Here is a 72,089-nt window from a genome sequence, read left to right as displayed (position 1 = left end):
AGGCATTGATGAGGCGTATGCTACGCCATGGGAAGAATTTAAATGTGCCATGATTGAGGAGTATTGTCCGAGAACCGAAATCCAAAAGATGGAAATGGAATTCATGCAGTTAAAGGCCGTTGGGAACGACCTTGATGGTTACAACAGGAGATTTTTGGAACTAGCCCTGATGTGTCCGAAAATGGTCACCCCAGAATTCAAGTGAATGGAGAGATACTTCTGGGGACTCCCTAAGAGCATTAAGGGAAACATCACCTCATCCAAACCACCAAATGTTCCCGAAGCGATGCGCATGGCGCATACTTTAATGAATCAAATAACCATCGATGAACCGGAGAAAACTAAATCTGAAGCGGGTACTAGTGAGAAGCGCAAATGGAATAACCACAACAACAACAACAACAACAACAGGGGAAGAAACTATGAACAGAACCCGGCGAAACGACATGAGGGTTTCAGAGGAAACAACAACGGTGGAAACCTCAACCCCAACAACAACAACACCAACTCCAACCCGAACTACAAGGGAACCTTACCACAATGCAAGAGGTGTTAGAAACACCACACTGGGTATTGCAATGGTGTCTGCGAGAAGTGCCAACGGTCTGGGCATGTTGGAAAAGACTGCAAGGTCACCACTTTGAATAGGAAGCCGAACCCCACAGGGCCAAGGAAGTGTTACGAATGCGGGCAGACAGGCCATTTCAGAAATGCGTGTCCAAATAAGCGAAAATACGGCGGACCACCGCGCGCTAGAGCTTTCAATGTTAATGCAAGGGACGCACGCGAAAACCCCAACTTGGTGACAGGTATATTCAAAATCAACAATCTTTTAGCTTCTGTCTTGTTTGATACTGGTGCGGATAGAAGTTATGTATGTAGACATTTTTGCGATAAGATTAATTGGTATTTAGTCCCGTTAAAAGAGAGTATGCTTGTCGAGGTCGCCAATGGAAAACTTGAGAAAGTTGACCACATTAGTCGAGGAGCTATCATCAACATAGCTGGTACAGATTTTGAAATTGATTTGATACCTATCAAATTGGGAAGTTTTGACGTGATCGTCGGTATGGATTGGTTGAGTAATATAAGGGCCGATATTATCTGTGGAGATAAAGCAAGTCGCATACCACAAGGAGATGGCGAACCACTGGTTATCTATGGAGAGAGATGTACCTCGAAGTTGAACCTCATTAGTTGTGTGAAAGCGCAAAAGATTATGAAGAAGGGACGTCTTGCTTTCCTAGTGCATGTGAAAACAGTAGAAACTGAGGTGAAGAGCGTGAACGACATTCGAATTATGAACGAATTTTCCGATGTCTTCCCAGAGGAATTGCCTGGATTACCGTCGCCGAGATCCGTAGAGTTTCAGATCGACTTAGTGCCAGGAGCTGCACCTGTAGCTCACGCACCTTATAGACTCGCACCTTCCGAGATGCAAGAATTACAGAGCCAACTACAAGAACTACTTGACCGTGGATTTATCCAACCAAGTTTCTCGCCTTAGGGCGCACCTGTGTTGTTTGTGAAGAAGAAGGATGGATCCTTCCGTATATGTATCGACTACCGTGAACTCAACAAATTGACTATCAAGAATCGGTATCCTCTTCCACGAATTGATGATCTTTTTGATCAACTACAAGGATCGAGTGTCTACTCAAAGATCGATTTGCGATCCGGTTATCACCAGTTGAGGGTGAAGGAAAGTGACGTGATGAAGACTGAATTCAGGACTCGTTATGGTCATTATGAGTTCCTCGTGATGCCATTCGGATTAACCAATGCACCTGCCGTGTTCATGGATCTTATGAATCGTGTCTGCAAGCCTTACTTGGACAAGTTTGTTATTGTCTTCATAGATGATATCCTCATCTACTCTAAGAGCGAAGAAGAGCATGAGCAACACCTCCGATTAGTACTTGAACTCTTGAGACAAGAGCAACTTTACGCCAAATTCTCCAAGTGTGAATTTTGGTTGAAGGAAGTATAATTTCTGGGTCATGTTGTGAGCGACCAGGGTATCAAAATTGATCCCACCAAGATTGAAGCTATCAGCAAGTGGGAGACTCCCACTACTCCGACCCACATTCGCCAATTCCTAGGTCTCACCGGTTACTACCGAAGGTTCATTGAAGGATTTTCTCTGATTGCGCGTCCTTTGACCGCGCTGACTCACAAGGGCAAGAAGTTCATTTGGGAACCCGCACACGAATCAGCATTTCAAACTTTGAAGAAGAAGTTAACCACCACACCTATCCTATCACTTCCTGAGGGCAGTGACGACTTTGTTGTTTATTGTGATGCATCGAAGAGTAGTTTTGGATGTGTACTGATGCAACGATCAAAAGTTATTGCCTATGCCTCCCACCAATTGAAGATTCACGAGCAGAACTACACTACTCACGATCTTGAACTTGGAGCCGTTGGCTTTGCACTCAAATTGTGGAGACACTATTTGTATGGAACTAAGAGCACTATCTTCACTGATCAGAAGAGTCTCCAGCACATCTTCGATCAGAAGCAATTGAATATGAGACAGCGTCGATGGATCGAGACGCTCAATGACTACGATTGTGATCTCCGTTATCACCCTGGCAAGGCCAATGTTGTAGCTGACGCTTTAAGCCGAAAGGAGAGGATGACACCTCTTCGTGTTAGGGCCTTGAACATCACCATTCATTCGAACCTCAACAGTCAGATCAGAGTAGCCCAAGATGAGGCTCTCAAGGAGGAGAATTTATCTCATGAACATTTGAACATACTAGTCTCTCGATTCGAGGTTAGGGTGTCTGGACTCCGATGTTATGCCGGAAGAATTTGGGTACCTATTTATGGAGATCTACGGAACCTTATACTTGATGAAGCACACAAATCGAGATATTCGATTCACCCTGGAGCGGGCAAGATGTACCACGATCTTAAAGAACAGTATTGGTGGCCGAATCTTAAGAAGGACGTTGCGACTTATGTTGGTAAGTGTTTGACTTGCTCGAAGGTTAAAGCCGAGCATCAGAGACCTTCTGGGTTACTTCAGCAACCGAAAATTCCACAATGGAAGTGGGAAAGGATTACAATGGATTTCATTACTAAGCTACCGAAGACGGTGGGCGGATACGATACTATTTGGGTTATTGTTGACCGCCTTACTAAATCTGCACACTTTCTAGCGATGAAGGAAACATATACAATGGAGAGACTTGCTCAATTATACATCAAAGAGGTTGTATCTCGTCATTGTGTACCGTTATCGATCATCTCAGATCGCGATCCCCGTTTTGCTTCTAGATTCTGGCGTTCTTTGCAAGAAGCCATGGGAACTCGTCTTGACATGAGTACTGCTTATCACCCTCAGACTGACGGGCAAAGTGAACGAACGATTCAGACCTTGGAGGACATGTTGTGTGTATGTGTCATTGATTTTGGAAAGGCCTGGGAAAGGCATTTGCCACTCGCCGAATTTTCTTACAACAATAGTTATCACTCGAGCATTAATGCCGCACCTTTTGAAGCATTGTATGGCCGCAAGTGCCGATCTCCTATTTGTTGGGCCAAAGTAGGCGAAAAGAAAATCACCGGACCTGAGGTAGTCCATGAAACAACGGAGAAGATTGCTCAGATACAAGCGAGACTTAAGACTGCCCGCGATCGTCAGAAGAGTTATGTCGATCTTAAACGTAAGGACTTTGAATTCAACGTTGGTGATCGTGTAATATTGAAGGTTGCACCTTGGAAAGGTGTGATCCGTTTTGGAAAACGTGGAAAGTTAAACCCACGATACATTGGTCCTTTTGAAATCTTGGAACGTGTTGGACCCGTTGCTTACCGTTTGGATCTACCAGCACAATTGAGCTCAGTTCATCCTACCTTCCACGTGTCAAACTTGAAGAAGTGTCTTGCTGCACCTGAACTTATCATACCACTTGAGGAACTTACAATTGATGACAAACTCCACTTCGTGGAAGAGCCTGTTGAAATTATGGACCGTTAGGTCAAAACTTTGAAACGCAACAAGATTCTGATCGTTCGAGTACGATGGAATGCAAAACGAGGACCTGAGTTTACTTGGGAGCGAGAGGATCAAATGATGCGGAAGTATCCTCACCTTTTCCCGACTCCTCCATCTACCTCAGCTTAAATTTCGGGACAAAATTTTCATTAACAGGTGGGTAATGTAACGACCCTGGTTTTTCCAACGTTCATTTATTAATAATTATTATTATTAATACGTGTGATTAAACGAATGTATGTTATTACATTTACATGTTGCCATGACTAAACGTACTTGACTTTAATTGCCCGAAACGTCTTTGTGACACACGAAACTTACACGAATAATATTTTCAAGTATTATTTACATTCATGATTGATTTTATTAATCATTTTAATTAACTATGGTGATTAGTTAGTTACTTGGGCTTTAATTGGATTTAATTGTTACTGATAAGGCTAAAAAGGAACATATATTTTATAGCATTATTCTCCAAGAAAGACAAGATTTTAGTTGGTATTGTTCGATTTACAAGCAATATTCGTTTAAATATTAAAAAGTGAAGACAAAAGGCAGATTCGACAAATTGAAGACAAAAAGGTCCAAAGAGCTAAAAAGTACAAGATACAACTAAAAAGGTTCAAAATATTGATGAGGAACGTCTCAAAATGACAAGAGTACAAGTTACAAGACGCAAAGTACACGATATAAAATAATACGCGAAGACGTCCGAAAATCCGGAACCGGGACCTGAGCCTAGAAGAAACGCCCGACGCAACGGACCAAAAATATCTAGTCTACTATGCACAAGAATATAATATAATATATATATAATTATATATAATTATATATTATATAATTATTATATTACGTCGGCAAGAAGAAAACAAAGCAATTTGGCTGGATCCAGGGTGGCCATGCGACTCGCATGGCCAGAGGCACAAAATCCATGCGAGTCGCATGGAGTGAAAATGCTGGTCAGGTCCTATATAAAGCCAGTTTTCTGCCGAGTTTTAAAACACATAATATCTATCTCTCTCTCAATATATACGTAATATATATATATAATTTATATTTTAATTTTAATTTTAATTTTAAATCCTAATAATAAGGGTATGTTAGCGAATGTTGTAAGGGTGTAAGTCGAAATTCTGTCCGTGTAACGCTACGCTATTTTTAATCATTGTAAGTTATGTTCAACCTTTTTATATTAATGTCTCGTAGCTAAGTTATTATTATGCTTATTTAAAACGAAGTAATCATGATGTTGGGCTAATTACTAAAATTGGGTAATTGGGCTTTGTACCATAATTGGGGTTTGGACAAAAGAACGACACTTGTGAAAATTAGACTATGGGCTATTAATGGGCTTTATATTTGTTTAACTAAATGATAGTTTGTTAATGTTAATATAAAGATTTACAATTGGGCGTCCCTATAAATTACCATATACACTCGATCGGACACGATGGGCGGGGTATTTATATGTACGAATAATCGTTCATTTAACCGAACACGGGAATGGATTAATAGCCACTAGAATAATTAAAACAGGGGTGAAATTACATTCAAGGGTAATTGGTGTAATTGTTAACAAAGTAGTAAAACCTTGGTTTACACGCAGTCGATAACCTGGTGTATTCATTAAACAAAGTATTAAAACCTTGTTACAATTCGAATCCCCAATTAGTTGGAATATTTAACTTCGGGTATAAGAATAATTTGATGAGGACACTCGCACTTTATATTTATGACTGATGGACTGTTATGGACAAAAACCAGACGGACATATTAAATAATCCAGGACAAAGGACAATTAACCCATAGGCATAAAACTAAAATCAACACGTCAAACATCATGATTACGGAAGTTTAAATAAGCATAATTCTTTTATTTCATATTTAATTTCCTTTATTTTATATTTAATTGCACTTCTAATTATCGCACTTTTATTTATTGTTATTTAATCGCACTTTTAATTATCGTACTTTTTAATTATCGCAAGTTTATTTTATCGCACTTTTATTATTCGCAATTTCATTATCGTTATTTACTTTACGCTTTAATTTAAGTCTTGTATTTATTTTATATTTTACATTAGGTTTTAACTGCGACTAAAAGTCTTAAAATCGACAAACCGGTCATTAAACGGAAAAAACCCCCCTTTATAATAATAATATTACTTATATATATATTTGTATTTTTATAAAAGTAAACTAATATAGCGTTGAGCTTTGTTTAAAGATTTCCCTGTGGAACGAACCGGACTTACTAAAAACTACACTACTGTACGATTAGGTACACTGCCTATAAGTGTTGTAGCAAGGTTTAAGTATATCCATTCTATAAATAAATAAATATCTTGTGTAAAATTGTATCGTATTTAATAGTTTTTCCTAGTAAAATATAAGCTATTTTATATACACCTCGCAAAACATCAAGTATTTTTGGCGCCGCTGCCGGGGAACACTCTTAAACGCCGGAAGCGCAACGCTAATATAAAAAAAAAAAAAAAAACATATTTTAAAGTGTATTTTAAGTTTTTCTTTATTATTTACAAAATATTAAAGTATTTGTATTTTATTTTAGTAATTTATTAAGTTTTTATTTAAATTATATATTTATATCTTATATTATATATAAAACAGAAATTAAAAATAAATATTAAATAATTACGTGACCTGTCATTTGAACCAGTCCAATTGAACCAGTTCAGGGTGTTCATGCGAGTCGCATGACCCACCCCCTTATTCCATGCAACTCGCATGAAGGGGTTGACCAGGCCACATCCAAACCCTAATCACGCATTTATTACGGATATTATTTAATTATTATTACTTAAACCCTAAAACTATTATTATTATTATAATTAAGTTTTTAATTTATTTAGTTATTTTTACTTTTGTTTAGTTTTATTATTTATTTACTTAATACTATAATATAAAAAAATATAAAAATAATATTTTTATAAAATCTAATATTTTTATAACTTTTTATAACTTTTATATTTTGTTCCTTTTTAATCGTTGTAGCGTAATATTTGTATCTTTTAGCTCATATTTAATTTTAAACTTAGTTTTTGCTATAGTTATTTTTACTCCTAGATTTTTAGGCTTTGCCGTAGAATTCCTTAAGTGCTTTTTCTTTAAACTAAGATTTAGGTGCTTTAGAATTTTGCGACGCCTTTTTAAGTTTTAGTTTCTTTTTAAGTTATTTCTATTTGGGATTTAGTTTTTCCTGTAAGCTTTAATATTTTTAGACACCTTTTACTATGTATCAATTATCATTCCAATTAGTAATTTCAATTTGCGATTATAATTTTAAGTTAATTGTAGTAATAAGGTTAGGTTAGTCAAGTATTTTTTTAAGTTTTTATAAGTTTCTTTTATTTTTCCGTCACCTTTTATTTTTCAACCATTTTTTCTTTTTCAACCTTTTGCGACGAACTCTTTTTCTCTCTTATTTCTCGTCATTCTAGTTTTTAGGACTTAGAATTTTTTTCTACTTCTTATCTAAATTTCTTAAAATTACGAAAATTTATTTTAAGTGGTTAAATTAATAGACATCAAAATTTTCTGGTTCGTAGTAATAGTTGGATTTGTACGTGGACCGGGTTATTGGAGCCAAACAGTCCTCAATTATATTGAGACCAAACGAATCCTGCCCCTCTGCTGCATCTTTTGGCTATTCGAAACATGGGCAAAATCAGAAAAGTCTATTGATTGGATAACTTATTATAATTTTTCTTTCCTTTTTAAAACTAATAGGATATTCAGTGAATGCACCGAGCAAGACGTTCGCCGCCGGTCATACGTTCACCACCTGTAACTCGATCAAGACATCGTTTAACGAATATCGCCGCCGTTGATTTTTCTTTAGAATCGTCATCAAGTCGACCAAATCCTCAAACTCAAATTTCCGATAATCCAGTTTTTGAAACAAACCTCACAATTGAGAATCCGGAGAATATTCAGGAACGGTTTGTAGATCCCGAACCATTAAACTTTCCTCCGGAACCACCAATCATTCAAACAGAGATTGTTGAGGAACGAACCATTAAATCAGAATCATCTAGTGATACCGATTCAATAAATTCAATTATGGAGAATCTGGAACCTTTAAGTATGGAAGACCGAATGAGAGCTAAACGCACTGGCCAAGGTCACGCAATTACTCATCCAGACATTAATGCGCCAGATTATGAAATCAAAGGACAAATTCTACACATGGTGACTAATCAATGCCAATTTAGTGGTGCGCCGAAGGAAGATCCAAATGAACATCTACGTACCTTTAATAGGATCTGCACACTATTTAAAATCCGAGAAGTGGAGGATGAACAGATATATCTCATGTTATTTCCCTGGACTTTAAAGGGAGAAGCCAAAGATTGGTTGGAATCGTTACCTGAAGGGGCGATTGATACATGGGATGTTTTAGTTGACAAATTTCTTAAACAATTTTTTCCTGCATCTAAAGCCGTAAGACTTCAAGCAGAAATTGTTACGTTTACACAGAAGCCAAATGAAACTCTATATGAGGCGTGGACAAGATATGGAAAGTTATTAAGAGGATGTCCGCAACATGGTTTAGACACCTGTCAGATAGTACAAATATTCTACCGAGGATGCGACATCACTACAAGAAAAGACATAGATATAGCAGCTGGTGGTTCGATTATGAAGAAAACCGAAACTGATGCTTACAAAATTATTGATAACACTGCTTCCCACTCACATGAGTGGCACCAAGAAAAAGATATCATTAGATCATCTAAAGCAGCTAGAGCCGATTCTAGCCATGACTTAGATTCCATTTCCGCAAAGATAGATGCTTTCGAAAGACGAATGGAAAAGATGACTAAGGATATTCACTCAATACGAATTAGTTGTGAGCAGTGTGGAGGACCACATTTGACAAAAGATTGTCTCAGTATTGAATTAACAATGGAACAAAGAGAGAATATTTCATACATAAACCAAAGGCCTGGAAATAATTATCAGAATAATTATCAAAACCAGAATTATAACCGAAATATTCCATACAACAACCAACAAGGTCCTAGCAATCAACAAGTATCCAATAATACTTACAATCAGCAAAGACCTAATTTTCAAAACAAACCACCACAACAAACCGATGATAAAAAGCCGAATTTAGAAGATATGATTACGAAGCTAGTTGAAACTCAAACGCAGTTTTTCACATCTCAGAAACAAACCAATGAACAAAATGCTCAAGCATTTAGAAATCAACAAGCTTCTATTCAAAATCTGGAACAAGAAGTAAGTAACCTAGCAAGGTTAATAGGTGAAAGAAAACCGGGAAGTCTACCTAGTGATACAAATGCTAACCCCCGGAATGAAACAGCTAAAGCTATTACCACAAGAAGTGGTACAACACTTAAACCACCTGAAATACCTGTAACTTCTGATGAAACTATTCCTACTCCACAAGAACCACAACCTGATCAAGATAAGGAAAAAGAACCGGTAGTTGAAAAGGTTAATGAAGATAACACAGTTAAGGATAAACCTTATGTTAAACCATACCAACCACCACTTCCTTACCCGAGTAAAATGAAGAAAGAAAAACTTGAAGCCGAGCAATCCAAATTCTTGGATATGTTTAAACAGATAAATGTAAATCTTCCTTTCATTGATGTGATTTCAGGAATGCCAAGATATGCTAAATTCTTGAAAGATCTAATCACGAATAGAAAGAAAATGGAAGAACTCTCGGCTGTTACTATGAATGCTAATTGTTCAGCAGTGCTGTTGAATAAGATACCAGAAAAATTATCTGATCCAGGAAGTTTCACAATTCCATGTTTTCTGGGTAGTCTTAGTTCAATAGAAGCATTGGCAGACTTAGGTGCTAGTATAAATCTAATGCCGTATTCACTATACACTAAACTAGACCTTGGATAATTGAAACCAACCAGAATAAGCATACAACTAGCCGATAGATCAATAAAATATCCTAGAGGGATAATGGAGAACATGCTAGTTAAAGTTGGTACTTTAGTATTTCCAGTAGATTTTGTTGTTTTGGACATGGAAGAAGATTCTCAAGTTCCTCTCATATTAGGAAGACCATTCTTAAACACGGCTAAAGCAATGATAGACGTGTTCGGTAAGAAACTGACCCTAAGTATAGAGGATGAGAGTGTTACCTTTTCAGTTGATAGAGCAATGCAACAACCACAATCTGCAGATGATACATGTTATTATATTCAAACTATAGATGCACATGCAGAATTATTAGAAGAATTTCCAGAATTACAAGGAACAGGAGAATGTTCTTTAGGAGAAGGTAATGAACCAATTGATGAAGCTGAAATGTTAGCTACACTTATAGCTAATGGATATGAACCAACAACAGAAGAAATTCAAATGCTAAAAGAAGAAGACAGATATCGATATAAATCATCGATAGAAGAACCTCCGAAATTAGAGTTAAAGCCACTTCCAAACCATTTGGAATACGCTTATTTACATGGTGAATCTGAATTACCTGTAATAATATCGTCTTCTCTTACTGAAAATGAAAAATCACAACTCATTTCTGTGTTGAAAGCTCATAAACCAGCCATTGCATGGAAGATTCATGATATTAAAGGAATAAGTCCTTCGTATTGCACACATAAAATCCTTATGGAAGAAGGTCATAAAACGTATGTGCAACGCCAACGAAGACTAAATCCTAATATGCAAGATGTAGTTAAGAAAGAGATTATTAAACTGCTAGATGCAGGTTTAATTTATCCAATCTCTGATAGTCCATGGGTAAGCCCAGTTCAATGCGTGCCTAAGAAGGGTGGCATGACTGTCATTACAAATGAGAAAAATGAGCTTATTCCTACTAGGACTGTAACAGGATGGCGTGTATGTATTGATTATAGAAAATTAAATGACGCCACCAGAAAAGATCACTTTCCCTTACCTTTCATAGATCAAATGTTGGAAAGATTAGCCGGAAATAGTTACTATTGTTTTCTAGATGGATTTTCCGGATATTTTCAAATTCCAATAGCACCCGAAGATCAAGAGAAAACCACATTCACGTGCCCTTATGGTACTTTTGCTTACAAACGCATGCCATTTGGACTTTGTAACGCCCCTGCAACCTTTCAAAGGTGTATGATGGCGATTTTTCACGACATGATAGAAGAATGCATGGAAGTATTCATGGATGACTTTTCAGTCTTCGGTGATACATTTAAATCATGTCTAGTTAATCTAGAACGAATGCTAATTAGATGCGAAAAATCAAATCTAGTACTTAATTGGGAGAAATGCCATTTCATGGTTAAAGAAGGCATCGTTCTTGGACATAAAATTTCAAAAGAAGGAATTGAAGTGGATAGAGCTAAAGTAGATGTAATTGCTAAACTTCCACATCCCACAAATTTTAGAGGAGTTAGGAGTTTTCTAGGGCATGCCGGTTTTTACCGACGTTTTATAAAAGATTTTTCTAAAATTGCCACTCCTATGAATAAACTCCTAGAAAAGGATGCTCCATTCATCTTTTCAGATGAGTGTATCAAATATTTTAATATTCTTAAAGAAAAACTCACTAATGCACCGATCATGATAACACCAAATTGGAATCTACCATTTGAACTAATGTGCGATGCAAGTGATTTTGCAATGGGAGCCGTTTTAGGACAAAGGATTGAAAAACGATTTCAACCTATATATTATGCTAGTAAGACATTACAAGGAGCACAAACGAACTATACAACTACTGAAAAAGAACTCCTTGCTATTGTCTTTGCTTTTGACAAATTTCGATCATATCTCGTTCTAGCAAAAACGGTGGTCTATACCGACCATTCTGCTCTTAGATACCTATTTTCAAAACAAGATGCTAAACCAAGATTAATCCGTTGGATCTTACTCTTACAAGAGTTTGATATTGAAATCCGAGATAAAAGAGGAGCAGAAAATCTCGCCGCTGATCATCTTTCTCGTCTTGAAAATCCCGAATTAGAAGTTCTAAATGAATCAGCCATACAAGACAACTTTCCTGATGAATATCTATTGAAGATAGATTATAAAGAAATCCCATGGTTTGCAGACTATGCAAACTACTTAGTTTGTGGATTCCTTGAAAAAGGATTATCGTACCAAAGACGAAAGAAATTCTTCAGTGATATAAAACACTATTTCTGGGAAGATCCACATCTGTTTAAAAGTTGTCCCGATGGAATAATACGCCGATGTGTATTTGGAGATGAAGCTAGTAAAATATTAAACCATTGTCACACAGGACCAACAGGAGGGCATTATGGGCCTCAACTAACAGCAAGAAAAGTTTATGAAGCTGGATTCTATTGGCCTACAATTTACAAAGACGCACACCTTCTTTGCAAATCCTGTGATGCATGTCAAAGGGCCGGAAAAATAAGTCAACGTGATGAAATGCCACAAAATGTCATCCAAGTATGTGAAGTATTTGACATTTGGGGTATTGACTTTATGGGTCCATTTCCAAAATCTCATAATAATCTATATATACTCGTAGCCATTGATTATGTATCTAAATGGGCGGAAGCACAAGCTCTCCCAACTAACGATGCACGAGTTGTAGTCAACTTTTTAAAACGTCTTTTTGTAAGGTTTGGAATACCGAAAGCTTTAATAAGTGATCGGGGTACTCATTTCTGTAATAATCAACTTGAGAAAGTTCTTAAAAGATATGGAGTAACTCATAAAATCTCCACCGCATATCATCCACAAATAAGTGGACAAGTTGAAAATACCAACCGAGCTTTAAAACGTATTCTAGAGAAAACTGTAGGATCAAATTCGAAGGAATGGTCCATTAAATTGGAGGATGCACTCTGGGCTTTTAGAACAGCCTACAAAACTCCAATTGGAACCACACCTTTTAGACTTGTTTATGGAAAAGCATGTCATCTTCCAGTAGAAATTGAACACAAAGCATTTTGGGCTTTGAAGACATGTAATCTTGATTTACATGAAGCCGGACGTCTACGATTAAGTCAACTAAACGAATTAGAAGAATTAAGACATGAAGCATACGAAAATTCGTTAATCTATAAAGAAAGAACGAAGAAATGGCATGATAAAAGAATCAGAAGTTCAAAAGAATTTAAGGAAGGAGACAGAGTTCTTCTTTTCAATTCACGATTCAAGCTATTTCCTGGAAAATTGAAATCAAGATGGTCTGGACCATTCATAGTCAAAAGAGTTTTCCCATACGGAACGATAGAATTAATAAATTCAAATGGGATTGAATTTAAAGTTAATGGTCATAGAGTTAAACATTACATACATGGTCCGATGGAAGTCGACAATGAAGTTAATCACAATTTCGACACCACAGCTAACTAAGTGTGGGGAGAATCAAGTCTTTAAAGGATAATATGTATTTCTGTTAGAATTAGATTGTCTGTTTTCGTGTAGTTCTCGAAAATGGAACCCGAATGGTCTTTCCCTAGCAGACCCTAAAGAACTAGTCTTCTCCCCCCATTCTGAATTTTTATTTTTTTAGGTTTTTACGAAATGAAGACTGCCTGTGAACTAAACCATGGTCTAATGCTACACGCTTTGATCACTAAACGTAATAATGACATACTACCGAGCGAATTAGTATCAGTAATCAGAGAAAGAATGGACGGAGTTAGAAAAGAATCCAGATGCGAAGATAATAAGTTACAATTTGGTAAAGGAAAATCAAAATCCGCAGCGAAAAGAAGAGCACGACACCTAGAACGATGTCACAAATGCGGAAAATGGTCACATGGAGGTAAATGTTCAAATAATCAAACCTATTCAAATACCGAATTTGTTACTTTATGCAGAGACGGACCGTTCATATGTTTAGAAGAAAAGACACTGAATGCTCGAGGTTACGCCTATGCAGCCATGGAAAATCAATTAAACCGACTATCTTATGAATGGAATAGATCATATAACTAAGAAATCTATTTCACAGGTATGTCTGTACAGTTTTTATTTTTATTTTTATTTTTAACCTTTTGATAATAAACGCTAATTTGTTCGCTAAAAAGTATTAAATTGGTATTGAATAAAATTAGGTTTGGCGACCGAAATTATTGATATCATTCAAAAATTTATTACATCACTGCGAAATTTAACGTTTATTCTTAAGGTATAAATATCTTTAATCAATCAACCCAAAATATTTCAAAAATTCGTCATGAGTTAAATTAGGTCTTGGAACCGAAATTACTTTACCGAAAAGAGGGGCGCATATTTTTGATAATATTTGATTGATTAAAGTGGGATAAAAAGACAAAAAGATTTTTAATTTTATTTTTACCATATTTTTAAAATTAATATTTAAATCTTAAATTAATATTGTAAACTTTGTAAAAACAATATATTTAAAATTGTAAATATTTGAAAAATTAATATAAGTTTGGTGTGAATTTATAATATGAATTTTTAAATTAAGTTTGGTGTGAATTTATAATATGAATTTTTAAATTAAGTCTGGTGTGAATTTTTAAAATATGAATTTTTAATTTTATGCATTTCAAATTTTAAGTTTGGTGTGATTTTTTTTAATATTAATTTTGAATTTTATATTTAAGTTGTGTGAATCTAAAAACAAAAATTTACTTTATCTCATTAAGTTAAAAATATGATTTTTAAAATTCGTCGTAAGTTGAAGACTAGGTCTTTGAACCGAAATTGCTTTACCCGAGGGAGGGACGAGAACTTTTATTATCATTATTTTTAATCTTTTTGATTTAAAGTATGCCAAAAAAATTAAAAAATCCAAAAATCTAAGCTTTTAAAACAATCGCTTGAAAATGACAAAATTTTAAAATTTTGTCGAGGGACAGACTAGGGCATCGTCCCGAAACGACCTCGTCCTAAAAAGAAACAAAATTTTTAAAATTTTATTTAATTCTATGTTTTAAAAGTATAAGGTTTATTATAAAAAAAAAAAAAAAATACCAGAAATTACACCCCATGCGAGTCGCATGGGGGTATGCACAAAACCATGCGACTCGCATGGCTAATAAAAACTGGACAGGATCAAAATTTCAGTCGATCTGTTTCTTTCTCACAATACACACACATATACACGAACTTGCACCCAAATACTCTCAAAAATCCGCCATTTTTCACCAAATTTCTTGCAAGACTTCACAACAATCATGCCTAGATTCAGTAGTCTCAACCCCTTCAGGAGAAAGGTAAAGATTTCACCCCTAATCTCTTTAAATTCGAATTTTTGTGTTCTTGAGCTAGAAATTTTATATTTTGATTTTGTTAAATTTAGGTGTAATTAGAGCTAAATTGTTGTTATATTATGCATGTATATCCTAGATAGAAGCTATTTAACATGAATTGAAGCTAAAAACTTCAAATTTTTAAGAATCTAGGGTTTGTGTTCTTGAGCAATTTGGGGCTTTTTGATATAAACAGGTTATGGCCGATTTTTGTCATGAATTGTTGCTAAATTAAGTAGTGTAACATGTTTAGGTAGTTAATTGATCCAAACTTTGAGCCTAAACATGTTTTTGAGAATTAAAGTGGACTTTTTAAGTCTAAAAATTCATGAACTTGGATAATTTGATATAAAGGCCATTTGAAACTTGTTTCATTGCTAGTAGTGATTATTTTGGCATGTTATTTGAGATAAATGCTTATGAACTTGATGTACATTTTTCGTATATGCTTATTTGACAAAGTGTAGACTTGACAAAAATATGAAAATGAGCACTAGTTTGATTTGAATGCCATGTAACAAGTGTTTAATTGCTATAATGATTATTGTTGACATGTTTAAGAGTTTAAATGTGATAAAACATTGTACACATTTTCGTATGTAAAAGTGTAGAATTGTTATTGTTAAGAAAATGTGTATAAAATGTGTTATGAATTGAACATGTCATCATAATTGTATCAAGTTATTATTTTGCTAACACTAATGCATATTTGGATGCACAAATTTTGTGTTTAATGTGTTTTGCAGAGAAATACAGATACGGACGGTGCATCATCGTCCAGACAACCAGAGCCCGAACCGGAAATGTTTTATGAACAAGAACAACATATGCAACAAGAAGAAGAACAACATGAGGATCAACATATTCCATATCACGATCAAGATCAATTATTCATGAATCAGTTTCGTCAATTCGCTCCACATCAAATGATTCTGAGCTTAGACATTAATGAAGATCAGTTACACCCAAATCTGAGATTTGATCGATGTTGGATAGAGTATCCAGATTATCAAAAGAACATGCACATTCTCTACTTTAAGGTTGTTGAAATGCCAAGGGCAATTGACTGGGTACCTTTGGAAACAGTTGACCTTGCCGAACCGATTCGGGAATTATTGGTGCAAAGGTATGGTAATTCTCAGTTTAACGATTGGATGCGCCTATTTTCCATTCGTAGAACCATATATAGGGAATGGTGTATAGAATTACTTAGTACTATTAAGTTAAACAGTGATGTTAGGAGGATAGATGATAGAAGCTTTATTAGATTTCTGTTAGGTGGACGCATGTACAGAATGTCCATGATAGATTTAGCCAGGGCCTTACAGATTTACACCCCTGCTGAACTTTTGAGCCCCGACTGTAATAGCCTGATTGCCCAAGGAGAAAGGATAGATAGGGAATTTGATATTAACGCCGTCTGGAGGCGTATGTCCCACTTTAATGAATTTCACGCCAGTGGAAATCATACATACTTAGATATAGACAGAGCTGAACTCCGGGTGATTCATAGATTCTTAGCAAACACAATTACACAAAGGGGTAAGAATAAGGAGAAATTGACCGTAAACGATTTGTTCTACCTCAAGTGTATTAGAGACCCGAGGAGTTTCGTTAACATTCCCTATTGTGTTGGTTATTATCTCGCTAATGTAGTTTCGGGGATGAAATCGGGGAGTATTATAGGTGGTGGTATTTTCATTACTCTCATTGGAGAGTATTTAGGTGTGGATAAGCACCAAGGGGGTCCAATGAACGAAATAGAGGACGAAGGTGAAACTATAAGTTCAAACCTTTATCACGGTGCAAGGGTATTATTGATGAGACGTGGTCGGGTATATCGATACGAGGGACCTCAGCGACAGGTAGAAAGAGGTTCGGATGACGAGATGGAGGAGGCGAACAACATTATAGGAGTTGTTCGGGAGACTGCTCTTGATTTAGGCGTTCGTATGGAGGATGAATACATGACGAACTATGATAGGCATATGCAGTACGAGGCATGGCAACGTCGGAATGACTACGAGCATTCCCGGCAACGAGAGCATGGCCGATGGGATTATCATCAGCGCCAAATTATAAGCCAGTTGCAGCCTGGCGAGATGTATTATCCGACCCGACCCGCATACTATCCCGCACATCAGCCAGAAATGAGACCACCCTATGATTCATATGATTATGACGCAGCATACCAGTTCACCTATAATCAGCCATGGAACCCGGACGCGAACATGAATTGGGATCCATATCCTAATTTTCCTCCTAACCCACCTCCTGATCAGTAGAGATAAGTTGGTAATTTATATTTTTATTATTTTAAACACTTAACATTTTAATTACATTTATGTAATGTTTGATATTTCTATTATTATTGTGTACTAATATTTTTCTTATAGTTTGAAAGTGGGATGCCAAAGTTCCATTTCAAATTACATGTATGATTATATTTGTATTGTATGTATTCTATTTTATGCACAAAACAGGGTAAAACAACGCGTTTTCAAAGACTGGCATTAAGTTCAGCAAAAGCAAGTAATTTTGACGACAATGATGCAAAATATATGTGAAATAACAACAAGACGGAATGAACAAATGACGTGCACCATTTATCATTCAGCAAACAAACGCCAATATATTTGGAAACTTTGGTAAAAATTTAATCATTTTCACACAAATCACCCTCAATAATTTAAATTGTTACTGATTTCTTGCAAATGAGGGCATTGCAAGATCTTAAGTGTGGGAAGGGGTTAAATTCTTTCGGATTTTAACATTTTTTACTTTATACACTTGGTTACCATTAAAAATACTAGTAAAGCAGTAGTTGTATTAGAATCTAGTGCTCTCTGATAAAAAAGAACAGCCCTAGTCTTATATACTGACTACCCAATTCTAGTAAAATTTTTCAAAATTTTCAATTAAATGAATTCAAAATCATGTTTATACATATTTATGAACGATAAAACTAGGTTTTAACACCGAAATTATTGTTACCTCGGAAAGGACATAAATTGAGAAACAAACTAAAATGTTAAAATTCATTTAAAATGGAATAGAGGACGATAAAAAGGAAAATAAAAGCCAAGTGTGGGAAAATTTACCAAATTATTTTAAACATATATCTGTAACAAATAACTGAAAATACTTTTGCTTTGGACTAAACTAAACTGTTTTACCCAATGAAAGAAAAGAAGAGATGGATCTACACGATGAATCAATTCCATCATTAAAAGGAAGTAAAGTCTTCCGAAAAAGACACGCGCTTCTTGATTTAGGTCATGAAGTTGTCGTCCAGACCAGCTGTAGGTTGACGAAAAATCTAGAAAAGTCATCACTAAAATCAGCAGGAAATCCACGGACCTCAGCATTAAACAGGGTCGCCAAGTGGTCAGATTTATCCTAACTATGAGAAGGATTTATCTCGTACAATGGGGAGGCACCGTGCAAATTAGCTGGATAAGACTAATGAATCAGATCCCCAGAAAGGATAATCTCCTTAAAGATTAAAAATCAGCTTTTAAGCCTGATATTACTCAATCCTTGAGATTGACCTTAAAGATTGAGAATTCAAACTCATGGAATTCAATGATATCTAAACTCGAGCTTGAACGAGAAAATATTTTGATCAAAAATACAAACCGATTTGTTTTCTGAAAACCCATTTTCAATGCGTTCATTACCATTGAACGTAAAATCCTAGGAATTCACCTGGAATTCATTAGGTCACCTGAACTAAATCGGGTGTCAACTGTAAGAACGGTGGTTGCATAGCATGGTCGGAGACAGGACCTTGTGCCAGACCGAAAAATCATAGGATGATCTTTACTATCGCTCCTACCAAGGATAGTTCTAGCATCCGACACGTTTAAAAAGACCATAATCATCTGCATGTCACAAAACATTGCCTTAACAGTTTCTTGTTCATCGCTTTCCTTTACAACCGAACGGTAGTTTACCGAAAGGTAATATACGGAACAAGTAAACTGGATGTGTGCTATTCGATACCGGGATAGCAGTGGATTACACGAGCCTAAAAGTTTTCAGCCAAAATATTGATCCACAAATATATTTTGCAACACCGATGATGGATCAAATCAGAAAACTTGTCTAGGGTAAAATCTAGCTTGAATTTTCAAAAGATCAAATGTTTTCATAAAGATCCAATTTCCTAAAGGATCTAAATTTTTATAGTCATGTGGGACTGTAAACCGCCTTTCAAATGTGCACTTTGCTTTGGAAACCGAAAGTAAATCGGCTATTTGATTGCCAGTGTCGTTGACCTAAACCCGAGGAAACTATAAAAGACACACCCACCTTAACCACATCGGGACAAAATTTTCATTAACAGGTGGGTAATGTAACGACCCTGGTTTTTCCAACGTTCATTTATTAATAATTATTATTATTAATACGTGTGATTAAACGAATGTATGTTATTACATTTACATGTTGCCATGACTAAACGTACTTGACTTTAATTGCCCGAAACGTCTTTGTGACACACGAAACTTACACGAATAATATTTTCAAGTATTATTTACATTCATGATTGATTTTATTAATCATTTTAATTAACTATGGTGATTAGTTAGTTACTTGGGCTTTAATTGGATTTAATTGTTACTGATAAGGCTAAAAAGGAACATATATTTTATAGCATTATTCCCCAAGAAAGACAAGATTTTAGTTGGTATTGTTCGATTTACAAGCAATATTCGTTTAAATATTAAAAAGTGAAGACAAAAGACAGATTCGACAAATTGAAGACAAAAAGGTCCAAAGAGCTAAAAAGTACAAGATACAACTAAAAAGGTTCAAAATATTGATGAGGAACGTCTCAAAATGACAAGAGTACAAGTTACAAGACGCAAAGTACACGATATAAAATAATACGCGAAGACGTCCGAAAATCCGGAACCGGGACCTGAGCCTAGAAGAAACGCCCGACGCAACGGACCAAAAATATCTAGTCTACTATGCACAAGAATATAATATAATATATATATAATTATATATAATTATATATTATATAATTATTATATTACGTCGGCAAGAAGAAAACAAAGCAATTTGGCTGGATTCAGGGTGGCCATGCGACTCGCATGGCCAGAGGCACAAAATCCATGCGAGTCGCATGGAGTGAAAATGCTGGTCAGGTCCTATATAAAGCCAGTTTTCTGCCGAGTTTTAAAACACATAATATCTATCTCTCTCTCAATATATACGTAATATATATATATAATTTATATTTTAATTTTAATTTTAATTTTAAATCCTAATAATAAGGGTATGTTAGCGAATGTTGTAAGGGTGTAAGTCGAAATTCTGTCCGTGTAACGCTACGCTATTTTTAATCATTGTAAGTTATGTTCAACCTTTTTATATTAATGTCTCGTAGCTAAGTTATTATTATGCTTATTTAAAACGAAGTAATCATGATGTTGGGCTAATTACTAAAATTGGGTAATTGGGCTTTGTACCATAATTGGGGTTTGGACAAAAGAACGACACTTGTGAAAATTAGACTATGGGCTATTAATGGGCTTTATATTTGTTTAACTAAATGATAGTTTGTTAATGTTAATATAAAGATTTACAATTGGGCATCCCTATAAATTACCATATACACTCGATCGGACACGATGGGCGGGGTATTTATATGTACGAATAATCGTTCATTTAACCGAACACGTGAATGGATTAATAGCCACTAGAATAATTAAAACAGGGGTGAAATTACATTCAAGGGTAATTGGTGTAATTGTTAACAAAGTAGTAAAACCTTGGTTTACACGCAGTCGATAACCTGGTGTATTCATTAAACAAAGTATTAAAACCTTGTTACAATTCGAATCCCCAATTAGTTGGAATATTTAACTTCGGGTATAAGAATAATTTGATGAGGACACTCGCACTTTATATTTATGACTGATGGACTGTTATGGACAAAAACCAGACGGACATATTAAATAATCCAGGACAAAAGACAATTAACCCATAGGCATAAAACTAAAATCAACACGTCAAACATCATGATTACGGAAGTTTAAATAAGCATAATTCTTTTATTTCATATTTAATTTCCTTTATTTTATATTTAATTGCACTTCTAATTATCGCACTTTTATTTATTGTTATTTAATCGCACTTTTAATTATCGTACTTTTTAATTATCGCAAGTTTATTTTATCGCACTTTTATTATTCGCAATTTCATTATCGTTATTTACTTTACGCTTTAATTTAAGTCTTGTATTTATTTTATATTTTACATTAGGTTTTAACTGCGACTAAAAGTCTTAAAATCGACAAATCGGTCATTAAACGGTAAAAACCCCCCTTTATAATAATAATATTACTTATATATATATTTGTATTTTTATAAAAGTAAACTAATATAGCGTTGAGCTTTGTTTAAAGATTTCCCTGTGGAACGAACCGGACTTACTAAAAACTACACTACTGTACGATTAGGTACACTGCCTATAAGTGTTGTAGCAAGGTTTAAGTATATCCATTCTATAAATAAATAAATATCTTGTGTAAAATTGTATCGTATTTAATAGTTTTTCCTAGTAAAATATAAGCTATTTTATATACACCTCGCAAAACATCAGTTACTTACATGAAACTTGGGCTTTTATTAGTATTAATGGACATGTTAGCCCACTCTACAACCTTATTGGATTAACTAGCCCATATTTACACATGTAAGTACCACTTTAGAACTTAACTAGTTAGTAAATACTTGTAGGAATCTAGTTATCATCTTATCCCCATGCATGCATCCTCATTATCCAACCTTTTAAGCTTTACATGCTAGTGACCTTTGAACACTCCCTTCCCTCTTTTTTTTCTCAGCTGACCGTGGCCTTGTAGATGCACAAGAGGGTTTGGTTGCTTTTTTTTTTACTACATTTACTAAGTATTACTCTTCACATTCCATAACACACACATACTTGCTTTTATTTTCTCTCTTTTTCTCTCAACTTGTAAGTAACTTGTTCAAGTTTTTCTTCTTCCTTTCTTGTCTCCAAAACCGAACCTATACACCCCTTAATCATCATCATCACTTGTTGTTGTTGTAGTTAATTACTTGTTGTTTACATACTTGTTGATGATTACTTACTAGTTAACAAGAATCAATCTTTCTAGTTTGAATTCTTCATTTATCTTGTAATTTCAAGAACACACAAGAACTAAACTTACTAGTTTATGTTCTACATATATTGTTTCAAAAGATTGTAAGTTCATGTGTTGAAAGCATACTTGTGAATCATGTTTGTAAACTTTAAAGTTTACATTCTTAAAGATCAAACTTAGGCTTGAATCTTTAAAGTATGCAACCCATGAACTTATTTACTTGTTTACTTAGTTTATGTCTTCATTTTATGCACTTTAATTTCATGTTGTTGGTTGTTATTGGTCAAATGTTACTAGTTAACTTTGATCTCATTAATCTTGAACTAAAATTAACTTTAAAAGTTCAAGAACATGTAAGTAAGTTTCTTTAATTATAACTTTGTACACTTATGTTAGATCTAGACTTTTGAGTCTTGGATCTTCAAGATCAAACTAAGAACTATGTTCTATAACTTAAGATCTTAATTTTATAAGTTCACTTCCAAGTTTGTAACTTATTATTAGTTTTAAAGTTCATGTATGTGTTAGATCTAAGACTTTGATGTAACTTTGGTTCATCAAAACACTTGCAACACTTAAGTGAGTTGTGCTTCATGTCTTAGACTTACACTTGGGTTATGATGGTCAAACCTTGGTGAAAATTATGCAAACACATCAACGAGTTGTACACTTGAAGCTATATGCATCAAGGATGAGAACCGTGATAAGCATCGAGCACCAAGACCACCGGAACCCACTATTTTTCTGTTTACTATCTTCTGCCTTCTGTTTTCTGGGTTCTGTAACAGAAAAATACACCTGGGCTACTGTAACCTTGATTTTCAGATATATCTTTTCGAGTAGATAATTTTTCATATAGGACTCGTCTTAATCCGAGTTACGGTTTAGGATTTATGGCCCTCCGATCGTCACTATGTCCTTTTAACGTTGTTCAGAAATTTCTGACCTACTCGCACTTAGACCGTCTCCGCGGTCAAACGAAGACGAGTTTGCTTCTATAAATTTTATCATACTTAAAGGACTCATATACGGAGCCATGGCCACTGGTCTTACCTTAATTCAGTAAGGGTAGAGGCCGTGGTGACTGATCGAAGTCAGCTTTTGTTTTAAACTACTTTCATGAACGAAACTTACTTTACGCCTTTTGTTTGATGATGAATGATGATGACCTTTAAGACCTTATTTACATACTTTTAAACATATTCGGACGATTTACTGACTTAGTACTATTTGACTTAGGTTGAGGACCCGTTTGGACAACCTTCATTACTTGCTTACTTTCCGAGTCATACTTTACCGCTACTTTATCATTGTGAGTTATAGCATTCCCTTTTTACTTTAACTTATTTTGGGAACTGAGAATACATACGGATTTTATGTTTTACATACTAGGCACGAGTACTTAAACTTTATATATGTGTGGGTTATATAACGGCAGAAACATTCCCTTTAGCTCGGTAACGTTTAGTCATTGGTTTTTGAACCGGTGAACGCGAATCTTAGATATGGATCCATAGGGTTTGACATCCCTACTCGAGCTAGTAGCGCTAGCATTTAACGAGTGTTTAATACTTTGTAGACATACGCACTTGCCAAGTGTACTTTCATGGGGTATAAACGTTAAGTTAGTTACCAAGTGCCCACGGTTAACATATACTTTATCATACTATTTTGAAACGCTCTTTGTAGCACTGAAATCTCGTGGCCTACCTTACATACTGTTATACTTAAACTATAGCTCACCAACCATTGTGTTGACATTTTTAAGCATGTTTTTCTCAGGTGCTTAAGGTTATTTTCTTCCGCTGTCGTGCTAGTCTTGCCGTAGACACCCGCTGCTCTAGTGTTATCACCGCATGAACTGTTTATCTTGCATTCAGACTTTAATACTTTTGAACTATATTTTGTAATGACCTAAGGGTCACATACGCTTATTCATGCTTGCTATTCGTAGAAGCATACTGTTGGTGTAAAACATTTGATGTCGGTTATGACGTCACCTTTTTATCGTGAATGAAACTTCTTATATTACAGCACGTAGTACTTAACCTTGTAATAATCCTGTTGTTGATGATTCGTACACGATGGTTTTGTACGGGGCATCACAGTAATTCTCGTTACAAGGTGTGGATGAGTATATGATAAGGTTGCAACGAATATAATGATTTTTCAAAGATCAACACAGTTGTTGGTAAGTTTACTGCTAATGTGGTGGAATATAAACAGTTTCCCGATGTCAACGACAAAAGGCAAATTATAACAAAATTATAATAAGGCTAATCCGAATGAAAGTCGAACTTGATTTGCTGGAGCTGTGACAAAATTGGCTAATTTGAAAAGGAATTGCAAAGTTATTTTAGGTAATAACAATGCCAAAGGAGCTAGCACAGATACGTGTTAAACGTTTACTCAGTTTACGAGTGTTTTTAGGTGCATAACTATATACATCAATCTTTTCTTCCGTAGATAAAGTGCGGTTGGTTCATCCTCTCGATTGAGGTGTTTTCAAGAATCATGAAAGATTTAAACGCATATTATAATCGTCAAGATACAAACGAGGTTTAAGATGAAATCAAGTGGCAAACTTGAAGAAATGTTTAGTTTCATATGTTATAATCATTATTTTAATTCATTTTAATTGTTCAATGTTAGTAGTCCACAGTTAGTAATTCAATAATTCATATATAGTTTAATATATAATATTCGAATTAATTAAAACGTATCGTGACCCATTGTATACATGTCTCAGACTAGATCACAACTCAAAGTATATATATTATTTCAGAATCAACCTCAACCCTGTATAGCTAACTCGAGCATTACCGCATATAGAGTATCTATGGTTATTCCAAATAATATATATAGATGCGTCGATATGATATATCAAAACCTTGTATACGTGTCCTGATTTATCCGACGATATTTAATGTGCATAAATTAAATGACGATCAATAAAATTGCGATAAATAAATTGTGATAAATAAAATATAATCAGTTAGCTAGGAACAGTTAGCTAGAAACAATTAGCGTGGATTCTTACAAAAATTTTCTCATAGTTAATTTGTTTGTTTCTAACAATTTTTATTTTTTCCAATGTTTTCTTCATTATGCCACTTGTTGAACTCTGATAAGTCAAAATCCAAATATGAAATTGAATGAAAATGGTTATTCTGTGGTGAACATATTCGTATATCAGTGGATGTAAGTAAGATAGTAAATGACTGTTGAATCATATTCGAATAATGTACAGTGTAACTTATTAATGTGAAATCTAAATATTCCTCGGGTATTACCTACCCGTTAAAATATTTTCACCATTAACAGTTTGTACAAAAGAATTTTTAATTACATTCTTTATGAAAATATATTTACATATATATTTTCTTCAGATGTAATCATGGATTTAATGAGTTAATATGATATTAATCTCATTTGATTTATCGTTAGAACTAGAATATATAATCTCTAAAATATTAGAAATTATATAATCGTCATGTAGAACGAAGATAAATGATGTAGAACAATTCGTAGAACGATGATTATACTCGAGGTACATAATGAGATGTTGAGGCGTGTGATGTTGAAACTTGGGTTGTTGGTGGTACTGGTATTGTTGTTGGTGGTACTGTTGGTGCCGGTGATGTTGTTGGAGCTGGTACGTTTTGCACCATATTTTCCAAGGCTACTACTTGAGCGCGAAGCTCGTTGACTTCTTCTACTACACCGGGATGATTGTCGGTTCGGACGAGCGGATGAATAAGATCTAAAATTTGAGATAGTATATAATCATGACGAGATACTCTGAAAATGAGAGAAAAATGGTATTACGAACAGGTTCGCCGGTAAGTGCTTCAGGTTCTTTGCCAAGAGGTGAATTCGGTTGGTGGAAAGGATCACCTTCTTCTTGTCTCCAATGATTAAGTAGACTACGAACCCATCCAAAATTCATCCAGAATAAATGATGGCTATTTGGTTGATCCATTCCTGTCACACTGCTTTCGGAGTTCGAGTGAAACTCTATATCGGAATCCGAGGGACTTGAACTAGTGGCGAGTTCCATTTCGTATGATTGAATAAAGAATTTTTGATATGAAATGATTTCCGACTATCAGATGATATTCTAATTACATAGAATATCTATATATATAGAATAAAATATTTCGTAAATTACGGAGGAATTTACGGAATATGACAAGCAAAGTTTACAGTAACAGATATGCTAAGATATGAATTAGCAGATACGCTTAAATATGAATTTTGTCTATACACTATTCATGCAATTAATGCAGTAAGATGTGTCTAGACTAAGAATGATAAGTAGGTAGTTTCCTAAGAAATGATTTTCGACAAGAAATGATAAGCAAAACTTTTGACATGCAGACACGGTCAAAGTCCAGACTCACTAATGCATCTAAACAACTATCAGTTAGACACACTAATGCAAGACCTGGCTTGCTAAGACCATCGCTCTAATACCAATTGAAATTCCCCGTTCATATACATTATAAACGATTCACAATAGTTGATTACATCGCGAGGTATTTGACCTCTATATGATACATTTTACAAACATTGCATTCGTTTTTAGAAGACAAACTTTCATTTCATCGAAAGTTGACAGCATGCATACCATTTCATAATATATCCAACTATAATTGACTTAATAATAATCTTGATGAACTCGACGACTCGAATGCAACATCTTTTGAAATATGTCATGAATGACTTCAAGTAATATCTTTAAAATGAGCAAATGTACAGTGGAAGATTTCTTTCAAACCTGAGAATAAACATGCTTTCAAGTGTCAACCAAAAGGTTGGTGAGTTCATTAGTTTATCATAAACAATCATTTCCATTAATTTAATAGACCACAAGATTTTCATTTCATTTCTCATAAATATCATGCATCTGCATAAAAATCATTCATATGGATTGAACACCTGGTAACCGACCTTAACAGGATGCATATAGAATATCCCCATCATTCTGAGACTCTCATCGGACATGATAAATCGAAGTACTAAAGCATCCGTAATTCGGATGAGGCTTGTTGGGCCAAATAGATCTATCTTTAGGATTCGCGTCAATTGGTGGCAATTATCATAAACACCAATTCTTAGGCTACCAAGCTAAAAAGGGGCATATTCGGTTCGATAATCCAACCATAGAATGTAGTTTCGATTACTTGTGTCTATTTTGTAAAACATTCATAAAAAAGCATGTATTCTTAGTCCCAAAAATATATATTGCAAAAGCATTTAAAAAGGGAGCAAATGATACTCACGATATAATATTTTGTAGTAAAAATATTCATACCACGATACTGAACAATGCAGGGTTGGCCTCGGATTCACGAACCTAGATCATTCATATATATTAAAACATATAATCGTAATCGAACAAATTTATATATAGTTAGTTATGTATTAATATTAATATTTATATATAATTCTATTAATACTTATGATATATTATAATGCTTTATTCGATATATAATTTAGTTAACGTTACATTAATATAAATAATATTATATCATAATATTAAGTAATATTAGTATACTTATGTAATAAATTTATTTTTATATAAATTTATTTTTGTTTGCAAAATAATATTTACAATAATCTTAGAAGGAGTATCATAGTAGTAATAATAATTTTTAATAATAATAATAATAATAATAATAATAATGATATTAATAATAATAAAAATGATAAAAATGATAAGATAAAAACGATATTTTTTTAATAAGGTGATATTTTTAATAAAAATGGTATTTTTATTAATAACTATAGTTTTAATAGCATTTTAATAGTCATATTAATAATAATACTGGTATCAATGTTAAATGAGAATTCTAAGGCTAATATTAATAATAATGATACTACTAATAATATTCTTAATGATAATACTAATACTAATGTTAATAATAATAATAATACCTATAATACTTACAATAATAATAATAGTAATAATAATCTTAATATTAATGATGATAATAATTATAATAATAGTTCTTATGATAATAATAATAATAATCATAATCATAATTGTAATAATAATAATAATTAATAATAATAATAATAATAATAATAATAATAATAATAATAATAATAATAATAATAATAATAATAATAATAATAATAAAAGAAATACTACCTTAAAGTATCAAGCCTTAAAAAAAAATCGTCCATGCCCGGGCTCGAACACACGACCTCCTGTTCACCATACACACCCCATAACCATGGAACCGTTTCTGTTTTTCTATTGAATATCATACTCCTTATTTATTTATCCCGTATTCTTTTGATTCAATGGCCCAATCTAATCACACTCAAATTATAGTCCATTAAGGAACTTGATCCACAAATCAGTCCAATAGCATCACAAAAGAAGGCTCGGTTATAATTTATGCTTAAATGGGTTTTGGTTCGATTCATTAAACTGACAAGAAGATATTACGGTCAGTAATTTTTATCCCATCATCAAAATCATGATCATAACCTAATCATCTAAATCTCGCCATCGTTATCTAATCATCATTATCTTTATCTTTCGGTTAACATCATATTTAACATCATTATCGTTTTCGAATCACTTTCATCTAAATCGTGTTTCTGTGCTCATCGCCGTCATTATCCTCCTTTCTGTTTTTGTAACACTCCTCTTAAACACGTCATCCTTCTTTAATGACTTATATTTCTTTATAACCCACTAGTAAATTAAAAAAGTTAATTGAGTTATTCCCCTTATAAAGGTTGTCGGCCATCAGTATAAAGTGGAAATCTTTATTTATATATATATTTTTTTAATATCGAATGGTAGTCCCAAAACCAAATAAATAATCTATTAAGTATCAAAGTGTTACAGTTGGAAACGAAAAGAATATACCAGTTGTATGGTGGGGACTGAGGTGAGTTTATGGTGGAGTGAATCACGAATAGTAATCAGAAACAGATAGGTAGTGTAGCAGGTTTTCAAAAGATCATGAACAAAAAGAATAAAACAAACGGAGCAGTTTGTTTTGCAGGTGGGTTTTAGTTCTCGTTCGGGAAGTGTTCGAATAGCTTACAACATGAACAATAAGGTGGGTTTTCGTACAGGATATGGCAGCAATTTTTGTTTGATAATCTGATCGAACCAAGAATACTTAACAATGGTATTTCAAGTGGTTTTGATGGGGTGTTTGATTGATTGATAAACAGGAAGGGTGAGTGAATTGAAGGTGATGGGTTTGGTGAAACTGGGAAGTGGTTTATGGTTATTAAATGGCAGTCCCAAGTGGGTCATAGCAGTAAGCAATAAGATGGTTCCTAGGTTCGTTTTAATTTGAATCGTATGGTTGTCGATGGTGGTTCAACAGAAAGCAACAATGATGAAAACATAAATACATAAAAACTAATAATAACAAGAGGTTTGGTGATGATACCGTTGGTGTGTGAATCGATCCAGGAATAATAATAGTAACGACTAACTTTTATAGGTGTGTGATGGTGAGTTTTGCAAAAGAAGAAGAGAGGTGATGATTACTGGTGGAGACCTTGGTGTCTTTGATTGAAACAAAAACAGAAAACAGATAGAATTAAGGAGATGATGTGTTTCTGGGTGATGCAATGGTTGTCGATGATTGATCATGGTGGAGGTGGCGGCTTTGGTGTTGTGAAGGTGGTGGTTCTTGACTAGTGATGGTGGCTTCAAGGTGGTTTATAGTGGACATGAAGATATGGGTTTTGAGCAAAATAGAATTTGAACACAATAATGATAACAGTTGTTGAATGATTTTATCAATAATCGATTTGTTATTTAATAAGTGGGTGTAGACAGGTAAAATCAAACCAAGGAAGAAAGAACAAAAAAAAATCAAAAGTGGACAATGACTTCAAACGGAATTTGTTTGTATACTGAATTGAATTCGATATATTAACACAATCAGAGACAGGAACAAAATTTATAAAGGCTGATGTGGATATAAAACAGATTCTGTAATATTTGTTTGATATATTGATTAAAAATATAGATATATTAATAATATCTTAATAATAATAATACTTTCCATATTATTAATAATTAATAACTATAATTACATTAATACTAATAATATTACAATATCATTAATAATGATAAAAATTATAATACTATTAATAATAATAATAATAATAATAATAATAATAATAATAATACCTAAAGCAATGATAAAAAATTTTAATAATAATATTTTAATAATGATATCAATCATAATAATAATATTGATGGTAAAGATAATAATAATAATCATCAAGGATAATGATAATAATATGATAATATTAATAATAATGATAATAATAATGACAAAAATCATAATTTACTACTAAGTATAATAATAATTATATTAATAATAGTAACAATAATATTAGTAATAATTATAACCATCTAAATGTATCAAATTTCATATCTATATAATAATAGTAAATCTTTATTTTAATGAAAGTAATACTAATATAGCATTTTTAACTTGTAAGTAAGTTTAATATGTTGATATTACATATTATTAAGTATGTAATATTTAATAACATCTAATATATAATAACATATATTGATTATTTAATATTTCTATATTTTATATATATTGTAATTTAATATAATATTAATTAGGTATAAAAATCGTATATATATATATATATATATATATATATATATATATATATATATATATATATCAACCTAATTAATCTGTATATTATTTCACATTTTTAATTTAAATGATTAAATTGTATTTTATCATTTCCAATTATTATATATACTATTATATATATATATATACATATACATATATATATATATATATATACATATATATATACATATACATATATATACATATATATACATATATATACATATATATATTATATATATATATATATATATATATATATACATATATACATATCTATTTATAACAATTGTTCGTGAATCGTCGGGAATGGTCGAAAGTCAATTGAATATATGAAACAGTTCAAACTTTTTGAGACTCAACATTATAAACTTTGCTTATCGTGTCGGGAATATATAAAGATTAAGTTTAAATTTGGTCGAAAATTTCCGGGTTGTCACAATCAACAGCCTCGGACATACCCTTCACTAGTGCAGTACGAAGGTAGTTAATAAATGCATTCCCAACCGTGTTCGGATCAAGGACCCTCTGCACCAAGGTAGGAATGCCATTCTTCCACTCAGTAAATTTACCCTTAGCAACAACAGTTTTCTCCTGGGTTTCACCCCGATCATCCTCAGCGATTTCTTCAGCCTTTCAATCTCCTTCAGCAATTCTTCTTTCGCTGCTCTCAACTGAACACAAGAACCTTCAACAATCTTCAAAGCTTCCTCTTTTTTCTGTACAAGATCTGCAACAGTAGACCATCGTTTATGCACATCCTGCACTTCAATTTCTAATTTATTCAATTTTGATGCATTTTCATCAGCTTTGGCAACAACAAACTCTTGAGCCTGTTGCATCTTTAGGCTGTGCAACACGTGTTGAGTATGCAGCATCAAGGAAGCGATAGTAGATTGCAGGCTCTCATTGATAGTTAAGAGGAAAGCGATGAGGAAAGGTCTGCCACAGAGTTTGACTGCACAATATAATATAACTTTCAGAACAAGCACAAAATAGCAAACTTCTTTTAACGACCCGTCCTAATCCATCTGGACGAATACATTACATTTGGTTACATCGCGAGGTACTTGACCTCTATATGATACTACCTCCGTCCGAATTAGATAGTCCTGTTTTTCCATTTTGGGATGTCCCAAATTAATAGTCCACTTCCATAAATAGAAAGGAAAGAGGATTTGATTGGTGGATCTGGAGAGAGAAAATATTTCATTGATGGATAAATGAAGTTAGTGGGATTTCCTAAAACTGTGTGCCATTTTGTCTGTGGACTATTAAATTGGGACGGAGGGAATATATTTTACAAACATTGCATTCGTTTTTTAAAAAGACAAACTTTCATTACATCGAAAGTTAACGGCATGCATACCATTTCATAATATATCCAACTATAATTGACTTAATAATAATCTTGATGAACTCAACGACTCGAATGCAACGTCTTTTGAAATATGTCAAGAATGACTCCAAGTAATATCTCTAAAATGAGCAAATGCACAGCGGAAGATTTCTTTCATACCTGAGAATAAACATGCTTTCAAGTGTCAACCAAAAGGTTGGTGAGTTCATTAGTTTATCATAATCGATCATTTTCATCATTTTAATAGACCATAAGATTTTCATTTCCATTTCTCATAAAAATACGTCCCATGCATAGAGACAAAAATAATCATTCATATGGATTGATCACCTGATAATCGACATTAACAAGATGCATATAGAATATCCTCATCATTCCGGGACACCCATCGGACATGATAAATTTCAAAGTACTAAAGCATTCTAAATTCTAGAATGGGGGTTGTTAGTTCCCGTAGATCTACCTTTAGGATTCGCGTCAATTAGGAGTGCACTAATTCTCAAAATTAGTGATGTTCCCTAATTCTTAGATTACCAGGTTAAAAGGGGCATATTCGGCTTCGGTCCATTCAACCATATAATGTAGTTTCAATTACTTGTGTCTATTTCGTAAAACAGTTATAAAAAACAGCGCATGTATTCTCAGTCCCAAAAATATAAAGAGTAAAAGGGAGCAAATGAAACTCACAAAACTGTATTTTGTAGTAAAAATACATATGACAACATTGCACAATGCAGGGTTGGCCTCGGATTCACGAACCTATTGAACAAATAATTATATTATTATTAGTGATAATTTTTATATTAATAACTTATATACTTTATTATATATTTATTTTATATATTTAAGTAAAGTGTTTATATATTTAAGTTTTGGTTATTATACATATTTTTATTTACTTAATCTTTTGTTTACAAAATATTAGTTATAGTAATACTAAGGTAATATTAATAATAATAAAAATGATAATAGTTATACTACTTAATATTACTAATTGAGATACTAATGGTCATGATTTCATTAGTGATAATAATAATGATATTAATAATAATATACTCATAAAAATGGTTCTAACATTTATAAAGTGATAATAATACCAATATTTATGAAAATAATAATAATTTGTATTATTTTCACAATAATAATAATAATAATAATAATAATAATAATAATAATAATAAATACTATAATAATAATAATATTACCTACTAATACTTAACTATAATAGTAACAATAATAGTAATAGTAATAATAATACTAATAATAATAATAATCATTTTCATGTATTAATAACAATAATACTAATGATAATAATAATAACCAAAATCATAATAATAATAATAATAATAATAATAATAATAATAATAATAATAATAATAATAATAATAATAATAATAATAATAATAATAATAATAATAATAATAATAATAATAATAATACTTATTATGCTCTAATGTCATTACTTAATAATAACTAATTGCTAATAATAATCATCATTTTAATTGTATAATAATAACAATAAGTAATAATAATATTAATAATAATAATAATAATCATAATAACAATAATAATAACAAAAATAATGATTTTTGGTATGTAAACTACCTTAGAAGCCTATTTTAAAAAGATTGCACCAACAAGGATCGAACCCGAGACCTCTCGCTCACCAAACACAACTCCCAGCCACTCCTCCGTCCTTACATTTCTGTTTTATTTTCCTTATGAATTTATTTAACCCCGTTTTATATCCTGGTTCCTCCTTCTTCTCTTCTGCCTAAACCTAATCGATCCCAGTTCAAAACCAATTTACTTATAACAACCCAAGATTTAGATTCTTCAATAAACTTTTACATAACGCATACCGGTTTGTACTAATCAGTAATTGAAAAAGAAAAAATAAAAAAATAAAAAGGGTGTAATATCGCTGCTGCTGTTCGGTTAAAAAAATGATATAGAAATTGAAAACGTTTTAGCTAAAATTTATAACATGAAATAAGTTTTAAAGCCTTCCTAAAATCGTTCTCAACCCTCAATTGCACTTCAATTGAAACCTATAACTCGAATTCGATCAAAGAATAAAGTTTGACTTTATAAAATTAAAACTTTGACTTGGAAATTAATAATCAATTTGGGGAATTAGAGGCTAGCAACTTACAGATAGATTATTCGAGTGATTCCTAACATAACTGCATCTATGTATTTTGAAATTCGATTAAAAATCGTGTTTTGGCTAAAAAATTGAAGAACAGAGATATTTGGTTGGAGTCTTTTGATTTCTGTTTAGTTTTTCAATTTACAGCAGCTATCAGAAATTTTATTTGATAAAGAAGATGGATATTCGAATGAATTTATAATCAATAAAGAAGGATGATCGGTTGTCATAAACAAATAGAGGATGTCGACCATATCTCACAAGCAGAACAGTAGACAGGAAACTAAATAACAGATTGTGACATATGAATAAATAAAAAATTACGCGTTATATGTCCTTGTTTATAAGTACATTTTATATTAAAAGTAAGAAATAAAATATATTAGATAATAATAATTATAATATTACTAATAATAATTATAATAATATTTATAACAATGATATTAAGTTGTATTTTAATATTAATAACAATAATACTAATAATAATAATAACAATGATATAATAATAATAATAAGTTATATATATATATATATATATATATATATATATATATATATATATATATATATATATATATATATATATATATATATATATTAAAATCAAAAATACTTACCATAATTTTAATAGTAATAATTTTATTAATTATGATAATGATAAAAAATAAAAATTAACAATAATAATAATGCTAATACTGAATACTAATAATTTTTAATAATAATAATAATATACAATCTATACATATCAGATTTCATACTTATAACATAATATCATTAATACAGATATTAATATCAATATTTATAATGTAAGTAATGATATTATAACAACTATATTTTTAACCTGTATTTATTACTTATGTTATATTTAATATACTATATGATAACTTTTATTGAATATTCATTATTTATAAATTTTATATATATTACAATATAATAATAATTACACATAGAAATCATATATTTTTATATATAGTTTCTTTTTTTATTAATAACTTTTTATCTTGTGTATTATTTTACCTAATTAACTCAAATGATTAACTTGTATTCTATTATTTCAATCTATTCTATAAAATTATATTTATATATATATATATATATATATATATATATATATATATTCATTTACAACAATCGTTCGTGAATCGCCGGGAATAGTCAAAGGTCAATTGCATTCATGAAAAATAGTTCCAACATTTTGAGACTCGGTTTAATAGATTTTGCTTATCGTGTCGAAACTATATAAAGGTTAAGTTTAAATTTGTTCAGAAATTTCTGGGTCGTCACACTTCTAATGATAGTATACATCAATTTCAACAAAAGATCACCTTCAAAAAATTGATGTATTTACCAGATTTGTTGATAGGGTCTTCAATAAATGATCACATGTCATCTAGCGGCACGGATGGCTGAGGAAGGGAAGAGGAAGAAGATTGTGTTGTGTATGGACCTATGGAAGTAACATGTGGAGAATAAGGAGTCCTTTCAATAAACTTTTCATCATCATAATCAGCAAAATCATCATCAGCATCATCACCAGTAGCTTCTTCGTCATTTGAAAGAACAATTCCAGGTCAACAAATCAAATATAAGCATGACAAAAGGAAGACAGAATATAGCATGACATAAAATGAACAAACTATATACTTATTTGTTTCTTGGAAGGAGTGGTAGCATCAACTGGGCCTTTACCCTCATGCTTCAAGCATTTTAACGTCTTCCTGGATGGAGGAGGAGGAGTAACATCCAGAATTTCAACTTCAGGGGTGGGTTCACCAGCACCCAGTGTTGTAAAAGAGGCTGAAACGGGCGCCGCAACGGACGCCACAACGGATTTTCCTTAGTATCGTTGCAACGGGCCTTGAAACGGAAAAAAAGACGGTCAACGCTTAAAAAATGGTCAACAACGCTAAAAACGGTAAAAACGGTCAAAGACGGAAAAAACGGTCAAAGACGGAAAAAAACGGTCAAAGACGGAAAAAAACGGTCAAAGACGGAAAAAACGGTCAACTTTATATTTATATATATATATATATAAATATATATTTTTTTTATATATATATATATATATGTCAACGTTAGTCAACATCCGTTTCGACCCCGTTTTTTCCGTTGCGACGTTTTGAGGTCGCTAACTTTTCGGCCCCGTCTCACGTCTTTTTCAACCTTGTCAGCACCACCACCTTCTCCTTCCGTCGTTCGTTCAGGACTCTTCAATTATTTTTCAAAATCAGCCAATTTTGCCTCTCGGCCTTAAGTTCCTCAGCAGTCTTGGGACGCTCTACAACTTCAATATTATCCAAGTTACGAGCATTAAACGTTTCAGTAACCTTCCATTTCTTATCTTCTGCATAAACAATGCAAGTAAACACAAAAATAGCATACATAAGAAACATATGGATTATGTTGAGGTATTAAAATACAGCAGACTAACAAGAAAGCCTACCATGGCCTTTCAACCGCAGTACATGTATAAACCCATCACTCTATTCACTACTCACACCGCAAAGAACCAGAATTGCTTCCATATCCACATATGATCTTTGAGGCTGATTTAAAGTTTTAAGAGACTCCACCAAATTATTCTCGTTCTCAGTTAATGTAATAGTTTTACTGGCACCTATCTTAGCTTTGGACCAATCACGTATAGCAGCCCATGTTTCCCAAATGACTTTATTATCTACATAAAAAAATGGTTCTTTCCAGAACTTTAGAGATGAATCTTTTTTACCCACAAAACTTTTTCCTTTTTTACTGTCAAACGTATACCAGCATTTGCTAACAAGCCGGATTCGGAATTGTGACAATTAAAATACATATCAAACAAAATATACCTTTTGCAGACCAAAAGGGTGTATTTGACTAAGAAAAACTTCATAGTGGGCAAGAACCTTTAGTAAGAAGGAAGAAAAGGGAATACGAAGATTACCTACAGTAAGTTGTAATTTATAGTTGAAGAAGGAACAATTGGATTCAAACGCCTAAGGTTTTTGAACGATACGTACATGACTTCTAAGTCCGATTCTGTCACGAAATTGCCAATCGTATTGACGTCTTGACCGTCTTTCTTTGAAGAGGTACTCGTACGTTGATTCGGCCATGGTAGAAATTTTAAAACAAAAAAAGTGGGAGAAGTAAGAAAAACACTAACCTCGCAGGTATGATATTGGAAAACCCTAGAATTGCTTGTACAAAATGATCCTTCGAGAAGATTGAAGAGTTAGAAAAAAGAAAATGAATGAATAAACGGAGTATTTATAGGCGAATGGGAAATTTGGAAGATATATTGATCGAGACACGTGTATGGTTCGGATTAGTTGTAGGGATCATTTTGAAATTCAATTTTTTTTTTATTTAAACTCAAAACAAAAATGAGGGATTTTGGTGGCAAAGTGCATCATTGGGGTCACATCATATCAAAAAATAGAAGATATATGTTTTCGAAAAAGACACTTCTTATCTTTTATAGTTTAATGACTTTATTTTTTGCAAAAATAAAGACATTAAACGAAGGGGACTTAATGGTGTATCCTATGGGCTACACGCATAAAAGCATCATTTTTTTTAATAGAAGAAACATTCGAAACGCATAAAAGACAACAATAATAGCAGATATTATTTAATAGCCGTTCGACGTTTTACAGTTATGCCAGGCCGCCCAGCGTCATGCATAAGCCCTGAAGGAAGATCTATGCTTAAGCCCTTAAATAAGCGCATGAGCGACACACATGCCACGTCAGCTCCAAGCCTAAGTCGGTTGTGGATATTTCGCATAATTGAATTAATTAACATCTGACACATGTTTTCGAAAATTACGAAGGATCTGCGCCTATAAATAGACCCCATGGGTCACCACATTTTACAATTCAGTCACTTGTGGCAGAGAGCACACTTTCTCTCTCATACAGTACTTTCTCACTATAGAACTCCACTATTAGCAACAATACGCTAGACGGACCATCTCATACTTTGGTCCTAGAAGACTGATAAGGCCACCCCACGGAGAACTCATCCATGATCCGGGTCTGCAGGGATTTTCCTGAGGGCAAACATCAGTCGTCAACACTTTCCACCACGCTGAACAATTCTAGTGTTGTACTAGTACATTTTAGCCGCTAGACGGAAAATAGTACCAATATAGCATATGTTGTTGTAATTCGGTTGTTGGAGCTGTATGTGTAAGCATTGCAACAAATGTATGCTAATTAAGCATACAGTAATGTTTGTAACAAATTCCGAAAAATATATTTGTCTAAATTATTTTAACTTATACTAGTAAAATTTTTCTGTTTTTACACTTTCAAACGTATACCAGCATTGCAACAATATATTTGATGGATTTTCACAGCTTAATAAATATGTTATGGTGAAATATGTATGCCTCTCATCTCTTGGCAAGTCAACATATTAGTTGCAGTAAATAAACTCAAGTATTAAATTTTATACTCCCTCCGTCCTAAATCTATAGTTCATTATTCCATTTTTAATGTACCAAATTAATTGTCCACGTCCATAAATGGAAAAGAGTAATGTGATAAAAGTTTTTTGTGCCCCTACTTTATGCATGTATGACAAAAAGGTAGGTAGAAAGTAAGGGGTAAGACTGGAAAGTAAACAGAAAAGTACATGTAAAGTACATGTGACAGGTACTTTTTTTAAAACTGTGTGTTTTTTGTCTGGAGACAATAGATTTGGGACACATGGTGTATAAATAAATATTAAATATAAATATTTAAATTTAATTTAAATATAAATAAAATAGGATCCCCAAATCAAAAGTGTATAGTAATACACACAAAAACGACAAGCAGATAACCGATACAAAAAAAAACCCTAACTCATCAATACTCAAAAACACTCCAAATTACAATCATCATACTCAGCAAAATATAACAAGTATACGTTTATGGCGACTGAAGGTTCTAAATCTCCGAGTTCGTCCGCCGATTCTTACATTGGAAGCTTAATTAGTTTGACTTCCAAAAGTGAAATTAGATATGAAGGAATTTTGTATAGCATCAACACCGATGAATCTTCTATCGGATTAACTAACGGTAATCATTTTGTGTTCAATCTCTCTTCTTTCATGCTTCCGATTCTTAATTTTTTTCAGATTATGCTTCCGACTTGTTTATTTATTAGACCTAATTAGGGCAATTTTTTGTTGATTATGTATACATACATTATCCAAATGATTATTTTATTGTTTATAAAAATATAATGAGATATTAACTCATCAATGAAACCTTGCAGTAAGATCATTTGGGACTGAAGGGAGAAAAAAAGATGGTCCACAAGTGATGCCTGGTGACAAAGTGTATGAATACATTTTATTTCGTGGAAGTGATATCAAGGTACCTTATCATTATTGAATGGGATTGTTTTTTTAAAAGCTAGTTTGTTGTAGAAGAAGCAATCTAAATTCTTATGAGTCAATCACGCAAATAGGTTAGAAACACAAGTATAATCAGGCGTTACCATGATCTTCAAGATTTAGTTTCAAAAATCAATTACTCGTCTCAACTTTTGTTCAATTGTATATGTTAGTGCTTTTATTTCTCTATTTGTTTATTGGTGATTGCTCAAGTTTTATGTACATTTGTTTGACTAGCACATGAATCAGGATTGTAAAACGGCTACTTTATCGAAGCTACTAATTTTTCTTGAAATGGTGCTTGCTACTTGTTGTATTGGACATCTATTATTTCAAGATGTAATGCTTAAGATATTTACTTAATATAGTTAAAATGTAATCATTAAACTTTACTAAAGTGTAAAGACAATATTTAGACGGTCTCTTTCGTTGTTTGAAGATCTGTGTGTATGATTTATTAGTAATACTAATTTGGATCCAATAGAAAGAGGAATGTGTAAGATCAGGGTGTATGCTCTGATACCACATTGCTTACCCATCAAATTTGACAACGAAAGAGGAAATATAATGTTATCTTACAATGAGGTGGTGTAGCATAGTAATGGTGACAAGAGAAAAAAAAAATACTTTGAGGAAGTTTTCTATTTGGACCGTTAACTCGTGCATCTAAGTCATCGGTGAAATATAGAAATAGCATTTATCTCACTTTTACCATGTGTTGACTTTGGTATATTTTGTATCCATCTATCTATATATCTATATTATCACAAAGCCAGAATCTCATGGCATCTAGGAAAATGAGCTTGGATGTTTGGTAGGTATTAAAAATTGAGCTTAGATTAACCACAATAGTAAGGTATGAAATTTTAAGAATATGCTAAAAAAACTACTTTTTTTTTTCTTTCAAAGACATGGTTACAAATAATGCTTTTATATTTAGGAAAGTTAGCATTTTTACTTATATATCTCCCTTTCTTTATCCCGTATAATTTTGAAGTGTGTGTTATTACTGCATAGAATCATTCACTCAAGGTAATGAAGGATAATTCCATTGTCGTTTTGTGATTATAGGCTGATTACTCCCTCCATCCCACTTTTATTGTTCCCTAAAAATTTATTTTGTATTTAAGATAGGTTGGGTAAATTTCAAATTTGCTTTTATATAAGAGGCACGTTCGACTAGAATCTTATAAATAGATGATTGAAAGTAATAAATGAGGTCGAATTGTAGAGTTTTATGATTTTTAAACAAAAATAGTAACATGGCCAATAAAATTGGAACGTAACAAGTACGTTGTTTCGCCTTGTCATTGTACTCCACTGACCAAGAGTACCCTAGTTATATTGAAGAGCGTAATAACGATGAAGTTTCCTGCTGTACCGTTGTATAGCTGGCGAACTTCTTTGTATTCTTCGTCTGAACGCACCTTAAATCTGGATTATGAATAGTTTTCTTTCAAATAGTACTACGTTATGTGTCATGCATTGAATTGTAATTAATAATAATTGTTAACAAATGAATCTAATATGAAAGAGAGATATTGTTATTGTTATTTGTGATATGGATTAATGGAAGTACATAACTATATAATCTTATGTGTAAAATTCTGTCGAGAGATTGTTATTGTTGGACATATTTACCTGTGCATTTATAGTCACATGCATTTAGAAATAACTTGGAAATGGCAGATCACTGAAAGCTGGAATTCGAATGAATCAATGCACTCAATCTTAATCATGGTCAAGGTTGTAAAAGGCGGATTACTCGTTTCGAACCTTATAGAGATTATTCCGCCAAATCGGGGATCTATCTGATTAGACTTATCGAACATTTAAATAATAAATTTCAAAATTCTAATATAAACAAACCTTAACATATTTTGCTAGAAACATAAATATAACTGACTATGACTTTGACCAATTTTCATCGATTTTTACCGTCTATATCCGACTTTGAACAACTAAATTCGTATTTGACCCATAACGTTGAGAGATTAATTTTGGAAAATGTAATCGGCCTGCTTTCTTAATAGGATTAAATCGGGATTTCTACAACCTTGATAATGATTGCCCCATGCATATTTCAGTTTGATTATGAATGCCATTGCATCTTGCCATCTTGTCACGCATGATACTTTGAATTTTGTTTTTTTAATGTTAGCTGCTGTATAGGCTTTCAGACTGATGTTGAAGTCACTTTTCTGTTTTTGCAGGATCTTCAGGTGAAGTCATCTCAGCCTATTCAATCCACACAATCCGTAAACAGTGATCCTGCCATTATTCAGGTAATTACAAAGGATCCATAATGTATTTAACACCTCTTTGATTATATAAAAGGTCTGAACACTCTGTTTCTATGCAGTCTCATTATCCTCGACCACCTTCAACATCTTCGAACATACCTGCTACTGCTAATGACTCCTCGTCTATTCCTAATACCTATAATCCACATCTGGGACAAGCCGGGCCAACTTTCCAAGGTGGGCCCCCTTTATATCAACCTGGTGGGAATGTTGGATTGTGGGGCCCATCACCTCCTCCAAATACAACCAGTAGCGGGCCCGCAATGCCGATGTATTGGCCCGGATATTATCCCCCGCCAAATGCACTTCCACAGATGCAACAACAATCATTGCCCCGGCCACCACAGGGGTTCGGAATGTCACCTTCTTTACATCAACCAATGCAGTATCCTAACTTTAACGCACCCGTGTCGGCTGGCCCACCGAATACATCCGCTCCAAGCTTCCCCGAATATCCGTCTTCTTTATTTCCGGCACCGACCAGCTCAGCTACTGTAACATCCAACTCTTTCTTGGGGTCCACTCTACCGTCTTTGCCTAGTATGATGCAGAACAACTCAATTAACTCTCTGGTTACTACTTCTGCTACTGTTACAAGTGATGCCAATGTCACCATACCTCCCGTTATGCCTAATATGTTTTCTGGTTCAAGGTTTCCTTATCAAACCACGACCCCACCTGTAGCATCTGTTGGCGGGCCACCACTTGTCTCGACTGAATCACCCGCACCATCTCTAGTAACTCCCGGGCAGCTCCTTCAGTCTGTGCCTGGTAACGTTGTTTCATCTCAATCTTCTTTAGCAGCAGCTCGTAATGATATTGAAGTGGTTCCAGTACCACCAGTGTCTTCTTCTCCACTGTCTGCGCCTGTTGCAGTGACAACAGAACCTCAGCCTCCATTATTGCCATTACCACCTCAAGCACAAATTGCTTCAAAGGTATGAGCTGTTAACATTTTACATTTGCAAACATCATCTGGTAGTATATTCAAATATATCATATCAAATTGTTAAGTTTATATACGTAAAATCATAGTTGAATAGGTTTACATAAAGTATTATAATATAGAAGATTATGTATTGCTGAATCTGAACTCTTATGTGTAGAATAACGAGTACATTTAAGTTGTTATTTTAAAAGATAACTCATCTGGTCTACTGTATGATACATTTTAGTTCTGTTCTTTAGGGGCTAATGTTCGTTCCTTAGAAAGACGAGGAACAAGCTATCATCAATGTTGTTAAAGTCGGCCGAGCGTCAGCCGACTTGTCGGCTTAGGACTAGTCCGTCCTGACTTGCCCAAAAACACCTTAAAAGTTCAACTCTAAAAAGCCGGGTCAAAGTTGGGATGAGTCGGTCGAGTCGGGTTTGAGTCGGTCAAAGTCAAAATTACGTCAAAATTTTTATTTTTTTAAAAATTAGATTCTGTCTCATTTATCTATGCTTTAAATATTTATGATTTATGTTTGACATATTTATGCGTAATGTATATATGTTTAATTTATTTGTTATTACTAAAAGTCAACGTTGGTCTACATCCTGGACTTGACCGATTCGTTCCTCAAAAGTCCAGATGGACTCGTCCCTGACTCGCGAGTTTTACAACCTTGGCTATTATAGATATGTGATTCTTGAAACATGACATTCTTTCTGATGGGTGTTTTTTTTCTTGCTATTATTGCTCTTTAGCCCAATGGAACTACTTACCATAATCGCCCAAATTACAATTACAGAGGTCGTGGAAGAGGCAGAGGATCTGGGGTAATTTTCGTACCTCGTAACACTGTTGTTTTTGGCTTATTATGTGTATTAATTTTTTTTTTTGAAAAGCAAGATAATTTTATTGATAAGGAAATGATACAACGAGGATTACAACATGAGAAACACTAATTTGAGCGAAACTCGAGGACCTATACTAGATATAAAGTAAGAAACTAACAAGATGTAGAATACCCTGATTTCGGAGCAGTATTATCAAACCTAACATCAATCATCATTACCCTCATCATCTACTAATACATAAAAAGGATTGTTTGTTTCAATTCTATCTTTGGAATGTGTCTTATTATTACCTTCACCATCAATGCCCTTCCCTTTATCTCTTTTCCTTAAAACATTATGATTTCGATTTTTCTGGGTCTCCACATTCCAATTTGTTTCCTCCACAGCAATATTGTCTTTAATACCATAATTATTCTTAACTGCATTTTGCTTGATACCTTTTGCTTCTATTGACTGCCATTGACTTTTATTATTATCAAAATTCAGCTTATGAAATATCCTTCCATTCTTACCAACAACTTTAGAGCCATCCTCAACACACTGGTTATTTAAATCAACTGTTTCACCATCATTGTTGATTTTCAAAGCGTCTTTTAACACTTGTGCAGATACTTCATCTTCTGTTTTAGGCCTAATTTTACAAGTATTAAAAGAGTGCCCAAACACTTTGCAATGAGTGCATAAAGGCGGTTTCCATTGATAAGTCACCTCAAGTTTACCCACTTTGGCTGGAAAAGAACCAATCACAGGATAGGAAAATTCGACAAAGCTAGGAAGGTCATCAGCTGCATTGACTTCAGTCAAAACTCTAGCAAAGCCTAGTCTTCCACTTTTACTTAAACATCGCTCCGAAGTAACTTTGTCCATCAATATAGGCCTACCAATACCACTAACAAGTTTACCTATACTTCTGCCACTCCATAATTCAATGGGTATATTGTGAATGCAAATCCAAATTGGAACTTTTTCAGGTTCAATTTTTTCAAGCCAAACCCCAGGTTCCCACTGATTCACGAAAAAAGGAACATTATTAACTAACCATGGACCACTCTCAAGAACCTCTTTCATACCCTTTTCATTATTAAATTTGCATAAATAAAATCCTGCAGCTGTTTTGACGATTTCTTTAAGGTCAAACCTCCGCCACATTCTCCTTAGATGGGCATTTACAACCCTATAGTCCATAGAAGTTCCAATAAAATACCCATATAATTGAAGAGAAAATGCACTACCGCCCTTCTTAACCTCCTCAGCTGAGAAAACTACTCTCTTTTGACCATTAGACATTAAAACAGGAGGAATGAACTCCATTTTTAATTCTTCTTCATCTTTATTTTGTTTTAAGAAGTCAGCAAAAGTGATGTTTGGATTTATCCATGCTCTTGGGGTTTTAGTATTTGTATTGCCTTGCCCATCACTAGTCTCAACCCCTTCCATTGTTGTAGATTTAATCCCAGAGTCAACATTATCTTTATCACCGGTATTATTATCCTGCGTATTCATTAAAGGCACATTGCCACCCAGTGTAAATTGGGAGAAATCATCGGGAACAACAATTGACTCTCTAATACCATCACTCTTAAATAACTTAACAGCATTCTCAGCAGCAGCCACTAGGTTTACATCAACCTCATTATAACTACCATCTTTTGAACTCTTAAAGAATACAACAGGACTAGCAGAAACATTCGGTTTAGCAACAGCAATTGTTTCACCAATAGATTTAGCAATAATATCATCATTACTAGCTACAATATCATCAATAGAATGATCAGTTTCAGCAGAATTCTTACCATGTCCACCTTTCTTCCTGTTACCCTTGCGTTTTTTAATTACTTCAGGGAGTATTTTTTCATTAGCAGGAATAGAAGAATCACCAACATATGGAACAAATTGAGCACTCCTCTTTTCTTTAGACGGACCATCCCCAACATCAATCAGCAGGTTCACTTTACCCTTCCTCTTTCTAGAACTATAGGTTTTTAGAATCATCCCCTCTGAATCACGACTATCCTTCCCAGGTTGATCAATTGGTACATCTCCTTCGTTCTTATTTTGCTGATCAACTTCATCTCCCATCAGGTCGGAACGTACGACATCATCCATAATCTGAGATGAACGATCCCCATCAGAATCAGATGAAGACACTTCTCCACTTTTAAAGGCCGCATCCGCTGTTCCACGACTAGCCGATCGGTTTTGCAAAACCCTAGTAGTAGTCGCCGTTAAATCTTGGAACTTTTTCTTCTTCTTGGACACCATGATACACAGCAGATAGCAATAGCAGAGATAGCAGGTATCTCAAAATTATAACTGAAATATGAAAGCAACAATTCAGTCCAAAACTCACCAGGGTTTTGTTCGGCGATCCAATACAGGCGTACTGGAAGAAGAACAGCAGCGAATGGCGTCGGAACAGTGGCTCACGCGCCGGCGCGTGGATTACCGGCGCCGGAGCTAGTCGGCGCGTGTGGTGGCAGTGGTGGTCGGATCTGAATGAAAATTTCAGGTTATGCAATTCGAGTATGTCTGAATCGATTGGTGGGGGTGGTGAGATGCAAAAATCAAAAGAAAAAAACTTAATATTCGATGGTGAACAAGTGAAAACCGGATCGCCCTTTTAAGAGAGAGAAAATACTTTTTCCTTTTCGTAGATAATAATCAGCCAACTATTATGTGTATTAATTAAAAGTATAATTTTTATTGTATACTGATACCATAATTCAGGGCTCACAACCAGTGATGAAATTTACCGAGGAGTTTGATTTTAATGCGATGAATGAGAAATTTAACAAGGATGAAGTCTGGGGTACTTTGGGAAAATGTAACAGGTCCGGTCTGAAAGAGAAAGATGGAAATACTACTGACGAGGAAGAAATAGAAGAGGAAAATGATCCCAACTTACCCAAACTTGATGCGAAGGTGAGAATTGTGTACACTTTATGTTATATTTTGATACTTTTTCCTTCTTTTTTTTTTTTTTTTTTGAAAAATGTTTTTTCTTTTTTTGAGTCTTTTGTCTTAATAAGTCTACGTTCACTTGTGTAACCATTTTAAATTTCGTTATCAATGCCATATATCTGCATTAGCCAGGATCTTCCCTTTTATCATATTTGCATTCTACTAAAATGTACAATGCAAATGCAGCCTGTTTACAGTAAGGACGACTTTTTCGATTCATTATCTAGCAACACGTCTGATCGTCAATCAAATTATGGAAGGACTAGGTTCTCTGAGCAGATGAAATTAGATACAGAGGTGAGATCTACTCAAGAAGATTTAGTCTCCTAATTTCTCGTTGTAGCTATTATGCTTACTTGTTACGGTTGCTTTGTTGCAGACGTTTGGAGAATTCTCAAGATACAGAGGTGGTGGTAGAGGTGGGCGTGGGCCCCACCATGGAGGCCGTTTTCGAGGTGGTGGTGGTTATCATGGAAGAGGAGGAGGAAGAGGATATGGTTATGTTGGGAGGGGTCGTGGTGGCAGAAATCCAAATATGAATGCGGCTAGTGATTATTAGAGTGTTTCATGATGTTTACAGATGTTTCGGTACACAAAGGATATATTATGGTGAATTATATCCTTCCGTTTTAGTTTTTCCTTTTTAAGAGCGATTATTATTATATGATTATATTAGATGAATATATGTTCCCAGCTTCCATATGGTGTATGTTTTGCTGTTTGTTTCTCAAGTATTGTAGACTTAAGATATCATAAAGTTTATCATTTGAAGATCTTAGTAATATTTGAGGATTTTACTTGTTTTATAGTATTTCTTGGGGGTTTGGCGATGCGACGGGTATTTCAAATCAAACTTTTGGCCAATCGAAGATTATCATTTGAAGACTTCTTTTCCAACCTTTCTTCAATTGGTATCTTCAACAATTGTAATCCAACTTTTGGGCCAATCGAAGATTATCAAACAAATCCTGACTTGGAATAAACCTTTTTTGCTTTTGTTGTGATGGGTCGTCTTTTGCAACTATCTTTCCATTTTCTTTTACTTTTGTCGTGATGAGGTGGGTGTAGGTACTTCATCTTGAATGGACAGTTCATTGGAGTCGGTGTTTTGCTGAACTGAATGTCCAATTCAAATAATCATTGTAGATTTGTAGTCATTGGGTCTTAGTTGAGATAATTGAATTTGGGGAACTTAGGCTTGAAACAAACCGTACGGATTACCTCCGAACGTGTTAGGTGCTATCCGTTGTTTCGGTTCCCTTGAAATGGGTTTCATTGTTAATTGAATGGGTTTTTGACGTGGTTGAATGTGGAGAAAGTAATGACGGAATGAAGATGAGAGAATGAATGTGTAAGTGAATTTTTTAGGTTTATTTGAAGGAGTACTAGTTGGAATTATTTAGCTTATATACACAATTTTATTGTATAGTAACGTTATAAAATTTTGTAATGGCATTTATCAGATGTTTTGTTCGGGGCATTAAAAAGTATAGAACTGGACTTGGTTCAAAACTTTGAAATGTTATTGTAACTTAATACGAGTAAAACTTTTTCAAGGCATTTTTCAAATGTTTCATTCAGGGCATTAAGATGTGTAGGACCGGTCATGCGCATTATATACTCCCTCCGTCCCGGATTAATTGTCCGGTATTCCTTTTTAGGACGTCCCAGATTAATTGTCCACTTTCAAATATGGAAAGTAAATTTGATAAAGTTTATAATATTGTCTCTAATGAATTAATTAAATTACAAAGGTGAGAGAGATTTCTAATTAATTAGTTGAGGGTAAAACAGTAAAGTAAGAAAAAAGTACAGTGTGATAATGACATTTCTTAAACTGTGTATTTTTTGTCTGGGGACAATTAATCTGGGACGGAGGGAGTAGTTGTTTACGATATTCATATATGATGACACATATATAATCTAGAAAAAACGACCGTGGGTCCCTTGGATTTTAAGCTTCTTTTGGTATCTCTCACTTACATGTGTACTATTTTCCATAATTGGTGTCGGTGGTACCTTCATTCTGCGCACCACTTCACCCATGGCTACTAATCTTCTCCTGCTGGCTCGACTCTCAGCTATTTTTGTAGCCATTTTGGTTCTCACTTGGGCCACCTACTACACCACCACTTTTCTTCCTCACACACTCTCTCAGCAGGACCTCATATACTCTGTAAGCAAATTACTTTTTATTTTTTTATTTTTACCATTCACTAATTTACTAATTATCGTTAATAAATAAAATAAATTGGTTTTGCTGCTCTAAAATTAGTAATTTTTAGTAATTTGGTTTTATGTTTCTGTCCAATTTCACTCATGATCTCAAGCTTTTTAATTCATTTATGTTTATAGGTTTTGCATCCTTTATTAATGGTGATTGGTTTCATTCTTGTAAGTGGAGAAGGTATGTATGTATTGTCTTCATACTTGCTAGACAATAGACAATTTTCTTAAGCACTGAGTACCATTATATTTGATAAATCCACTATTACTTAAAGTACTTGTATGTACAATACAACAATAGACAAGTTAACTTTTTTCGTAGATGTTAAAATGCATTTCTTTTCTTGTAAAAAGAAATGTTTTTTTTTGGTGAATGAATAGTAATCATAAAATGGTAAGGATGATGTAAATGCAGCAATATTGGTGCATAGATGGTTACCAGGATCAAGAAAGAGGAAAAAGTGGGTACATTTGTGGCTGCAAGGAGTGGCATTGACAAGTGGAATATTTGGGATTTGGACTAAGTTTCAAGGTAGAGATGGTGTTGTTGCTAATTTCTTTAGTTTGCATTCTTGGATGGGTCTCTTTTGTGTTTCCCTTTTTGGAGCTCAGGTAATTACTTGTTTTGATAATATATTTATATTTAATATTTAATATACATAGGTGCAGATCAATGGGGAAGTAACCAATCGGGGTAAGCGGGGGAAGCAAATTTTTTTTTTTTTCGTTTTTTTTGGAATTTTTTTTTTCCGGCATCAAGATCACACGAAAATATGAACATTTAGAAGAGACACTTCGTGATGATTGTTATTATTTAGGCGGAAAAACGATCGACAAAAATAACATTCAAGATAATATTGTTCGTGAAGAATATGAACGTTTTTTTCCTTCATATTTTGTGAAGTAAAATTTAGCCCGATTTAGAGTTTAGGGTTTAGGGTTTAGGGTTTGGTGTTAAACCGTTCGTGTTAAAAACTCAATCTAAATCCTAAATCTAAACCCTAAACCCTAAATTTCTAAACCCTAATATCTAAACCCTATAAACCCTAATATCTAAACCCCAATAGCTAAAACCTCAACATACGCTCGAAAAACACGATAATTGTTATATATTACTTCTTCGAGCGTTTTCCCGCCAAACTAAAAACATTTATCACAAAGTGTCTCTACTAAATGTTCATATTTTCATCCAATCTATAATGTTCGTGAACAAAGTTTTTTTTAAAAAACGAAAAAAAAAAGTTTTTGCTTCCCCCGCTTGGTTACTTCCCTCTTGATCCTACCACTATATATATATATATATATATATATATATATATATATATATATATATATATATATATGAAAGTTTCCAGCCTACAATCTAGAAGCTCACCTTCTAGATGTTCAAAGTAGCCTTCTTTAAACACCATGTAGAAGAAGCAAAGATGAACACGATGACGGCCGCCCACCATCTCCGTTCACACCCTTCCACCGCCATAGAATTTTTACTATAAATAGAGGTGCAAACCTCAATTGTAAATCATCTCAAATCATTCAGAGAAGTGTAATCACAACCTAGAGAGTGTGTGTGAGCTTGAGAGTTTTTTTGTAAGAGTTTTGTAATACTCTGTAAATCTATTCTTGTGAGTAATAGAGTTGTTTTTCTCTCAAATTTATATCTCCCAACGTCCAGGCGATCCCCTCTTCCTAACAAGTGGTATCAAGAGCTTGGTTAGAGACGTTGGTTGAGTTTTTGGGTTTTCGGAAGTTTTCTCAAAATTCAATTTTGAGTGTACCATTGGATTCGTCTCGTCGAACCGAGTCCAACGCAAAAAACGGTGACTTAAACGGAGTTATAACGAGCCCAGAAAACGCGGTCAAAGTTTGGTCAACTCGCCGGAGAAGACGACCGGTGCCGGAATTTTTGCCGGAGAAGACGATCACTGTAGCAATTCACTGTAGCAGCTGGCGGCACTGTAGCAAGTCACTGTAGCGGTACTGTAGCAATTCTGAAATTTTACAATTTGGTCCCTGAAATTTTCAGAATTTCATTCTTGGTCCCTGAAGTTTATAAAAATTATAATTTTGCCCCGTAAGTGGAATTTAAGCCGCGAAGTGTCTATTCCACCATTTTTAACCGTTCCGGACGTAACGGTGATCTCTGTTTTCTACAATTCAACCCCGTTTGTGTTGAAAAATTATTTGTAAGGTGATAATGTCCACAGAAGAGTCAACATCATCTTTCGGAGCTATGATTATGCTCACAGCCACAAACTACACGCTGTGGAAACCTCGAATGGAAGATCTCCTCAGCTGTAAGGATTTGTTCGATCCTATTGAATTGAAGGGCATAAACCCTGATTCTGCCAAAGAGAAAGAGTGGAAGAAATCAAACCGAAAAACTATTGGTCAGATCCGTCAATGGATTGATCATAGTGTCTTCCACCATGTTGCACAAGAGACCGACGCATATGTCCTCTGGAAAAAGTTGGAGGACATGTACCAGGCCAAGACTGCTCGGAATAAAGCCCTGCTGATGAGGCGTTTAGTCAACATGAAGCTCAAAAGTGGAACTTCGGTTGCCGAGCATACCAGTGAGTTCCAGAGCTTGGTCAACCAGTTATCGTCTGTAGAGATGCCGCTTGGCGATGAAGTTCAGGCGCTACTGCTACTTAGTTCCCTTCCCGATAGTTGGGAAACGCTGGTAGTAACACTCAGCAACTCAGCCCCGAATGGCAAACTTACCATGTCAATGGTCAAGGATGCCCTATTCAGTGAAGAGGCAAGGAGAAAGGACATGGGCACAGATCAGACCCATGCCTTTGTCACAGAGAATCGGGGGAGACAGCGAATGAGTAGCAAAAATAAATGTAGAGGCAGAAGCAAGAGCAGGGGCAGGTCAGCTGATGGCAGAAAACCAACATATAAATGCCATCATTGTGGATTAGAGGGACATATGAAGAAGAACTGCTATAGATTGAAAGAGGAACAAGGTCAAAGTAGTTCACAGCCGAAGAATAAGGGTGGAGAAACATTAGTGACTATCCCTGGTGATGTAGCTTATTGTTCAACCCATGATGAGACATGCCTTCACGTCTCACGAGAAGACACAGAATGGGTGGTAGATACTGCAGCTTCCTACCACGTGACTCCATACAAGGAATACTTCACAACATACAAAGCTGGAGACTTTGGAGCTGTGAAGATGGGAAATTCCAGTTCCGCTGAGATTGTCGGAATTGGTGATGTCAAGATAAACACAAGTTCCGGGAGCACAATCACTTTGAAGGATGTCCGCCATGTGCCAGATCTTCGGCTGAATTTACTTTCCGGAGTAGCTCTCGATAAACAGGGCTATGATAGTCATTTCAGTAGAGGCACATGGAAATTGTCAAGAGGCGCTATGATATTCGCTCGGGGACACATTTGTGGCACACTTTACAAGACTCATGTGAAGATCTGCACAGACAGTATTAATGTTGCAGAAAAGGAGGCTTCACAAAATTTATGGCACCAGAGACTCGGTCACATGAGTGAGAAAGGGTTGTCTACCCTAATAAAGAAGGAGCTTATCAATGTAGACAAGGATGCTGCACTAGATTCTTGCAATCATTGTCTGTTTGGTAAGCAGCATAGAGTCTCGTTTAATTCCTCTTCAACGAAAAAATCAGAGTTACTCAGTCTTGTACACTCTGATGTTTGCGGTCCCTTGGAGGTTGAATCAATTGGCGGCAATCGATACTTTCTGACGTTTATCGATGATACTTCTCGAAAGGTGTGGGTATATTTCTTACGGACGAAGGACCAGGTGTTCGATTACTTCAAACAGTTCCATGTCATGGTAGAACGTGAGACAGGAAAGAAGTTAAAGTGTCTTCGATCCGACAACGGCGGTGAATACTCTTCCAGACAGTTCGATGCCTATTGCAGATCATATGGCATCCGACATGAGAAGACGGTCCCACGTACCCCTCAACATAATGGTATAGCAGAAAGAATGAACCGAACAATCATGGAACGTGTTCGGAGCATGCTCAGTATGGCTAAGCTGCCAAAGCCATTCTGGGAAGAAGTAGTCAGAGCCGCTTGTTATTTAATCAACCGATCTCCATCAGTACCACTGAATTTTGAAGTTCCGGAGAAACTTTGGTCTGGAAAGGATCCATCATACTCTCACTTAAGAGTATTTGGATGTTTGGCGTACGCACATGTATCCAAGGAGCTCAGGCAGAAGCTGGATGCAAGGACCACTCCATGCATATTCATAGGCTATGGAGATGAAGAATTTGGATACAGATTATGGGATCGAAAGGAGAAAAAGGTGATCAGAAGTAGGGACGTGGTGTTCCATGAAAGCCAGACAATAGAAGATATTGAAAAACCCACAATATCTCAGAAGTCAAATGTTGCTGCTCAGGTGCCAGAGGCAACAACGGAATCATTCATGAGAAATGAATTTTCAGTGCAAGAAGAAATGCCAGAAGTAGAAGATAATGAGGAAAATGACGGTGCTGAGCAGGGGGAGCCACAACCCCATCTGCCAGACGTTCCAGCACCATCACAAGGTCAAGATGATGGTGGATCTCCTCAGAATGTTCCAGAAGTTCGTAGATCTGAACGAGGTCGGATTCCATCGAGTAGATATCCAGAATCCGAGTACCTTCTACTTACTGAAGATGGAGAACCGGAGAGTTTTCATGAAGCAGTAACTCATAAGGATAAAGAAAAATGGTTACTCGCAATGCAGGATGAGATGGATTCTCTGCAGAAAAATCAAACTTATGAGATTGTAGAACTTCCACGCGGGAAGAAGGCACTGAAAAATAAATGGGTGTTCAAGCTGAAAATGGATGGTAGTGGAAAAGTGGTGAAATACAAAGCACGACTTGTAGTCAAAGGATTCCAACAGAAGAAAGGGATTGATTTTGACGAGATATTTTCACCAGTAGTCAAGATGACTTCAATTAGAGTCATACTTGGATTGGTCGCAAGTATGAACTTGGAGTTTGAACAGATGGATGTAAAGACAGCTTTTCTTCATGGAGATTTACATGAAGAAATTTACATGGAGCAGCCAGAAGGTTTTGAGGTTTCAGGAGATAACCTCGTATGCAAGCTGAAGAAAAGTTTGTACGGTTTGAAGCAGGCACCTAGGCAGTGGTACAAGAAGTTTGACTCGTGCATGGTGAGTCACGGGTACAAGAAAACTGCAGCAGATGAGTGTGTCTACATTCAGAAGTTTTCTGAAGGAGATTTCGTTGCTCTTCTACTTTATGTAGACGATATTTTGATCGTAGGAAAAGATGTAACGAAGATCAACCAGCTGAAGAAGGAACTCTCTAAGTCTTTTGACATGAAAGACTTAGGACAGGCTCAACAGATTTTGGGAATGCAGATAACCCGAGATAGGAAGAATAAAAGGTTATGGCTATCTCAGGAGAAGTATATTGAACGAGTGCTTTCACGTTTCAATATGAACAATGCCAAACCTGTTAGCATTCCATTAGCTAACCACTTCAAGTTAAGCAAGAGTTCTTGTCCCTCATCCAAGGAAGAGATCGGGGAGATGTCGTCAGTACCATATTCCTCAGCAGTTGGAAGTTTGATGTATGCGATGGTGTGTACAAGGCCCGATATTGCTCATGCAGTGGGAACGGTGAGTCGTTTTCTCTCGAACCCCGGGAAAGAGCATTGGGATGCAGTAAAATGGATTCTCAGATATCTTAAAGGTACAAAGAATCTATGTCTTTGTTACGGGGGAGCTGATCCAATCTTGGAAGGCTATACAGATGCGGATATTGCCGGAGATCCTGATAGTAGGAAATCTACTTCAGGATTCATTTACACTTTTGCAGGGGGAGCTGTTTCATGGCAGTCAAGACTACAGAGGTGTGTTGCATTATCCACAACTGAAGCAGCGTATATTGCTGCCGCAGAAGCTGGAAAAGAAATGTTGTGGTTAAAGCGTTATCTTCAAGAATTTGGAATCAAGCAAAAGGAGTACAAGGTACATTGTGACAGTCAGAGTGCTCTAGATTTGAGCAAGAACTCCATGTACCATTCCCGTACAAAACATATTGATATTCGCTATCATTGGATACGCGAGGTAATTAATCGACAACTGTTGAGACTAGTGAAGATCCATACAAAGGAGAATCCTGCGGATATTTTAACAAAGGTGGTGACTCGAGAGAAGTTGGAGTTATGCAGAGACATAACTGGAATGTTCGTGGATTCGGCTGGAGGGGGAGAATTGAAAGTTTCCAGCCTACAATCTAGAAGCTCACCTTCTAGATGTTCAAAGTAGCCTTCTTTGAACACTATGTAGAAGAAGCAAAGATGAACACGATGACGGCCGCCCACCATCTCCGTTCACACCTTTCCACCGCCATAGAATTTTTACTATAAATAGAGGTGCAAACCTCAATTGTAAATCATCCCAAATCATTCAGAGAAGTGTAATCACAACCTAGAGAGTGTGTGTGAGCTTGAGAGTTTTTTTGTAAGAGTTTTGTAATACTCTGTAAATCTATTCTTGTGAGTAATAGAGTTGTTTTTCTCTCAAATTTATATCTCCCAACGTCCAGGCGATCCCCTCTTCCTAACAATATATATATATATATATATATATATATATATATATATATATATATATATATATATATATATATATATATATATATATATATATATATTTAAAATTATTATCCAAAATATGTTAAAACATTATACAATCAAGAAAGAAGAGTATGGATCTAAATTTTTCAAGAATGTGGTGATTATAACTATCAAAAATTAAGGTGACGGTTTAGCGGGAAAGACTTGGTGTCGGTTTTTAAAGGCAAATCACGCACATAACAAGATTTTTTCATGAATGTATACATAATGGTCAAATCAGATCTTGAATCCATGAACTCAATGTCAAATGAGTACTTCAATACCGCTAGGCTAATGGTTATTTGGTGTGTGAAAACATATAGCTCTCTAATTCGAATACTAGGAAAAAGGTTATACCCTTTGTGGTCTGTTCAACTCGTTATGACTTCGAACTACCCGAGAAAAACGATATATCAAAACCTATGTGAATTGTCAATTTGGTATCTAAAATCCCCATGTATCTTTAATTAACTCTTTACTTTATGGAAAGCCGATAAAAGCAATATTATACTATTTGATGTTAATGATATAAAGGGACTTGAAACTATAAATAAATTTCAAATTTCAAATTTCAAATTATTAGAGATATCTATGTCAAACTATTGCTAATATGGTCCCTCCCCAGTCCCCACAAGTGAACCAACTCACCAATGTGTCAATTATTGCTTCCATTATGTATAAGAAGCATCTTCATGTATACAGTATTTATTAAAAGCTTAAACACTCTGAAAATGATGTAACAACAAACAAATTTTTGTTATCTATTCACTGATATTTATTGTATTAATCATCTTATGTTTATTTATTAATGTAGTGGCTGATGGGATTTGCAAGCTTTTGGCACAAAGGCGAGGTGCGAATGACCAGAATGCGAGTCTTACCTTGGCATGTTTTTCTTGGTCTATATACATACGGATTGGCGGTAGTAACTGCAGAAACCGGGCTTCTTGAAAAGTTGACTTTCTTACAAGCAAATGGGATTGTTTTGAAGCGTTGTAACGAATCAATGATCGTTAATGGTTTGGGGCTTGGGCTGGCCATGCTTTGTGGTATAGTCATATTAACCATTGTCTCACCCAAGCAACACCATAATACACCGGCAACAAAGGGTGTGTACTTGGATAGCAAGTGTGTAACTTCTTAATTTAATTCAAAGCGTTGATGTTTTTTTAATCGAGAATTCGTGTACATAAGCATGTTTGTGAGTCGAAATGGGCTTACTTTGTTCTTTAATAATCTTGGTATCTAACATTTTGGACAAACTAATCACGCAGGCTTGCCTGAGTGGCCACCCAAGTTGCCAATGAAGCACGCCACTCAGTTTCGACGATTCCTGTCTATGCCAAATCGTTCAGCAAGGGAGTGTAACCAGAGAATGCGCATAATGCGCAATTCACCCGGTACCAAGAGCGCTTGATTACCCGAGGTCTATCCTCTATGGGGGAGCGCTCGTTCATAAGGGAGTTTCGCAGCTAATCCAAAAAACATTTTGGACAAACTTGATGCAGGCATATAAGTTATAACAGATACAAAGAGGGGCTGCAGATTTTAAAGTGTTTATTCCTTCTAAAATGAGCACACAAATAGTTTTTAAGGGTGTTTGGATTTGCTTATCTGTCATTAAAAATTAAAAATTACAATAAAATAAAGCTATGAGCAGTTAATCACTTATAAGCAATACGAATTCCCAAACACCCTCCAAGTTTACAAAGTGGCATTTTCTTATGACATGCATTCATCAAGTTCACTGTACATATAAAATATGGCATTCTCATGACAATATGACACACCAAAATTTAATGTAAACGGATTAAAGAAATAATGACTTTCTAGTTTAATTTATTCTTATTAATACTTGGCCTTTTTCTTGCGATCGTCTTCCCGCCGTTTTTGTATCACTTAGCAAAGATGGTGTCCCTCTTGTTGTGTGGGCTTTCACGGACTTCTTTTAAGAAGGTTGGTGATCGCTGTTTTCGTGCCTATGCCAATTAAGCTTTTTAATTTTTAGTGGGACCTCTTTTAAGATGGAAATGAATTCCTAAAGTTGGGGGAATATATACAAAATCAACGGAAGACATCTCAACTGCTGCTGATGCAAAGGCCAAACCCCACTGGAATACAATTTCAAATTCGACAGAGGGGCCGGCTAGCCCCGTTAGCTTTCTATACGAACCTTATAAGCTGGCCAGTGGCCGGGAGGGGAAATATTTTTAATCAAATGTACATGGCTTGATATAACCTGTTACCATATCTGACCTTTTCTTAGGCCACCCAATAATATGTTGTTAGTGAGATTTTGAACATGAGACCACTAATGAATATATCGAGACCCCCAATTACTAGGCTACTTTTGAGATCATTGCACCCAAATTTAATTTATGTCCACCAACTGTACTGAGTAATAAAGAGATAATAGCAACTATTAATTCAAACATCTATGTTTTATGAGGCACCAAAAATCTTGTAAATGACCATCAAGTCTTTCAACCAGAGAGCATTGACCCTAAAAGATTGGTACTTGGTAGTAGTTCATACGATTCAATCCATAAAGTTAGACCAAACATACCACATGCAACGAATATATACACTTAATCCACCATTCAAATGAGACAAACTAAAAACTCGACATTAGAAGATTGTAATAAATGTTTCGTTACTTGTATAACATTCAATCTAATCTATTAGTAGTGTATTTTTCACCATTTCCCGAAAATTTCACTATCAGAGGTGTACAAGTTACTTAAAAAAATACCTAAAAGGAAGATCATCAATTAACGCATGGTGATTATAAGTTTTCGGTCAATAAATTTGGCACCCCCAACCTTCCCTTGAATCCGAGTTGGCAAATGAACAACCCGTCTTTGATCTCCAGCTTCAATTAATAACTCTGATCCTCCTCTATACTGTAACATTCAAATGTCAAACAAATAAACTTCAATTCTCAAGTTACAATCGATATTATACTTTAAGAAGGAAAACGTCACAAGTTTTATTTTTTTGAAAGGCAAGTAGTAGGCCTCATTTGCCACACACACGCGCGTTTTCTGGAGGAAACCCGAATCACATTGCAGAAACCAAATCCTTAAACCATCCCGAGGGGCAGGCGGACCGGGTTTGAATCCTGAATGGATTCGGGAGGAAACCCCCTGGGGTCAATCTGAAGCTCCATCTTTCATGCAAATTGATTAATAGGATGGGCAAAGCGAGGCTCGAACCCATGACCTAAACCCCAACCCCACACACAAGGTGTGACGACACAAGTTTTATTAGGTTGACTTACTTGATATAACTTGATTTCGGACTTATCAAAACCAGGCATGTAAAGGGTCACAGATCTGTTAGCCGGATCAAATGTCACAGACTGTATATCCCCACTTTTTGATGCACCAAGAATTCCCCTTGCATCGTTACATTGATCATTGTGCATAATATCATTCCAGTTCAAAGGGTGGCTGAACGATATTGACGGATATGATGCAAAAGGCAAGGGTAAAAATGTCTTTTTAGCTGTTTCTAGACGTTCTTCATCACAATCTGAATGTGTTACACCGAATGCACCGGAAAGAAGTGCACCAGCTTGTACAGCAGAACCCCAGAAACGTAATGCAGTGTTTATAGACATTGGATTGTTCAAATCCATCACAAGATAGCACCCGAATAACTCTGGTTTTGTTATAAAAGATGAGCCTTTCTGCATCACAAATTTAAAGATTGATTTCTTTGAACATTATAATTATATAATAATAGAGACTAGCTCCCTTATCATATGTTGTTTTAACTATTAACAGATTTATGATAGTTAAATAGGTGCAACAGGGTTATTTTGGGAAGTTCAGGTTGTAGAACTCGGAAAGACTCGTAGAGTACTCAATTAAAAGTTCAGGACGACTACTCAGTTAAAATTCGGTCAACCCTCGGTCTACGAGGATTTCTCGGATTACTCAGCCAAAACTGGGGATTACTCACAACATTTGGTCAAAATCGGTTAAAACTTGGTCAACCTCCGATTACTTCCGGAGTTGCTGATTACTCCTTAAAAATACCGACTGAGTACTGTGCGTAGCGATTTTTGCAACGTTGGGTACGTTTAGTTGTTAGATAATTTCTTTATGTTTCATATGTGGGGCAAATATATAAATCAAAAATGATAATGTGATACCTCTAGCATGTTCTCTAATTTGTCCCATATTTCTCCAGTAAGTTTACCATTAATGCCAGAACCAATAGTGTTGGCATTTAGCGACTCGTCTACAAGTCTCAATATTGATGGGCCCGCCAACCGTCCAAAATCAGTCTTTTCAGCCAACATCCGCATGTACTTCAAATACAATCTAGTACAAAAACTTACGATTATATCTATCATCTTATACATATGTTATGTAGAAATGTAATAACACATGCACTTAAAAAGTCTGCACTTAAAAAGTCCAAGTTATGTCCGACCTTGATTTACCAGTTGCACCTATCATCCTTATTGTTTCTGCAGCGCTCAAACCATCATAAACAATGATATCATAGTTTGGGTTACTTTTCGTACTTTTGTTATTTAAGAATCCGACAAGCTTTTCGAGTTCCAACGCTGAAAATATCGTATCCATTCCCGGTAGCACACCGAGCTCCTCTCCAACCACCTACTCCACCACCATTCAAGTAAGGATAATGATGTTTACCTCATCAAAATTGATAAATCCACAACTGTGCATTAGGTAATTGTAGTGTACAAGTACTTAATGCACAATTGTGTTGGATTAATCAATTTTAATAGTAGAAATATCAAATATCAATTCCCTTCAAGTCATGTAATCTACGAGTATTCTATTAGTCAAAGGACAACTATGATCAATTTTCAAATTTTGAGCAAAAATCGTCCATTAACACAAACTGGTCAGGCTGAACAGCTATTTAAGTCGATCACTTCCCGGAAAAAAAAAATATAAGAATAAAAGTAAAAAAAAAAAAAAAATGAAAAAGCTAAGCTTAATGTCAAAAGAATATGATAAAATTCACATACCCACCCCTTCAAGGACTCCTTGTGTCAAATTGAGACGGGCATCGGCTTGTTTTAACTTACTAAGAGGCTCAAGGATCATCTGGCATAGTCAAACGCACTTCATCAATGGTCAAACGATGCAAAATAGAAGATCACGAAAGCAAGATAAAAAGTTAATCAACTAAAGAAGAGATAAAAACAACTTACTTTAGTTGTTTCCAATCTAACAGCTGAAAGATTATCGTTGCAAGTAATGGGAATTGTTCCGATCTTACAATTAAGTATATAATCTGCAGTGGGATCTTGTGAATGTATGACCAAACATGTTTTAAGCCCAGCCATTGCATAATGCTGTAAAGATAAAGTTGTGCAAATGACTAAACAAAAATCAGAATCAATTTTATACTAGTTCAATAATTTCTTCTCTTCGAATATGAAGCATACACACATTTTTGTAGTTTTTTTTTTCCCATCGATTTCCGTCCGTAATACAACGTTCTTATTCATCGATCAACATATAAGTTATACCCCAAAACTAATCTTCTATGTTCACTCTTCAAACGCACATTTAAGGAAACTCGGTTATACAAATATTAGTACCAAGAATACTACTTATTTAGATTCAAATTAAAAAATGGAAAAGAGTTATGAACTTACTTTTTTTTAATAAAAAATGTAAGCTTTTAGGGTATCAAACTTTAAGTCATAACACAAAAAGTTTGACCTCAAAAGGTCAACCAATCTATTTCCTCTCCCTAAAGTCAAAGAACAAGTAATATTTGCATTAAATTAATAAAATTTACTTTACAACTCTAGTGAATCCCAAATTTTACACCCAATTAAGCTCAATTTACAAACTTCACATCACTTATTTGACCAAAAAAGTCAAAACCCTATTGGAACAATTGCAGAGTACATAATAATAAATCACATTATAATTGAACATAAGAAACCAAACCTGGGCAGCAAAAACAGCAGAAAAGGTTTTACCAGAACCACCTTTACCCAAAAATGTGACGAATTTTGTGGAACTATTATCAATATCATTGTTCTGTGTTGTTGAAGTTTTGGCCATTGTTATGATGTGAAATCTTGGTGGCAATTGGTGAACAAGAATTCTGTTAATGTTGGATTGGAATTGCAGAGGGAAAGAAAATGAAGATGCAGGTGAAAAAAGGTTAGAATTGCAGTAAGCCATTTTGAAGGATTTTGATGCAACAGAAAAGGGGCGAGTTTACATACCTACTTTAGACATGTAACTAGTGTGTGTGACTGTGTGAGTGTGTGACATAACGAAAATAATTTTATTTTTGTTTAAAAAAAAAAAAAACGATAACACTAAAACAAAACAATGTATTTTCATCAATAGATGAGCAAGACGAACAAGGATACAAGCACACTCAAAGCACTACAAGGCTCGAAACAATAGACGATCTCTAAACTAAACAAAGGGCAAAAACTAAAAAAAAAAAAACTCGAGTCTTAAGCAATCGGATCAAACAAACGATCCTAAACCATAAACAAATATAAGATCCAAAACAAAAAAAACCCACGGCTAACTAAAAAAAAGGACATACAACACTGAAACATCAAACCGAACACGAACTAACCATCGGAATCACGGGTTTATGCAATAAAGTTGTGAAGTATACAAAATTTTGAGTATGGTCCTCTTAGAAATTGTCAGAAACTATGTATGATAAACAATTAATGGCAAAAATGTAGTTAAACAAAATCTGAACTGTAAAAGAAAATTATAATAAAAAAATGAGTCTAATGTTGCAGTGGAAATTATATTAATAAATTGCAACACCAAATATCATAAATCGGTCCAGTATTAATTTATCATTGGATAGCAATAGTTTGTAACTAATTGTGACTGTGATGACTTTCCCATAGTTAATTCAATGTAAGAAAACGTTAAGTAGTCATTTAGTGTTATTACTAAAACAACTTTTTTCCCCTTCACAGTCGTTCACATATCCGTTAAAGTTCGCGGGGCTTTTTTAAGGAAATAAACACCATTGGCTTGTAAGAATCAATATATTTTATATAGTATTTGTTAAGTTTATAATAAATGTATTCAGTTGTAGTAGGAGTGTTACATTAATTATAATCTATGTAGTTTTGTTGATCTAGGAGTGTTACATGAATTAATAAAATGTTAAATACTGCGGTATGCAAATTTATAATTAAAACAATTTTTCAAATGATATGATACACAAATGCTATTACTACACAAGTTGAAACTGATCATATGATTATCTGTGATGACCCGGGAATTTCAGACCAAATTTAAACTTGAATCTTATTTTATTTCGATACGATAAGCAAAGACTATAATATCGAGTCTCAAAAAGTTTAAAACTGTTTCATATATTCAATTGACTTTGACTGTGCTCGACGATTCACGAACCTTTAATTATAAACAAAAATGTGTATATAAATAAGTATATGTATAAATAAATATATATATATATATATATATATACATATATATATATATATATATATATATATATATATATATATATATATATTATAAATTAAAATATTAAGCGTTCTAGTTATTATGAAATATAACTTAAGATAATTCAAAAATTGATATTTAAAAATGTGTAGTTAATTATTGAGAGTGTATTGAATGTAAATGACTTTGAACATAATTTGTCAGCGTTAACAAAATATTAAAGATATACTCTGAGATTATTGTTTCAATATATATAATTAATATATTGGTGTTACTTGCTATCTAAAATATAATTAAATATGTAGTAGTAGAAATATATATATATATATATATATATATATATATATATATATATATATATATATATATATATATATATATATATATATATATATATATATATATATATATATATAATCTATAGATACGAAATTGTTATATATAAATGATTGTAGTATTATTATTACTAATATTATTATTAACGTTAATAATATTAGTACTATTATAATTAGTATTATTATCATCATTAATAATATTATTATCATTTTTATTATTATCATTGTTACTTATTATTATTATTATTATTCTTAATATATATGAAACTTGTTAAGTGTTATTATTATCATTAATATTATTATCATTATTTTTGTTATTATTATTATTAATATTATTATTATTATTATTAGTTTCACTATTATTAACAAAATTAATATTAAAAATTAATACATGTGTAATTAACATTATCATGTTTTCGTTATAAATTTAATATACATATATAAATATAAATATACTTGTTATACAACCATACAAATTCAGTTATATATAAATAATATATGTATATTAAATACAGTTATATTATATACAAATATTTATACTGCTATATAAATATAAATACATTTACAGTTTACTATAAAAAAAAATAAAGACAGAAAAATTGGTAACCACTTGTAATCGTTTTCAGTATATAGGTTAGTTGATTTTCCTATCTCCAATTAGTATCAATTAGGAACTCAAACAAACAGAACCAAACAAAATCAGTTATACATCTATATCTACTTTATTTATTTCATTTCTATTTATTCTATATTTTCTTTGCCTGAGGAATACAATCGATACCTTGTTCTTTATAAAACCGAACAATTAACTCGTGATATTAAGAAACACATTCAGTTCTGTCACCAACAAAATCAACTAACAATTCCAACCCACTGTATGATGAATAATTAAACAGAAAATTCATTAAAAAGCACTCCCCTGTTCGTGGTGACGTCAAACCAGAAAATTCGATTTTTAATTACATTTGAAAAACTAAAATTGCTGTGATGTTAGGAATCTATTGAGCAAACTATCTGCAAAGTTACAGGTTTTAATTTTTCATATTGATTACTAATTTGTCGAGTCAAAGTTTAATTTGAAAAAAAAAGTCAATATCTGTTCTTAGTCGAATTTGGGTTGTGTGTTATGATTTGAGTTAAATTGATGGTTTGTAAAGCTTCTAGCAATAATTTTAAACATATCTTATGTTCAAATATTTGTCTAAAACGTATTAAAAATCCAGATTTGATTTTATGTTCATAGTGGGTTTGAAAGGAGCTGTACAACGATTTTTTTTATTTGTATTTTATTTTCTGTGAATTCAAAACGAATGCAAATGGTAATTTGTATTACGAAATTTAAATCCTAAAACAAATTATGTAACTAGTCACTACTGGAATGGGATCCATGGTTGATTTCAAATTGGCAGCAGAAGAAGAATAAGTCGGAAAAAAAAGAATTAGTTATATAGAAATCGATTATGAAATTAAAACAAAAGTAAGGAAATGGAGGAGTGGTGAGAGGTATTAGCGTGGAGCGAGAGGTTGTGGGTTCGAGACTTGGCAGCGACTATTTTTTTATTTTTATTTTTTTGGAAAATGCTTTATCCTTGAGGTAGTTTACTATCTTCATTATTATTAATATCATTATGGTTAATATTATTATTATTATTGTTATGTTATTATTAAGCATTAATATTATTATTATTAACCTAAGTATTATTATTAGTATTACCATTATTATTATTAGCAACGGTATCAAAATGATTAACAAAATCAACGTTATTATAACTAATATTAGAATATGATTATTAGAATAATTAGTATTATTATTATTATTTTTATCACTAAGTATTAATATTAAATATTATTAGGTTTATTATTACTATCAAAATACAAATTTATTATATGTATCACTAATATTAATATCATTAGCATATTTATAATTATTGAAATCATTAATATTATTAATATAAATATTATTATTAACATTATTAGTATTATAATTATCGTATTTAGTGTTATTATAATAACTATCTTTCCAAACAACTAATATATATAAAAATATATTAAGACACATAACATAACAAAATCAATATTTTCATGTATAAAAAGAATATCTGAGACATATATATATATATATATATATATATATATATATATATATATATATATATATATATATATATATATATATATATATAATGATACAACTAATAAATTATTATATATATAAAATTATTTCGCTTACAATTAAGTGTATTAATAAATATACAAATGATATAGGTTCGTGAATCCGAGGCCAACCCTACATTGTTCTGTTGTTCAGTATAGTCATATGTATTTTTACTACAAAATACATTAGGTGAGTTTCATTTGCCTTTTTACCCTTTATATTTTTGGGCTGAGAATACATGCGCAATTTTTATAAATGTTTTACGAAATAGACACAAGTAATCGAAACTACATTATATGGTTGAATTATCGAAATCGAATATGCCCCTTTTTATTAAGTCTGGTGATCTAAGAATTAGGGAACAGACACCCTAATTGACGCGAATCCTAAAGATAGATCTATCTGGCCCAACAAGCCCCATCCAAAGTACCAGATGCTTTAGTACTTCGAAATTTATATCATGTCCGAAGGAGGATCTCGGAATGATGGGGATATTCTTATATGCATATTGTGAATGTCGGTTACCAGTTGTTCACCATATGAATGATTTTTGTCTCTATGCATGTGACGTATGTTTATGAGAATTGGAAATATGAAATCTTGTGGTCTATTAAAATGATAGAAATGATTATTTATGTTAAACTAATGAACTCACCAACCTTTTGGTTGACACTTTAAAGCATGTTTATTCTCAGGTATGAAAGAAGTCTTCCGCTGTGCAATTGCTCATTTTAAATATATTACTTGGAGTCATTCATGACCTATTTCAAAAGACGTTGCATTCAAGTCGTTAAGTTCATCAAGATTATTATTAAGTCAATTATAGTTGGATATATTATGAAATGGTATGCATGTCTGTCAACTTTCGATGAAATGAAAGTTTATCTTTTAAAAACGAATGTAATGTTTGTAAAATGTATCATATAGAGGTCAAGTACCTCGCGATGTAACCAACTATTGTGAATCGTTTGTAATCGATATGGACTTCGTCTGGATGGATTAGGACGGGTCGCTTCATTATCAATCCTGGTGAAACTCACTTGGGAGATATTTCAACTTCAGAATCACATTTAGTGCATTCAAAATTACTTGGTATTCCGTAGTCTAAACTTGATAATTTTTTCTCAACACCAATGTTAGTGTTTATACTCAAGGGTTGCAAGTCAACAACCCTACAAAGAATATATGTGTTCATATAAGCATATGACAATAATATCTGGACAAACATATACAATCAAATTATTTACAAATGTCATTTTGGACTTGTAACATGAACTTGGCATGCTCAGGAATTGTGATTGGGAATTTGAGTTATGAATTGAACATTTTATTTTTTTTAGCAAAAGTGTCAAAATGACTCTCGATCCTACTTTGCGGGCTCTCAAGTTGAAAATGATTAGGTTTGACAGAAAGTAGACCGGGCGAGCTTCGAAATGATATAGGATATGTATGGGTTTGTCGAGTCTAAAGAGGTTTAAAATGAGTAAAAAATGAGACGTTTTTGCTGATCCTATGCTGATAATGGCACAAGGTCAGAGCACACCGTTGCAGTATTTGTTTTGGGAGGCTGATTCGTAAGGTCATTAATTTTAAATCATAACTACGTTTTCGACAAATAAACTATCTATAGAAAGGTGGAAGTGTCTACTTCTCAATAGTCATGCCTAAGGGATTATATATGATTTTATGGGACCCAAATTCAGTCGAGAATGACTGGTTTTATAAGAAAAAAAAACAAATTTGTCAAAAATATGGGTACATTAAGATAACTAATGAAAAATGAAGACCAATAGATTAGAACTGACTTCTTAATGATAAGTTTATTAGTTTTGTATAATATAATATTATGATTTAAACGTAACAGTACATTCTGATTCAAAATAAACAATACTTTGCATGTATTTTTGAGTGGATCTTTGATCCTAAACTATAAGTTTATGTTGCGTGATTACTTTTTGTCATACTATCACCATGTTTCCTTTTGAACTATCAATGAATGTCAATTCGTTGTTGATGCTATAAATATTAGTTTGCTAATTACTTTAAACTCAATTCTGAACCACTTTAAAACTGTAAACTCCTCTGCCATTTAAAACAAAGAAATTATGCCTACTTTATTTGGAGAGTTGAAACGCCAAAGTGTTTGGGAAAATAGTCTTGTTAATGCTCGTACAATGTCATTTGTATATGTATCTTACCATAATAACGAATCCAATAAAAAATTTCTATTTCAAACCCGCAAGATTGCATGTATTAAACTAGTTAACTATGTAAAGTATCATACTAAACTAAGATATATATATATATATATATATATATATAGTATGATACTTTACATAGTTAACTAGTTTAATATATATATATATATATATATATATATATATATATATATATATATGGGAAGGATCTAGCGCTAAGTAACATTTTTGGGATAAGAGATAAGTGATTTTGTGATTTTTATATCTTTAATTCTACAGCTCCGATTTAAAAAAAATAAAAAAAAATTGCTAGTATTTATTTTCATTGTGCAGATTGAGAAAAAAAATAATTTTTTTTAACTGGATCCTTAAATACATCTTATGCATGTTAGTTGATGTTTAATGCATTTTAGCTGCTGTTCATGCATCATCTGTAAGTTAACAAAAAAATGACTTTTGATTAATGAAAAACAGTATTTAGGGTTTAGCAATTAGGGTTTAGGGTTTAGATTTAGGATTTAGAACGAGTTTCTAATACGAACTGTTTGGAGTTTAGGGTTTAGGGTACACTAAACCCCAACCCCTAAATCCTAAACTCTAAATTGGGGTAAATTCTAAAAAAAAGACCTTAAAACACGTTAACATACATCATATTCATTTTAAGCTCCTGTTGAAAAAAAAAATTATGAATCCACACGATGTTAGTTAATCACAATTTTTTTTTTTTTAAATCGGAGCTCTAATGTAAAAGATATAAAAAGCAAATTTTACTTATCCCCTTATCCCAAAAATGTTACATATCCCTTGATATCTCTATATATATATATATATATATATATATATATATATATATATATATAATCGAACATAAATAATAATTTACAAAATGTACTAAGCTTATAAAATATCATAATACAATACATATTATATCAAGAGAATAAATAAAACAAAATTAATAACCAATAGAAAAACTAAAACTACATATATCTTAGTCATAGTGTATCTTTTTCTAAAAGTAAAGTGTTGTAAAAGAAATTGTAGATAAATTTTATTGATTCAACATACATACACACATAGTATATAATTTAAACAACAAGTTGACTTGAAATTGGTACGTTTCAAAAATGTAGAGTGAAAGAAATAAAGAAAAGTATGAAGATAAAGATTCAAGTAGAATTTCAAATCAGCGTAAACATAATTTGATTTGAAAAGTTAAAATATATATTCAAATCATATCTCGTAGATATATACAATAATATATTAACTTAATATATTTATTTAACATTTTATAATTTGTATTCGGTTTTATATTCGATTTTTGGTTAACCAAATTTAGAATTATAAAAATCAAAACCAAACCGTATATCCGAATTTAAATTCGGTTTCGGTTTGAATTGATCCGAAAATCATTTTTTAAATTCGGTTTGGATTTTTTCGATTTGGTTTTGATTCTATATTCGGTTTAAACGGATTCAAACCAAACCGATGAACACACCTACTCCTTAGTATAAATAAGAACATAATGTTCATTAGTTCGGAAGCTTTTGGATGTATGTTTAGTAGGGATGGAAATTGGCGGGAAAACACCCGTGATCCGCAGGTACCCGTGCCCGTGACGGGCGGGTATTTATGAAAAAATGTAACTGCAGGCACGAGTTGGGTAAAATTTTATATCCATTGGTGGATCGCGGGTATTTCATACCCTTCGCGAGTAAAACTTCATCCGTCAATCTGTGATGCTCATTTGAGCTACCGGTGTTAGACATGTATTATCATTATGGTGGCCTTTATCACCATTTGTCATATTACACCCCTCAAGTTTGCCAAGATGATATAATTACCCCTAACTAAATTTGACAGTTATTTATTAGAAATAACTGTCATAATAACATAACATATAAAATATTAGGGTTGTGGTTTCCTGTATAATATCATATTACGTATTTTCTCTGGAACACCAAAACTCAAGAGAATTAATCCTTCAATTGGATTATTGATATTAGTACTGGAATTGATCAATCATAAAGATTATGGCTTCATCACCAAACCCTAATTGCACAACGATTCTTTCATCAAGTAAGTTTTACTTTAATGTTATTCTAATTAATTTGTGATTACATGTTGATCCTTAATGTTATTATGAATTAATCAACATGTGGTATCATTAGCAATTGATAACATTTAATTCAAATATTGAATTTCCTAACTAAATATAAAATTATTAATTCATTGTATACAAGTCACTCCGTATGAAATACGAACTTGACATGATTTAATATATATGCCACGTAAATTTGATTCACCATTGCTTGAATGTAATTCATTAGACATATATGCCTTAAATAATTGAATAGCATGTATATATGATATATATGGCATGAATAAATATACGATATCAATTTATTATATATGGCATAATTGTATATGAAAAATCCACGTAGTGAATTTCCTTTTTATTGATTAAATTTGGCCATGTATAGTTAGCGTATGTTTATCAAATGTCAATAACATGTATGTCACATAATGCTACTTCATTCTTGTTTGTTTATGAATTTTGATTAATTCATATTTAATTTAATGGTAACTTTTATATTAATTTAAAAAAACCGGCCCAACGAATGGTTGTTTAGATCAATGTAGAAATTTAAGCAATACCATATTATACAATTGTTAAGTTGTTCAGGCATTGAACCCAACGGCTATTTGTGTGATAACTTAAACAATAAATATAGTATAAGCACAATTAACATATATATTATGTTTCTGCCCAACGGTGATATGTGATATATATGCATGCTTAGTTTATTTAAAGATGTCTAACGATCCAACTTTCAACTAAACCAACGTAAGGTTGAAAATTGGACAAACATCTTATATGCCTATTATATTGGTGTTCATAATAGGTTTTATGTTTTACTAATATGCTTGACTTACTTATATCCCATTAATTATTTATTAGCCTTGTTTGAGCATACATTTAATTACCTCAACTTCTAATACGGGTTACTTATCTGGAATTGAACTGTTAACTGGTACCAACTTTTCAACATGGAGAGATCAAGTGAAACTTACTCTCGGAGTTATGGATCTCGATCATGCGTTTCGTACTGATCCTCCTGCTGCACTTATGGATGCTAGTACATCAGATTAGAAACGTGCTTATGAACAGTGGGAGCGGTCTAACCGTATGTCGCTCATGATCATTACGAACTCCATATCTGTTGCTATTCGAGGAGCCATTCCTAACTTCGAGAATGCAAAGAAATACTTAAGCTCCGTAGAGGAACAATTTAAAGGGACTTCAAAAGCCCATGTAAGTACTTTGATCCTCAAAATGTTGACTACCAAGTATGATGGGGTTAGTGGTGTACGTGAGCATATTATGATGATGAGTGATATGACGAACAAACTGAAAGGCATGCACATGGAAATTAGTGAAAGTTTTTTAGTTCATTTCATAATGACATCACTCCCTATGCAATTTGGTCCTTTTAAGATCAATTATAACACACAAAAGGAGAAATGGAAAATAACCGAACTAATTGCCTTGTACGTGCAACAGGATGAACGCCTTAAAGTAGAAAAACCTGATGTTGCTCACATTGCTACTACAAACTCTAAAAAGAGAAAGGGCTCATGGAAGGGCAAAGGTTCAAGTGGAGATAATCGTACTCCAAATAAACTCCAAAAAATGGGTGCAAGTACTAGCTCATTCCAAGATGGTCCAAAATGCAAATTTTGCCATAAGAATGGGCATATTCAAAGGGACTGTCCGAAATTCAAGGAATGGTTAGCAAAGAAAGGTATATTTGAATATTTTATGATTAATGAAACTTTTAATGTTAATGTCCCTATTAATTCATGGTGGATTGACTCTGGATCCATGGTACACATTTCTAATTCTTTACAGGGATTCCGTACAATCCGGAGAATGGAAAGAAACCAACGAACGGTTAAAGTCAAAAATGGAGTTGATTTAAATGTTGAAGCTGTAGGAACCCTATCATTAATTTTGGAAGGTGGCTTTTGTTTAAATCTTCATAGAACTCCTTATGTACCGAGCATGACTCAAAACTTAATATCTATATCTAAACTAATCATTGATGACTTTATATTTACGTTTTGATAT

General features: G+C 33.5%; 3 protein-coding genes across 4 annotated transcripts; 2 read left to right on the top strand and 1 right to left on the bottom strand.

Moving 5' to 3' along the window:
- The first annotated feature begins 39,301 nt into the window (after window positions 1-39,301).
- LOC139858663 (protein decapping 5) lies at window positions 39,302-47,732 on the top strand. Its single transcript, XM_071847499.1, has 8 exons — window positions 39,302-39,581; window positions 39,781-39,881; window positions 42,115-42,186; window positions 42,264-43,142; window positions 43,894-43,965; window positions 46,714-46,908; window positions 47,134-47,244; window positions 47,327-47,732. The coding sequence occupies exons 1-8, from the start codon at window positions 39,434-39,436 to the stop codon at window positions 47,504-47,506; spliced, it is 1,758 nt and encodes a 585-aa protein (XP_071703600.1). The 5' UTR covers window positions 39,302-39,433; the 3' UTR covers window positions 47,507-47,732.
- A 1,259-nt stretch (window positions 47,733-48,991) lies between these two features.
- On the top strand, window positions 48,992-57,321 carry LOC139859940 (probable transmembrane ascorbate ferrireductase 4). The gene is made up of 5 exons (XM_071848720.1): window positions 48,992-49,123; window positions 49,303-49,354; window positions 49,589-49,785; window positions 56,627-56,921; window positions 57,087-57,321. The coding sequence occupies exons 1-5, from the start codon at window positions 48,992-48,994 to the stop codon at window positions 57,227-57,229; spliced, it is 819 nt and encodes a 272-aa protein (XP_071704821.1). The 3' UTR covers window positions 57,230-57,321.
- A 1,174-nt stretch (window positions 57,322-58,495) lies between these two features.
- On the bottom strand, window positions 58,496-62,063 carry LOC139858462 (ATPase GET3D, chloroplastic). Of its 2 annotated transcripts, none has more exons than XM_071847314.1 (7): window positions 61,761-62,063; window positions 61,010-61,153; window positions 60,828-60,902; window positions 60,256-60,443; window positions 59,972-60,143; window positions 59,093-59,503; window positions 58,496-58,715 (listed from the first exon to the last, which is right to left on the bottom strand). In XM_071847314.1, exons 1-7 carry the CDS (start codon window positions 61,998-62,000, stop codon window positions 58,584-58,586), a joined length of 1,362 nt encoding a protein of 453 aa, XP_071703415.1. In that variant the 5' UTR covers window positions 62,001-62,063; the 3' UTR covers window positions 58,496-58,583. The 2 variants fall into 2 exon arrangements, with proteins under 2 accessions (XP_071703415.1, XP_071703416.1); XM_071847315.1 differs by having other exon boundaries at window positions 58,539-58,710.
- Between the last annotated feature and the right edge of the window lie 10,026 nt (window positions 62,064-72,089).

This window comes from Rutidosis leptorrhynchoides, chromosome 7, assembly GCF_046630445.1.
Source record: "Rutidosis leptorrhynchoides isolate AG116_Rl617_1_P2 chromosome 7, CSIRO_AGI_Rlap_v1, whole genome shotgun sequence".
In the NCBI taxonomy this organism is placed as follows: Eukaryota; Viridiplantae; Streptophyta; class Magnoliopsida; order Asterales; family Asteraceae; genus Rutidosis; species Rutidosis leptorrhynchoides.
The sequence above is the reverse complement of the archived record's forward strand: the minus strand, read 5'-3'. Positions and strand labels throughout refer to the sequence as shown.

Excerpts from the sequence above, each read along its gene's own strand:
- LOC139859940 (XM_071848720.1), top strand. The coding sequence starts at position 48,992 with ATGGCTACTAATCTTCTCCTGCTGGCTCGACTCTCAGCTATTTTTGTA. Across the intron at positions 49,124-49,302 it reads AGCAGGACCTCATATACTCT|GTTTTGCATCCTTTATTAAT; the intron begins GTAAGCAAATTA and ends TTATGTTTATAG. Across the intron at positions 49,355-49,588 it reads CATTCTTGTAAGTGGAGAAG|CAATATTGGTGCATAGATGG; the intron begins GTATGTATGTAT and ends ATGTAAATGCAG.
- LOC139858462 (XM_071847314.1), bottom strand. The coding sequence starts at position 62,000 with ATGGCTTACTGCAATTCTAACCTTTTTTCACCTGCATCTTCATTTTCT. Across the intron at positions 60,903-61,009 it reads TTAGATTGGAAACAACTAAA|ATGATCCTTGAGCCTCTTAG; the intron begins GTAAGTTGTTTT and ends TGACTATGCCAG. Across the intron at positions 58,716-59,092 it reads CCGAAATCAAGTTATATCAA|TATAGAGGAGGATCAGAGTT; the intron begins GTAAGTCAACCT and ends TGAATGTTACAG.
- LOC139858663 (XM_071847499.1), top strand. The coding sequence starts at position 39,434 with ATGGCGACTGAAGGTTCTAAATCTCCGAGTTCGTCCGCCGATTCTTAC. Across the intron at positions 43,143-43,893 it reads AAGCACAAATTGCTTCAAAG|CCCAATGGAACTACTTACCA; the intron begins GTATGAGCTGTT and ends ATTGCTCTTTAG. Across the intron at positions 47,245-47,326 it reads AGATGAAATTAGATACAGAG|ACGTTTGGAGAATTCTCAAG; the intron begins GTGAGATCTACT and ends GCTTTGTTGCAG.